The sequence below is a fragment of the Ovis canadensis genome, chromosome 1, assembly GCF_042477335.2.
Source record: "Ovis canadensis isolate MfBH-ARS-UI-01 breed Bighorn chromosome 1, ARS-UI_OviCan_v2, whole genome shotgun sequence".
Taxonomy (NCBI): domain Eukaryota; kingdom Metazoa; phylum Chordata; class Mammalia; order Artiodactyla; family Bovidae; genus Ovis; species Ovis canadensis.
Genome location: NC_091245.1, coordinates 243,662,474 through 243,734,562, shown reverse-complemented (window position 1 = coordinate 243,734,562; position 72,089 = coordinate 243,662,474).

Below are 72,089 nucleotides of genomic sequence, written 5' to 3'. Positions count from 1 at the left end.
TATGTGTGTGTTTCTGCGGGGGTGGGGGAGGTTAAAGAAATACTGAATAAGTGAATAAATTATTGTATAAATGAAAGATTCAATGTGAAGAGTTTTTTCCTTGAAAAATATTTATTGTATTTGTGATATAAGAACAAAAAAGCACAAAAACTTATCCATGGCATGTTCCCAGTCTCTAAAAATGTGGTTTTAACAGACCCCATAAGTTTCATCATCTAGTCCTGCTTAATAAGTATATCTTATCTGCCCTGTGCCTCTCCACCTCTGCAAAGTCCAAGTTATTCTCTTGGTCCAAAATTTCAGTTAGGAGCCTGCTGCACATATCAGCTCATGAGCATGTGGTACGTGTTACCTATCTTGTTTATGTTAATGTATTCCACATGCCCCTGGCCCATTTTATGAAGTAGTTTCCTTTATTCTATTTGTCTCTATTTCCTACTGTCCCGAATACAGTGATTCTCTTTCATGTTATTTGCCACTGAGAATACTTAATATAAATGTTTTCCATTCATAACTTTACTTTACATATAAATAATGATGCTTTCAATATAGTTCAGGACCATAGAGGGCTAATCCTCCCTAAACCATGTTGTATGAATATTTGAACTTAAAATATAGGCTTTAAAGACAAGCATTCAATCGGCAGGGACATCAAGGAGCATCATGCAGTGTCATTTGCTATTAACTGTTTGTGATTATGAAAACCTTTTACATGGATAATCAACCATGTGAGAATTACAAAGCACTTTACAAAGCCATTTATAAAGCAGATCTGCCTAGAGTGACTCTGGACAGAAGGAAAATAGAGGATGGATGTATTTGCTCGTGGAGACACCAGCTCTCGACTGTCACACTGACTGGAGCACACCTTCATCTTGTAAATGAATGACATACTAATCCAAATGAGCTCTTGATTCAAATCTGGCCTGGAACATAGCACACTTTCTTTGAGGAGGGGAGAAGGAAAGGACTAAATCCTCTCCCTCTGCATCCTTCTTAAATTCAGAAGTTTATATCTAAATTAGGGCCAAGAATCACTCAGCCAGAGCTCTCAGCCTCCATGGTCAATGGCCAAGCAGCTTTCAGTACTGCTGAGAAGTCTGTCATTCAAGATGCTGCTGGAGAGCATCCATACACAGGCTGGGTTGGCCTTGTCTGGCTCAACCTTTAGGACCTATCTCCTAAATGTGTTTGCATTTCTGTGTTTGTCTCCAGTTCCTGGGAAATACCTGCTCCCTTTCAGCTCCGTGTGGCCCAAGGTATAGCACAGAATTAGGAATTAGGAATTAGACAGAACCGGGGCTTCCCAGGTGGTGCTAGTGGTAAAAAACCCTCTTGCCAGTGAAGGAGATGTAAGAGACCCAGCTTCAGACTCTGAGTGGGAAAGATCCCCTGGAGAAGGGCAAGGCAACCCACTCCAGTATTCTTGCCTGGAGAATCCCATGGACAGAGGATCCTGGTGGATTCCAATGCATATTGTTGCACAAAGTCAGACCCAACTGAAGCAACTTAGCACAAAAGGGATAGCCTGGGATTTGACAAGAACTGAAGGCAACTTAATACACTGTTTCATTTTCTATGACAACTAAGTACACAATGATTCATATTTTGCCTTTATTCATAAGGATAATGTAGGGATAAAATTAGAATGGGCATAAAGATATTTTAGAAGTTTACACATTCTTCAACTTTGTGCTTTTCTCTATGTTCATTTTTCTGCACTAAATATACATTTACTTTTACTCTAAAAGAACCAATACATTATTTTTTCTAACTTTCTACTTACATATGGCATGAGCATGTTCTAGAGAATGTATTAATATACTGGAAAATTAAAATTGCAGTACTTAATGGTGGCAAGTGCAACTTGGTTGCAAATATACATGGAGTAGAATCAAGACGAGTCATTTTTAAAGATTTGTGAAATTCTTCAGGGCAAACATAGACTTTCTAAATCTTTACTACACACTGAAAACAATTCAATATAATAAATAGTGTTAGCCCATAATACAGATACCTGCCTATTTCCTCACCCCTGTGTTACTGATGAATCATTGTAGCAAAAGACAATTAGGAATTTGGGAGACCAGGGAAGAGCTTCAGCAGGCTGCTTCTTTGTGATGATGAAAACTTTATGAAACTAAATAACCAGGTCCTGGCACCTCTGTAATTTAAGAAACTGCTCCTGTAGTTCCTTCTCAGGCCTATAAAAAAATAAGAAAAGAAAGTAGGAGCTGTCTCTCTCTCTGAGAACTTGCTCTCCAGCCGTATGAATAGTTAATCCTCTTCATTAGGTGATCTCCAGCTCCATCCTGGCCATCATAGCACCAATCCTTGCCTGAAATAATCCACCAGATGATTGTATTTGCATATCTTGCCTTCATTGCACTCAACATATACAAAATCATATAGCTGTCACATCTGGAAAGGATATCCTTATATTTAGTAGAAATGTAGACACTTGTAAAGAATTATTGACATCATAAGAGAACAGGAAACTAGGCACTGTTGGAAAGCATACATCACAGAAGAAAGAACCTGTTATCCTCTGGCCAAACATGATCTTATTTAAGTGACATGTTAGTTACATTTCTAATGATATGTTCAATTGGCCTTAAGAAACCAGGTCAGAAGATTAGTAGAGGCCAGCTTTAGTTTGCAAAGAGTTTTGAATCTCTTGAAATGATTCTTGATACGATACAATCAACAAAGGTGCATATGTTTATCATGTAATTTTTTTTAACTGTAGAATTTTTAAAATGATTTAACTTCATTTCTGGGCCTACAGTCTCTTCTCATTTTTACTTAAAGACTTACCTCAAATTCTGTTCATTTCCGGGGTTAAAAGTACCTTAGGTCTTAAGGGCATTGGACTCAACAAAGGATGTTTCATTTCATCAAACCCCTAAATTTTTCACTTCTACAAAGTAAATGGAGAGCTGGATATGACTTTCTCTTGAGATGCCTGGAAGAGATTAGTTTGGGAGTAAAGCAAAATAATAAGTGTAACCCCACCTTGAATTTTACTTAGTGACAAAAATATGTTCATCTCTCAGTCTTCAAATCAGGACTCCAGCACCTAACCCTAAATTTGCTGGGAAACTTGAAACAAAATATTTAATACCTGTTTCCTTTTCCTGTAGCACTTCTATCCACCACAGTCAAAACATCAGCAAAAAATTTTATTTACATGTATTTCTTCTCCATAGCCAATTAGTCATCAAAGTAGCTTTGATTTTTCCTCTAGAATGACTTGCTATCTATTCTTCATCTTTCATTGACATTGATAAATCATTTCAGACTAAACCCCTCTCACTTCAAATATCAATTACTGAAACATTGTATTTCATTAAATAGCCATGTGATGGTATAATATGTTGATAGACTATTGTTCTACCATGGAGTAGAAATTCCAAAAATAATTACAGACAATTAGAGTTATAATAATAATGTAATATGACAGAGAAGCTGAAGCAAAGGTAGAAAAGGAAATATTTCAGAATAAACTACTGATTTGTTTTTCACTATATGAATGGTCCATCATACAAAACTGAGACTGATGTTTTCAGAATAGTCCAGAAGGTGGTACATGTAGGCATTTTTTAAGGTCAATTATGATAAATGTTTTGTAATCAATTAGGGTCAGTTTGGATAGCACCTTATAGTCTTGGTTATTCAAGACACTTCATTTGTTATAAACATTGATCTCAGTTGGCCTTGGTCTGCAGCATCTTGAAGCAGGGTTTCAGTTCCCAGCCAGAGACTGAGGTTGGGTTGCAACAGTGAGAACCGAATCCTAGCCACTAGACCAGTGGTCAGTGACAAGGCCCTGGCCCTTTGGCTTTGCAGAAGAGAATTCCCATGAAGACAGAAAGCAGTGAAACAAGTAAAAGTGTTTAGTAGCAGGAAAAAGAGTGCAATACATGCGGATAGACACATGGGCAGACTCAGAGAGAGAGTTGTGCCCTTGTGGCAGTTTAAATTACTTATATGGACATTCTTCTGGGTTTTCCTTTGGCTTATCATTTTGACTTGCCTGGTTCAGATTAACTATTTGGCACATTTCAAGATCCTCCAATGTGTGCACATGCATCTTTTAGCCAAGGTAGATCCCACCAAAGAGGCCTGTGGGTAGAGTATCAGTTAGCACCACTCCCCTTTGACTTCCAAGGAGCCTTTCTGCACATGTGTAGTTGGAGATCTCCTGGCTTTGAATATGAGAAATATGTGGGCAGGGCCCAGCTTCCTCCTTCTGTTGTTCCACTATTTTTGTCTTGGAGTATCAGTCTACAGATAACAACCTCCAACTGTTAGCCCCTGAGGTCCCTCTATCTCCTGCCTCAACATCAGTACTGTTATAGATAATTGTTGTTGTTCAGTCACTCAGTCATGTTTGACTCTATGTGACCCAATGCACTGCAGCGCACCAGACCTCCCTGTCCTCCACTATCTCCCGGAGTTTGCTCAAATTCATGTCCATTGAGTCAGTGATGCCATCCAACCATCTCATCCTCTGTTGCCCCCTTCTTCTGCCCTCAGTCTTTCCTTGCATTAAGGTCTTTTTCAATGAGTTGGCTCTTCACATCATGTGGCCAAAGTATTGGAGCTTCAGCTTCAGCAACAGTCCTTCCAATGAATATTCAGAGTTGATTTCCTTTAGGATTGACTAGTTTTTTGATCTCCTTGCAGTCCAAGGGACTCTCAAGAGTCTTCTTCAGCATTAGAGTCCAAAAGCATCAGTTCTTCAGTGTTCACTGTATTAATGAAATGCAGTTTATTTTTGGAAAACCTGTAGTTCAATTTGAGCTATTTTATTATCTCTTTTCACACTGCCTTAGTACTGCCATTTTTTTTATCACCAGAAGGGAAGTATCAAATGTGTGCGTGATTTTGAAGAAAGTAGAGAATTTAGTTCTGTTCTTTTGTTGGTAGTCTTAGCAAAAGATATAGCTCGAAAAGATGAAGAAATAAACAACAAAAATAAATTGAGGAGATGTTAGGTGTATTCTTATGAAATTGGGTATTAACTATACCGTCAAAAGAAGGGAGAGTGTTTGATAATTATAAACTATCATTTTTTGTCTGCTTTTTCTAAAAATAAAACCGCTCTAGTCAGTTATTCATCCATCTGCCTGGGAACACATTTGTGTAGAGATGAGATGTGTTAGAAGTCACTGAGGAAACAAATGCACAATAGGATTATGCATCAAGGCAGTAGCTTCATAAACCAGGCTATTGCCTTGAAAGAGGATTTTCCAAATGCCTTCTTCTCCATTTAGCATATCAAAAGTTGAGTACTGAGCTCTTGGAAATTTTTTGTACAGAAAAGGTTCTCTTTAGGCTCCAGACAGCAAACCAGGAGGCTTACTGTTGCTGGGCAGAGGTCTACGGCTTAGGATAACTTGAAGAACTTGTGTATCTTGGAGGAAATGGGAAGCAGAGGGAGAAGGAAAAGAGAGTCAGATGGTCATGAATTTAGGGCTTTTTCACAGAGGAGAAAGACTATGTAAGGCAGGATCAACTCAATGGCAAGACATGTACCAAGAAGGCAATCTTGAAGAAATCCCAGCTTATTCAGTCTTATGGAAAGAAGATATTGCTGCCATTATTTTATGTCAATAGTATTGTACCATAGATTGTATAGGGATATGTTCATGGATTTTAGTACCTAATATAATACCAAGTATATGGTAGATACTAAAAAAGAAATGTTTGATGAATTAAGGGATAAATAGGGCTTCCCTGGTGACTCAGTGGTAAAGAATCTGCCTGCCAGTTCAGGAGACACAGGTTTGATCCCTGATCTGGGAAGATCCCACAAGCCTCAGATCAACTAAGCCTGTATACCACAACTATTGAGCCTGTGCTCTAGAACCTAGGAAGCACAACTATTGAGACCATATGCTGCAGATACTGAAGCCCTCATGCCCTAGAGCCGGTGCTCCGCAACAAGGGAGCTGCAGCAATGAGAAGCCTGTGGACTGCAATAGAGTAACCCCACTCGCTGCATTCCCCGCTCGCCTCAACTAGAGAAGAGTCCACACAGCAACAACGACCTAGCACAACCAATAAATAAATTAATAAAATTGTACATATAAAAAAGGAATGATTAGATAGTCTCACATCGGGACATGACTTTCCTTATATATTACCTTTCCTAAGTTACCTAAGAGAAAAAATTAATATATCCTTCCATTATGTTGACCTGGTAGTATTCTTGGAACAAAAAAGTGTATAGTATAAACAGTATTCACAGATCAGTTCTGAAAAATAAATGTGTTGAAAATACAAGTTTTAAAAATAAATATTCTGAAGGGAATTTTGAAAATTATTTTTTGGGGAGAGGAAGAATTCTTTTCAAAGACAGAAAGTATCTAAAGAGAAAGTCAATGTCAAACATTTTGTTGCTGTTCTCAAGTGATGCCAGTTTCCAAGCTCAGGCATTCATATCATTGCCCAAGGTTGTGAGCATGGAGAATTCTGTGACCACAGTGAGCCATGGTACAGCTGTCTCATGAGCCTTAATGACAACCAGCTTCCCAAAGTGCAGGAAGAGAACAGACTGGAGCAGAATTATAATGCAATTTAGGGGTGCCATGTACTATAATAATTTTTAAAAATCAAAGCAAAAATACCATCACAGAGGTTTCCAGGGGATTCACTTAACTATAATCTACGAGACAGTACTGACAGCAAGAGTACCTTTTGCCTACAAGTTTACTTTCTTTTCTTTCTTCTGTCCCCTCCCTCCTTTCATTCTTGTTCTGATGCAACAGGACACAGGCAGCAAGTGACACAGGGGACTGCACCGCAAAGTGAAGTCAGGCTAGAATGGAATGAAGTGTTAAAGGTTTCTCTTTAAAATTCATCAGACATTCACACCCAACTTTAGAAATCAATGATCAGTGCATGTAGTACTTCAATCATGGAAGCGAGGAAATGCATTAATGGGTGTCAGAAAACAGATTAAGAGGGCATCACCCCGGGGCCAGCGGTCCTGGGAAATGGAAGAATTCAACTGTGAAAGAGTGCTTGGAGAGTCAGAATGTCTGCTTCTAAACATTTTTCACCGCAAACTACCATATAAAATATTTGGCCTTTATTACTGATCCCTTGATGCCTGATATGTTATTATTATTGTTATTATTTTATCATTCCTTGTGACAGATCTAGATATTGGTTATTGAGATAAAGGAAAATTTGGAGTTTGATTGTTTTGAAGTTCAAGGCTTCATTAGTAATTGAAAGGAATAAATCATGTTGGAATAAATAGAATAGATTTAAGACAAGGTGTGTTAAATTTAAATCTGGTATAGGTTTTCATACAGAAGAAAGAGGAGTTGGGGGTGGGGAGAGCTATGGGAAAAAGAAGGCACCAGGTAAAATCCAGAGGCCATACGTGAATTACATGGTTTGATCCCGATCCACTTCTCAGTCTTTATCTCCTCCTCACAGGCCAGCTTCATGGGCTTATGACACACAGGAACTTATGCTTGATTTAATGCTTTGTTGTTGCCATTCTGAAATTCTTATTTATTTACTTATTTTGGCCTTGTGGAACCTTAGTTCCCTGACCAGGGACCAAACCTGAGCCCCCTGCAATGGAAGCATGGAGTCTTAACCACTGGACCAACAGGGAAGCCCACCATTCTGAAATTCTTCATTTTGAATTTGTGTTTTTTAAGTGAAATCTGATGAGATAACGGAGCATGCCCACAAACAGAAGGAATGAGTGTCATGTGTGGGCCCACTCTTCCTTGATGCCCAATTTTGTTATGCTCCATCAGCACTAAATTCCACTGGACTCACGAACATGTCAAAGCAAATATAAGGTAAGTGTGCTGTGTCTACAACTGAGCAAAGGCTTGTGCTGACAGACCCTAGAGGCTATCTCTTCCTTGTAAACCAGATCTTCAGTCCAGTCTAGAAAGAAGGCAATAGCATCATAAGAAACACAAAGGATCAAGGAATCCTGTTTTGTCCTTTCTTAATTTTCAAATTTTATTTATTTATGTGTTTTCATAGGCTAAGGAAATTCTAAAAAGATTTGAGTCTTTAAATCAAGTGTGTGTATGATAATGGCATAGTGTTGTAGTGTGTTTATTTGTTGTAGTCTATTTCAGTTATGAACCCAGTTAGGGATCTGATAAAAGCTGTAAGTTATTTCCTCCAGAAAAATGCATATGGTTATATGGATGTATATATATATATATATATGCATGTGGTTATATATATAGATACATATATATGTACGTATATATATGCGTATCCAGTACTCTTGCCTGGAAAATCCCATGGATGGAGGAGCCTGGTAGGCTGCAGTCCATGGGGTCGCTAAGAGTCGGACACGACTGAGCAACTTCACTTTGACTTTTCACTTTCATGCATTGGAGAAGGAAATGGCAACCCACTCGAGTATTCTTGCCTAGAGAATCCCAGGGACGTGGGAGCTTGGTGGGCTGCCATCTATGAGGTTGCACAGAGTCGGACACGACTGAAGCGACTTAGCAGCAGCAGCATATATATAAATACATATATATGTACATATATATACACATATACATATATGTTTATATAAACACACATATATAAAAATGCATATAATTATAGACTTTCATGGGAGAAGGTTTATAAACTCTCTGAAGCCCATCCTTCCTGCTCTCACAGTTCCACATCTAACTGATCTTCAAATCTCCTAAATATACTCAGGTCTATGCCCCTGTTGCTGTTTCCATGGCCCCTTAGTTCAAGCCATCATTTGTCATTAGGATTATATGGTTGCTTCTTAACTTTAGTCTTCCTTCCTTTAGTCTTTATCCCCTTTAATTCATCTTCAGATAGCCTCTAAACTAGAGCATTCTCCCTAAAATATGTTTCATTATGCCTCTCCCCTATTTAATATCATTGCATTACCTATGAAAAATTCTTTATAATGGTATAGTAAATTTTGCCTACTTTGGTGATGTTAAAAATGGACTAAAGAAGAGAGTTGAGGTGATACAAACAAAATTTATTTAACTTCTTTTGGAAAACTGCAAAATGAGGTGAAAGGCAAAGAATAAAGGTCAAGGAAGAGGCAAATAGAAAAATACCTGATTGTCTGGGGGTACCTTGTCTACCTTATTTGGAAATAAGGTATAGACCCCAGAGTTGGCTTGACATTTGGGGATTGGCTGATTGGATATCCTGTGTTTCTAGTCAACTGAAATTTATAAGGTTCTGAAAGTTATCTAAGTTTTGATTTACTGGCCTGTACCTAGGACAAGAACAACTCCATCTTGGTCCTAGTAAGCGCTTCCTCTTCCATGTTGTTAGTTCTGAATTGTTTGCAGTTTCTCAGTTCTACTCAGTTGTTTATAACTCTAAATGGTATACTTACCATTCCCTAGGCCTAGAATGTACTCTCACCCTATCATCTGTGTAGAGAAGAAAAAGTTTCACTTGGCGTTCATAGGGTCTAGTCATGTCTGACTCTTTGCAACACTATGAACTATAGCCCACCAGACTCCTCTGTCCATGGGATTCTCCAGGCAAGAGCAGATAGCCACTGCCATCTCCAGGGTACCCTCCTGACCCAGGGGTTCAACTTGCATCTCTGATATCTCCTGCATTGGTAGGTGGGTTCTTTACCACTAGCGCCACATGGGAAGCCCTCATGGAATCCATGGCTGGGTCTGAAAATCAGACTGATAAAGACATATTCACAGGAGAAAGGCAAAAATTTTACATTTTTGTTTGTTGTTTTAGTCACTAAGTCATTTCCGACTGTGACCCCATGGACCATAGCCCTCTAGGCTCCTCTGTTCATGGGATTTCCCAGGCAAGAATACTGGAGTGGCTAGCCATTTTCTTCTCCAGGGGATCTTCCTGACCCTGGGATCAAACTGATGTCTCCTGCATTGGCGGGTGGTTCTTTATTGCTGAACCACCTTTGTGACATGGAAGATTTCATAAGGAACTAAAGACCTGAATAGTTAACACAGAGTTTTGTCATGCTAGGTTTGATGATGAATGAGCAATCTTGTAGAAATTTTATAGGTTAAAGAGTATGAAGTGAAGGTGGTAAATTCAATTCAGTCACTCAGTCGTGTCTGACTCTTTGTGACTCCATGGATTGCAGCAAGCCAGACTTCCCTGTTCATCACCAACTCCCAGAGCTTGTTCAAACTCATGTCCATCAGGTCAGTGATGCCATCCAACTATCTCATCCTCTGTTGTCCCCTTCTCCTCCTGTCTTTAATCTTTCCAAGCATCAGGTTCTTTTCCAATGAGTCAGGTATATTCAACCTCTCTCCTGATGCCTTTTAAGGTAAAAATGGTTGGCAGTGGTGACATCCCATCAAAACTTTATTATTCAGCTTGAGATGGGTTTAATGAGTCATGTATTTTGACCAGTATTAAACAGCAAGTTGACTATTATTAGATAAATATTTCCCATAGAAATTATATTTGATTTATTGCAAACTTATGAATTGATTTTTCTTTGACAAATATATCTATAGATCTTACAGTGACTTTCTTGAGAGTTCCATTTTCTCCTCATCTTTTAATTAAGAAAAAAAACCATTATTAATAAATGGAAGGGATAAAGGAAACTTTGGGTCTATAAAGAATATGACCAAGTATTTCTCAGAAAAGATAAAAAAAAAAGCCAGTTTCTTCCACGAGACCTACCAGAAGGAATTCTCTTTCCATCGGAAATGAGCAAGAAGAGGGAGGATGTAGTCACTCTTGAGAAATCCCACCCCATCACCCACCTGTCTTTAAACTCTTTTTTTATTTAAGCAATTTAAAATGAGTTTTTATCAATGGAAGCTGAGTCCTGACTAATAGAGAGTCTGTGATATAAAGATAAGCTGTGATTTGTTGTCCTCAAGGAGTTTATAGTATAATAATGGAGAAAGATACTGGAATAGAGGACTTTTCTTTTTCACCATTACACAGCCAAATCTGTAGTCTAATGAATAGAGGTAACATTTGAGCCATACCTGCAATAAATGAGAAATAATGAGAGTTTATGGGTAAAAAGCATCCTTGATGTGGAAATAGCATGAGCAAAGGACCTGAAGTAGATCATGCCTGGCATGTTCCAGTTACAGCAAGAAGACCAGTGTGAATGGAGTAAGCAAAAAGTAGAATGTTAGTTGCTTGAAGTGAAGATAATTACCGGGGACCAAGAGAGAGAAGGCAATGGCACCCCACTCCAGTACTCTTGCCTGGAGAATCCCATGGATGGAGGAGCCTGGAAGGCTGCAGTCCATGGGGTCGCTGAGGGTCGGACACGACTGAGCGACTTCACTTTGACTTTTCACTTTCATGCATTGGAGAAGGAAATGGCAACCCACTCCAGTGTTCTTGCCTGGAGAATCCCAGGGACGGGGGAGCCTGGTGGGCTGCCGTCTATGGGGTCGCACAGAGTTGGACACGACTGAAGCGACTTAGCAGCAAATGATCTCCTCACTTGTAATCCATTGTTAGTATTCCAGATTTTACTCTGAGGGACACCAAAAGGCACCGGAGGCTTTTGAGCAATGAGTAACATGATCTAACTTGTGTTTTGCAAAGTTATTCTGGAAGTAACTTGGAAAATGTTTGTAGAAGCAAGAATGGAAATAGTGAGACCAGTTCAGAAGCTAGGAGGTAAGAAAAACAGAGTTTTCCTTGAGTTGTAGAAAAATGGAGGTGCCATTTATGGAGATGGAAAGTCAGTAAACAGGTACTTTGGGGAGCCTGGAAATGAAGAGCTTGAATTTGGAGGTATTGCATTTGAGATGCCTATTACAAAACCCAGCAGAGATGAAAGTAGGCAGTTGGGGAAAAGTCTGGAGTTGAAGAAAAGTCTGGGCTGCCAAAATACGTTTGGGATATGTTAGCTTATAGATGAGATTAAAAGACCTGAGGCATACGAGGTCACCAAGAGACAGACTGTAGACAGAGAAGAAAAGAGTTCTGAGGATAGAGCACCCATGACATTCAGGGCTGGAAAGATGAGTGGGAATCAGAAAATGAAGCAGAAGGAGCAGCCAGATAGGGAGGAGAGTTAGGAAAGAGTGGTATTCAGCTAGCCAAGGACAGGAAGGGTTTCAAAAAGTTACCTTAGCATTTGTGCCAAATACTGTCAAATAAGTTGAGGACTGAACATTGGCTGTTGGTTTTAGCATGTGGGGTCCTTGCAGTTGAGTGCAGGAGGGAACAAAAACTTAAAGTGGGTTCATGCCCCAATGGGCAAGCTGGAGGGGGATGTGAGTTTTGCAGCCTTTCTAAATTTTGATCATCATTGTTTGGAATTATTTTTGATGACAACTAATAAGAAATTGTTACAATTATTAAACTTTTATTTTGCTAATAAAAAACAATATGCTTGGGAAAAATAAGAGACAACTAGAGAATGAGATCCTTCATTGGGGGAAGGGGTTGGTATTTAGTATAGATGAGGTAGAGTTAGCCTTAACCATGGGGAAAAAAAAGTGAAAGTGTTAGTCACTCAGTCATGACTGACTCTTTGGTACTCCATGGACTGTAGCCCACCAGGCTCCTCTGTCCATGGAATTCTCCAGGCAGGAGTACTAAAGTGGGTTGCCATTCCCTTCTCCAAGGAATATTCCCAATCCAGGGATCCAACCTATGTCTCCTGCATTGTGTGTGGATTCTTTACCATTTGCGTCACCAGGGAAGCCCCTTAGACCATAACAATTTTATTTATTATGTCATATTTAGAATAGGAGAACATACAGAATATATGGGCGTAGCTATAGGTAGGTCTGTTAATTTGGTAATGGGAGTAGAATTTCCTGTGCAGTCAGAAAAGAAGCAAATCAAATAGGTGGTGGTGGTTTAGTCACTAAGTCAACACAGGATATGGTGTTAAAATGCAATAGAACTGAGGATTTGGTGAAAACAGCAACTTAGAACAAAGAGAGAACATGAATTCCCCCAAGGATTCCATAGAAATCTTGAGGAAGCCTTTGGATTTCCTAAGCTGAAATCTGGGTTGTCTTAAACACATGGACACATGAATTCATACACACACACACACACCCTACTTGTTATGTACAAATAAACATTTGATCTAAAGTCAGATGATTGGATACCAGTGTTGGTTGGTGGAAATTTGTGGAAAATTGAATCTTCTTTCTGAGTCTCCATTTCATCTGCAAACTAGAAGTAGTATTTCATTTATATATCACTTGTGAATACAGATCTACCTATCCAAATCCATTGTAGATATCACCATGTGATTTTTCATAGATATTTCAGATATCCAAAACCAAAATCATTCCTTCTCTAATATATTTCTCATATCACCTCTTTTTAATGAATGGACACTATCATGGACCAAGTTACCCAATTCTCCTACCTCCAGTATTTAACCTAGACCTCTATTCTACTTTCCCACCATCTCAAGTTTAATTGATAAACAAGTCCTAAAAATTTTACACCCTAAATATGTCACCTTAATTTATGTTTCTAATAGCTAAATATATTAAAAATAGATCTATGTATGCTAAGTCACTTCAATCATGTCCGACTCTGTGTGACCCCACAAACAGCAGCCCACCAGGCTCCACCATCCCTGGGATTCTCCAGGCAAGAACACTGGAGTGGGTTGCCATTTCCTTCTCCAATGCATGAAAGTGAAAAGTCAAAGTGAAGTTGCTCAGTCATGTCCGACTCTTAGCGACCTCAAGGACTGCAGCCTACCAGGCTATTCCATCCATGGGATTCTCCAGGCAAGAGTACTGGAGTGGGGTGCCATTGCCTTCTCCGAGATCTATGTATAGATATTTGTAAATAACATAGCATGAGTCTTCACACTTTTCTTTGGATTTCATTTAACTTAATTCTTATTGTTTCCTAAATTGTATTTGTGTTGTCATTGTTATGTTCTAATTTTTTTTCCTTCCACGAGGTTTTGGTCTTATTTCCTTAGAGTTAAAAAATGAATTCCTTAACCACTTGAGCATTTTGGTTCATTTTTTTTGTCTAGAGTTGCGAACATTTTTCATGTAATATTTATCTACTGAATATTTGCTAATATATACTAAATGTATATTAAATAGCTGACATCTGAGATTTTATCTGAGTTGTCAAGTATTGACCTTCAACTTTAAAGCATTTCTACATCTGGATTTCCTGCTTGCTCCTGCATTTGAATAATGAGTCAAATAGCCTTATGAGTAATTGGATCTTTTGTGCAATTAGAACTTTCCCCTGCATTATAATTTATAGTATGGTTGAATTGAGCAACATGTAATGAGTCATTTTACTGAGGCTTTTAAGGAAGTTATTTCTGAAGGTCTGCCTAAGAGGCTAAAATATGTCTGAATTAAAAAGAATGGCAGGCTGCAATCAAGACTATAAAATAAAGGTGCTCAGTAAGCAGCCCTATTACAATCAGAAAGTGAAGGAAACGGATCTCTGTCTTGTGTGCAGAGACAGAGGAAATGATGAATACCTTAGGTAACTCATTCTGTGCAAAATCAATCTTTCACTGTCAATTTTAAATGAACTAATTTGTTCACAAATCTGCTCAGTCAGTTTGGAAGCATACTCTGTTCCTTCATATTAGCAAATCCTTTAATCTTGACTAGTCCACTGAGTAAGAAATCTAGAAATGTGTTAATATGATTGGACATATGTAGTAGGATAAGAATTGATTCTTTTAATTAGTGTCTGCTCAAGTTAGAGTCCCTTTCTTGGCTGAACTATTGACCTACTAATATATCAAGAGATTATGTTATGACTAACATATATCTAAAGTTCAGTTTAACTCTTTCATTGTCAATTAATATTGCAGTAAACTTTTTAGTGACTAGATCCTTTTTATCTTTTTAAAGGAAAATTTAGGTGTTATAATATGGAAAATATAAATACATGAATATCTGAACAATAATTCCTTGCACTGTAGCCTATATACAAATTGTACATTGTAACAGCCCTCCCTATTTATGGAGTACAAATTCTTCATAAATTTAATTGTCACCTATTAAAATGAAAAGATGCCTAATATCATTTCCTGCATAAGCTTCACTTTTAAATCAGTGGAATTACATGAAAATTTCCTCCATGGCATTGTAGAATAATGTGAGAAAGAAATCTAAGTACTTTGTGCGTATAAGATTTTGTTAAGAGGTATGAAAATAAGATATTGTAAGTATGTGATTCTCTGTTATTTTATATATATCAGTAGTTATTGAATAGGCACGTAAAATTTGACTTAGAAAGGAAACAATATGGAAATTTTGTGTAAGATAGATGCTATAAAACCTAAAGATACATTTCAAAACAATTTAGATCTTTGCTTAAATTCATTTAAAAATGTATTGTTAAATGAATTCCATCTGGCTTTGTTAAAAGAAAATCTATTGATAGAAATGTTTAAAACCACTGTATGCATTTATATACACATCCTATTTTTGCTTCCCTCATAGCTCAGTTGGTAAAGAACCCGCATGAAATGCAGGAAGCTCAGGTTTGATTCCTCGGTCTGGAAAATCCCTGGAGAAGAAAATGAAAACCTACTCCAGTGTTCCTGCCTGGAAAATCCCATGGACAGAAGCCTGGCAGGCTACAATCCATGGGGTCACAAGAGTCAGACACGACTTAGCAACTAAACCACCATAGTTCATTTCAGTTCAGTCGCTCAGTCGTGTCCGACTCTTTGTGACCCCATGAATCGCAGAACGCCAGGCCTCCCTATCCATCACCATCTCCTGGAGTTCACTCAAACTCATGTCCATCGATTCAGTGATGCCATCCAGCCATTTCATCCTCTGTCATCCCCTTCTCCTCCTGCCCCCAATCCCTGCCAGCATCAGAGTCTTTTCCAATGAGTCAACTCTTCGCATGAGGTGCCCAAAGTACTGGAGTTTCAGCTTTAGCATCATTCCTTCCAAAGAACACCCGGGACTGATCTCCTTTAGAATGGACTGGTTGGATCTCCTTGCAGTCTAAGGGACCCTCAAGAGTCTTCTCCAATACCACAGTTCAAAAGCATCAATTCATCAGTGCTCAGCTTTCTTCACAGTCCAACTCTCGCATCCATATGTGACCACTGGAAAAAGCATAGCCTTGACTAGACGGACCTTTGTTAACAAAGTAATGTCTCTGCTTTCCAATATGCTATCTAGGTTGGGCATAAATTTCCTTCCAAGGAGTAAGCGTCTTTTACTTTCATGGCTGCAATCGCCATCTGCAGTGATTTTGGAGCCCCCCAAAATAAGGTCTGACACTGTTTCCACTGTTTCCCCATCTATTTCCCATGAAGTGATGGGACCAGATGCCATGATCTTCATTTTCTGAATGTTGAGCTTTACGCCAACTTTTTCACTCTCCTCTTTCACTTTCATCAAGAGGCTTTTTAGCTCCTCTTCACTTTGTGTCATAAGGGTGGTGTCATCTGCATATCTGAGGTTATTGATATTTCTCCTGGCAATCTTGATTCCAGCTTGTGTTTCTTCCAGCCCAGCGTTTCTCATGATGTACTCTGCATAGAAGTTAAATAAGCAGGGTGACAATATATAGCCTTGACGTACTCCCTTTCCTATTTGGAACCAGTGTGTTGTTCCATGTCCAGTTCTAACTGTTGCTTCCTGACCTGCATATAGGTTTCTCAAGAGGTAGGTCAGGTGATCTGGTATTCCCATCTCTTGCAGAATTTTCCACAGTTTATTGTGATCCACACAGTCAAAGGCTTTGGCATAGTCAATAAAGCAGAAATAGATGTTTTTCTGGAACTCTCTTGCTTTTTCAATGATGCAGCAGATGTTGGCAATTTGATCTCTGGTTCCTCTGCCTTTTCTAAAACCAGCTTGAACATCTGGAAGTTCATGGTTCACATATTGCTGAAGCCTGGCTTGGAGAATTTTGAGCATTACTTTACTAGTGTGAGATGAGTGCAATTGTGCGGAATTTGGAGCATTCTTTGGCATTGCCTTTCTTTGGGTCAAAGAGTTCAAAATGCAGTATTTAGATGCAATCTAAAAAATGACAGAATGATCTCTGTTCGTTTCCAAGGCAAACCATTCAATATCACCGTAATCCAAGTCTATGCCCCAACCAGTAACACTGAAGAAGCTAAAGTTGAATGGTTCTATAAAGGCCTAAAGGCCTAGTTAGTTAGAACTAACACCCAAAAAAGATGTTTATTTCTTTATAGGGGACTGGAATGCAGAAGTAGGAAGTCAAGAAACACCTGGAGTAACAGGCAAATTTGGCCTTGGAATATGGAATGAAGCAGGGCAAAGGCTAATAGAATTTTGCCAAGGGAACACACTGGTCATAGCAGACACTCTCTTTGAATAACACAAGAGAAGACTCTATACATGGACATCACCAGATGGTCAACACTGAAATCAGATTGATTATGTTCTTTGCAGCCAAAGATGGAGAAGCTCTATACAGTCAGCAAAAACAAGACTGGGAGCTGACTGTGGCTCAGATCATGAGCTCCTTATTGCCAGATTCAGACCCAAATTGAAGAAAATAGAGAAAACCACTAAACCATTCAGGTATGACCTAAACCACCATAGTATTTTTAAAAGTCCAATGTAAAGAGATTATAAGTATTATCAATTTGCCTATTTTGTTATTGTTGTGTAGTCACTATGTTGTATCTGACTCTTTTGCAACCCCATGGACTATAAGCCCTCTGCTTCTGTCTATGGGATTTCCCAGGCAAGAATTGCCATTTCCTTCTCCAGGGGATCTTCCCAACACAGGGATCGACCCCACATCTCCTGCTTTGCAGGCAGATTCTTCTACCACTAAGCCACCAGGGAAGCTATTTTACTAGTTTCTAAAAAGATTTCTATCACTTAAAGTAGAGCATAAACACAGTACTTAACAATGAATTTGAGAGTGACTATGTTCATACATTTCACACACCATGGTGAGAAATTTGGTAATACTGAGTTCATTTAGTTCATTCAACAAATATTCATTTTACATCTTCTGTGTATAATGTCCTATACTAGGAATTTTGTAGGATTCCAAAAGCTTCATAGTCCTTGATTTAAAGGAAACTTTAACATGAACTTTAATCTCAAAGGCTATTCATTATTTCAACATGAAAGTCAGTTTTGCACTTTGCCCAAAACTGATATCCTTGGCCCTCAAAACTGTTCTACCAGTGGGTAGCCTTTCCTATCTCATTTGTGGCAATTCCATTCTTCTAGTTGAACAAACAAAAACCTTTGGGATCATATTTAATTCTTCTCACTCTTTCTTGTTCCACACCTATATATGTGTGTGTTATTCACTCAGTCATGTTTGATTCTTTGCGACTCATGGACTGTAGCCCGCCAGGCCCCAGACTCCTTTGTCCATGGATTTCTCCATGCAAGAATACTGGAGTGAGTTGCCATTTCCTTCACGTTCCACACCAACTTGGGTAGAAAATATTGTTGCCTGTGTTTTAAACTATCCAAAATCAAAGTGTTTCACCTCCTCCATAGCTTCCTCCTTGGTACCAGCTACCACTGTCTCTCTCTTGGATATAATACAGCCTTTTCATAGTTCTCCTTGCTTCCATCTTTGCCCCTCTCCTTCCCTCCATTCTGTTAACACATTTCAGAGTGAGTTTTTAAACTTAACTCAGATGTTACTATCCTTCTATTCAAAACCTTTTAGTATCTCTCTTTTGTACTCACCACTGATGGTTAAGTAGTTACAGTGGTTTACAAAGTCCTTAAATAACCTGCCTTCTCTTAGGTCTATAACCTCTTCTTCTCCTCCTTTCCTTAATCTGTAATAGTCACATTGGCTTTGTAGCTATTACTTAAGCTTACCAATCACATTGCACAGCAATGCACTCCCTCTGCCTGCAAGCTTCCTCACCCAGGCAACCACGTGGATAATTTCCTTCAAGTCTGCTTAGATGTCTTACTCTCAATGAGGCCTACCATGACAACCATTTTTAAAATCTCAAACTTCAATTCGGCAATGCAAACACCCCTTGCCTTACTCTGTCTTGTTCTTAGCACTTATCAATATCTAGCATGCTACACAGTTGACTCCTTATGAAAATGAAATCAAAAAGTCGCTCAGTCGTGTCTGACTCTTTGCGACCCCATGGACTTAGTCCACGCAACTCTCCAGGCCAGAATACTGGAGTGGGTAGCCTTTCCCTTCTCCAGGGGAATCTTTCCAGCCTAAGGATTGAACCCAGGTCTCCCACCTTGCAGGCGAATTCTTTACCAGCTGAGCCACAAGGGAAGCCCAAGAATACTGGGGTGGGTAGCCTATCCCTTCTCCAGGGGATCTTCCCAACCAAGGAATCGAACTGGGGTCTCCTGCATCGCAGGCCAAGTCTTTACCAACTGAGCTATGAGGAAACTTGACTCCTTATGACCAGGTTTATTGCCTGTCTCTCCAGTTGTAGCTGCAGGCCATAAGAAGCAAAGACTCACAGATGCTGAGGCAAAGTGCACAGAAATAGAAAGAAGAGAAACAGTGAAGGATCACAGGTTGTGTCTGCTGTGTTCAGCAGTCCCACGTTTAACGGTATGTTCCAAAGATATTCTGGCAAAAATGCAAAGTGATAATTGCACAAGGCTATTCATAATGGTAGTATTTTTAATAGCCAAGAATGGAATTAACCCAGATATCAATTAATAGGAGGCTATTGGTACATCCACACACTGGAGAAACTTACAGAATGAAGGAAAATATAGAATTTAGATATTGAATGATATAAATTTTTATCCAAATGCTATTGTTAAATGAAAAAAGCAAGTATGGTAACTTTTATCTAAGACGGTTGTGGGAACATGAATATTTATGTGTATTACCTGCTTATATTTTCAAAAATATATGATAGAAAAAACTCCAAAATTAATAATAATGGTTTCTCTTAAGGGGCGCAAAGAAACAGAATGAATGGCATAGGTATAGAAGCAAGATTTCTGTGGTGTACCTTGTTATGGAGCTCTGCAACTGTTTACCACAGTTGAAACACCAATAAAATGTGAAAACTTCCCCTAAATTGAAAAACAGTTGAAACAAATGAACATTCTTTTTATCAATTTAGAGGAATGACCACTTAGAGAAGAGAATTATTTCAGGTGACTTTGAAATACAATACTTTAAGTGGATATCCTTGGTGTATCATATTCAAAGAATTTAAAAAAAAATCTTAAACTTTATTCAATATTCTTAATTTTAATAGTAATATTCATCTTTAAATTTGAAATTATTACAAGTATGTGCTCAGTTGCTTCAGTTGTATCTGATTCTTTGTGACCCTATGGAGTGTCCTCCATGGAATTCTTCAGGCAAAAAGATTGGAGTAGGTTGTCATGCCCTCCTCCAGAGGATCTTCTTGACCCAGGGATCTAACCCGTATCTCCTTCGACTCTTGCATTGCAAGCAGATTCTTTATCACTGAACCACCAGGGAAACCCAGCAAAGCACGAAAACATGGTAATACTGTATAGTTATATTTAAGAATAAAAAAATATATTGGAATCATTCATTTCTGAGGTAAAGAACAAAGATAAAATTGTAATATCCTAGAAGTTAAGTAAATGTACGTAATCTTAAATTTAAAATATCAGTATTAATCAAATTCATATATATTATTTATTTATTTCCTGACTTGGTCCACTAAAGAACAAACCATGAAAGCTATGTGGCAATGCACACCCCTAGCACACAGGTTTTGGTCTCTAAATATCATTATCCACTGAAAGAAACCAGAGTTCAGTGTTCCCTGGAGAATGACTTTTTTTAACGTAAATATAAGAACTAAAACTATAAAACCTTTAGAATAAAATGCAGGAGTAATTATGCATGATCTCAGATTAGGTAATAATATCTGAGATTTAATACCAAAACAAGCAAACAAACAAACATAAGTAATAAAAGAAAAATTAATAAACTGGACTTCATCAAAATAAAAATTTTTGTGCTTCAAGTGATATCATTAAGTGAAAAGACAACCCACAGAGGAGAAAACACAGGACAATCATACATCTGATAAAGGACTTGTAACCAGAATATATGGGTTTCCCAGGTGGCTCAGTGGTAAAGAATCCACCTCCCAATGCAGGAGACTTGGGTTCAATCTTTGAGTCAGGAAGATCCCTTGGAGAAGGAAATGACAACTTACTCCAGTATTCTTGCCTGGGGAATCCCATGCACAGAGTCTGATAGACTACAGTCCATTGGGTCGTAAAACAGCTGGACATGACTTAGCAAGTAAACAACCACCAGAATATATAAAGAACTCTTACAACTCAATAAAAAATTATAACAGTGAGCCAAAGATTTTAATAGATGTTTCTGTAAAGAAGATATATGAATAATTAATAACCACAAAAAGTCCCTCAACATCATTAATCATTTGGGAAAGGCAAAACATAATCACAGAGATATCACTCACAAAGAAAATGACTTTAATAATAATGGCAGACAATAGCCACTACAATCATCCCTTAGTATTTGTGGGAAATTGGTTCCGGAACTTTCCATGGAAGCAAAATCCATGAATGCTCAAGTCTCATAATTAGCCCTCTATATTCTTGGGTTCTGCATCTGCAGATTCAACCAACCATGAACTGCAAACGTTAACACATGATCTGCAGTTGATTGAGTCCCTGAATCCAGAATCTATGGATACAGAGGGACAACTGTAGATTTATTGAAAAAACTCCACTTACAAGTAGACCTGAGCAGTTCAAACCCATGTTGTTCAAGTTTCAACTGTATTGGCAAGGATGTGAAGAAACTGGAAAATTGGAGCCTAATTAATTGGTGTTGGAGAAGACTCTTGAGAGTCCCTTGGACTGCAAGGAGATCCTACCAGTCCATTCTGAAGGAGATCAACCCTGGGATTTCTTTGGAAGGAATGATGCTAAAGCTGAAGCTCCAGTACTTTGGGCACCTCATGCGAAGAGTTGACTCATTGGAAAAGACTCTGATGCTAGGAGGGATTGGGGGCAGGAGGAGAAGGGGGCAACAGAGGATGAGATGGCTGGATGGCATCACCGACTCGATGGACACGAGTCTGAGTGAACTCCGGGAGTTGGTGATGGACAGGGAGGCCTGGTGTGCTCCGATTCATGGGGTCGCAAAGAGTCGGACACGACTGAGGGACTGAACTAAACTGAATTGTTAACTGGGGATGAAAAATGGGAAGCCACTTTAGCAAACAGTTTGGCATTTCCTCAAAATGTTGAACATAGAGTTATCATATGACTCAGGAATTTCACAACTAGTTATGCAATCAAGATAAATGAAATTATAAATCAACACAATAACTTATACATGGATTTCATAGCATCATTAGTCATAAGAGCTGAAAAGCAGAAATAACTCAAGCAACTATCAATACATAAATGAATAAACAAAATGTGGTATATCCATAAAATGGAACATTATTCAGAATAAAAAAGAATGAAACATACTTTGAAAATAAATCTGTGAGCTCATAATGACACCTAAAATACGTACACAAACATGGGTAACTAATTACCATTGGTGGTTGGTTAGGAATCATCTATGCTCAGTCACTAAGTTGTGTCTAGCTCTTTGCCACCCCTTGACTGTAGCCCGCCAGGCTCTTCTGTCCATGGGATTCTCCAGGCAAGAATTTTGGAGTGAGTTGCCATCCCCTTCTTCAGGGGATCTTCCCGACCCAGGGATCAAACCCAGGTCTCCTGCTTTGCAGGTAGATTCTCTAATGACTGAGCCACCAGGGTAGCCCAAGCTATCATCATACTATTTTGAAAATTAATACAATAAAATGATAAAAATTTACCTTTTGCAAATTTTCAAAAATTTAGCCTAAGTAATATTTCTTATAATGCTGTTTCAATGAGATACAACTTCAAGATATTTTGTACCAAACCTAATATATTAAAAAGTTGTAGGTTGTATATTTAAGTGTTCCTCAGTGCATTCAACTAAAGATCAAGTCAACAAAGTTTGCTTTATACATGGTACAGATTCTAATATGGTAAATGATATTTACTTTTTTCCTTCATAAGTTTATTTTTTTCCTTCTCTGAACTTCTGCTTTGGTTTTATTGTTTTGTTCTCTGTGGATTTAACCACTTTTAGGGAATACTAGTCACACTGAAAAAAATTGAATGCTACCTAAAAACAAATTAATTCACACATGCATGAGTATCAACACTTGTGGGAGAAGGGACTTCTGTGTTCGTGCTCAGTCACTTCAGTTGTGTCCCACTCTTTGTGACCCTATGGACTGTAGCCCACCAGGCTCCTCTGTCCATGGGATTTTCCAGGCAAGAATACTGTAGTGGGTTGTCATGCCCTTCTCCAGGGGATCTTCCTGACCCAGGGGTTGAACTTGCGTCTTGTGCATTGCAGGCAGACTCTATAGCTGAGCAGGGTAGCCCCCCTTTTCCTTATAAATAGCATTAATTTGAAACTTGAAATTTTCAGCAAGATACTTTCTAAAGGCCTTGAAATTCAATCAGCATCAGAAAAATATTATTATGTCATTAGCAATGACATACATTAGATGAAAGCAAAAATAATTTGAATTTCTATTAAAAGTAGAAAAAACTGATAAACCATTGATCTTAATGATTGCTTGATGTTGAATAAAAATGAACAGGAATTAGAACACTATGGACCCTCTCACCCTGAAATTTTGCTAACAGTTACAATAGCTTTAACAATGTAATAATCTTTCACAGAAAGTATCTGTTAAGGGACTTCCCTGATGATAGCCAGTAAAGAATCTACCCGCAGTGAAGGAGACGCAAGAGATGCGGGAGATGTGGGGTCTATCCCTGAGTCAGGAAGATTCCCTGGAGGAGGAAATGGTGACCCACTCCTGTATTCTTGCCTGCAGAATTCCATGGATAGAGGAACTTTGCAGGCTACAGTCCAAAGGATCACAAAGAACATGCACAACTGAACATACACTGGACTGGATATGTAAACATAAATTTTGACAATGAGAGGCTGTATTTAAGGCCCTTGTTTGACTTCCAGGCCAGTCCTAAAATCTACAGCTCGAGGCAGCAGGAACTTGACTTCCATTTTATTGTTATGTGGAAATGGCACCAGGGAAAGGCTAGCCAGCAGTGGGGCTGGTCAGTGCATCTGCCATCTCCAGGTGCTGTCTTGGTGAGGCTTGTCAGTCCTCTCTGCCTTGTGCACTGATGCTGAAGACTCCCTCCTGACCAGACCCTCGTCACTTGCCAGGCTTGCCCCGTCATGGGGAGTTCCACGGCAACTGATCCTCATGCTCACCCTGCTGTCAAAGCATTCCAATTTTTAATCGCTACATGACTTGTCAAATTCAATAGGAACCACATGGCCACAATTAAAACCTTTCTAATAATGAGAGGGCCAAACAAGGGAAAAAAAAAATACTCTGGGCATGTTTCCTGTCACTGGTTCACGTTCTGAAGGTAAGTTTGAGAAAATCCTTCAACTGAAATTTGTGTTTACACGGTGAGCAACTAAATGGTTATTCCCTTCATCCTGACAACAAAACAAAGTGCTTGTGTCTGTACTTAGGGAATATTTCTGAGATTCTGGCTGGCTCACCTAAAGTATATTTCCACTCTGAAAAGAATCTCTTACCATCAGGGAAGAAAGCAGCCAAACTCCAGTTCCAGATCTGTGCACCACACCTGTCACTTCCTTACCTACTGGGAGACATTCCCTTCCTGGCTATATTTAGCTGGAAATGCTAAAGCATATTATAAAAACTCTTTATAAACTCAACAGAATGAACTTAATTTTCTTGACAATGTTACCTGTATCACAGTTTTAGTTATTTCTCCCCTAGATTTTGAATTTCGACAGGAGTGAGAATTATGAAAATGGAAGTGAAAACTTTTACTAACTAACAATTGAAATTAATTTAACTCTCTGCTGTATACAGATATTGATCCTATGATTTGGAACATATTTAGAAGAGGAAGAGATGCACCAAGTACTGTTCTTTACTGGATTCTGAAAAGGCTTTTATATGCAGACAAAAGTCGCATTAGCTAAGAGACACATCAGGCTATTTGTGGAAAAGATCTAATGGCATGGGTGATAATTGCAGACAACCTGTTTTTACTCTACAGCATCTTCTCCTAGTGTTTACTAAGAGGGAATATTACCAAGAGGTAAACACTATGTGGAGTGAATACCTTTGCAACTTGTATTCTGGTGTTTCAGGATTTTTTTTTCCAGAATATTCATTTGGGTGTCCTTTTAGGTCCTTATGTTTTGAACACCATCAAGCAGCAAAAAATTTGATGAGTTCATCTATTGTTCTTTTTATTTTCTTTCAGTTTTATTTTGGTAAGCACACAGTATGAGATCTCCCCTCTTAATAAATGTTTAAGTGCACAATACATGACTGTTGACTACAGGTACCATGCCAAACAGCAGATCTCTAGAGTTTATTCATTTTACTTAACTGAAACTTTATGCAACTGGTAAGTAATTACTCTTTAAGAACTTTATTATGGAAAGTATGAGCTAAATAGTCAAATCCTAGAGAAAGCACCAAATGTATAAGACTCTTCATTACCAGATCTTCTACACTGTTGCCATATGTTACCATCCCTCAAGTTGGAAAACATTTGAATGATTTACAGTATCCAGATTTCCATGAATCTCTTTTGTAATTGTCAAACATGTCTTATCTACATATGAAAACTCAACTGTTTATCGTTTAATAAACTAAGTAGTAAATTCTATCTACTACTTTTCTTTCTACTTGCTGGATAGCTAGTCCTGGACCAGGGAATGTCTTGAAAGAGGAAATCTAAGCACATCTTTTTAAATACTCAAATTCACATGCAGCTTCAGATTTTATTGAGTAGAAGTATTTACAAAGGTTCTACCTCATTTACCAACAGAGGACTGTGGCTTCCCTACAATAGTCAGTGGGCTTCTGAAGGGCATCACCATGTCTTACTAGTCTCTGTGCCCCCAGTAGGAAAACAGCACTTCCTCAGGCACACAGTAATGTTAAATAAGAGATTAGTTAAGTTAAACTTACAAGGATATTAAATGAATTTTTCTTAAGTCAATGGAGAACCCCTGTCCCAACAAATTATTTGTTACAACTTTCAAGTGACATATATGTTGAGAGAATCATATTCTTAGAATTTTTCTTTATTCTTTATCTTTATTTTTCTTTATTTTTTGTTTTTCTCTTCTTTGTCTTTGTTATAGGCTGAAATTAAATATCATGTAACATTATGACCCTTAAATTTTTCTACCCATTCACAACAATTCCTATAAGTTGTACAAAGTTTCAGGGTCTGGTCAGCTTATCAAGAGAGAATGGAAATATCCCATGCCCAGCAAACTGAAAGCTTTAGAATATTCATCATTCTGGATACTGAAATCAGTTCTTTTAAATTCAACTCAAGCACATTCCTGTAAAAAATAGAGCCTGATGAGACTGTACTGGAATTCTCAATTCTAGTATGACCACTAAAATCTTAGTCACATTTGAATTAATTGGCTATTTTTCTCCCCTTTGATAGTAAAACAAATGAACTGATATGGTGTCACCCTTTAATCCATGTCAATGATTATACTTCTACCTCAACCATTTTTTACTGCAAAAACTAAAATACTAAAGTTTGGACTGATATATGGAAGGAGTTAAATTACACTTGTTTGTGTTTCCTCCTGTTCTGTCTCTTTGTGTGGTTTTGCCATTTACCTAGAAGAGCTTTTTGCTCTCTCCAGACCTTTTTATATGCTTGGCAAACAGGGCTCTCCCCTGTGAGAGTGCTGACTTGGGCCATTGGTGCTAATTTGAGGTGTGCTGTGTGCTCAGCCGCTGAGTTGTGTCTGACTCTTTGTAACCCCCTGGACTGTAGCTCGCCAGGCTTCTCTGAGATCCTGTGCCTATTACCGCATGTCCTCCACAAACCTTAGTCTGCTTTACATCATGTCACGCAACCCACTCAACTCATTGTTGAGCATGAGAAAGATTATTACAATAGTGTTTATACTTATTTGTATGTATTTTTGGAAAAAAACTTAAAAATTTAAATTATAATTCAGAGGCATACCCATGAAATATCCAAAGTACACTAATCAGGAAAATAGAATCTTTATTTTCTTGTTCTTTTCTATTAAAGCACTTGAAAAGTTTTCAACACAATTTTGTCTTTATTTCCAGAAAATAATAGAGGTCCTTACTTCACTTGGCAGGATATTTTCTATTAAACATTTATAATCTATTGGTAGGGCCATCAGATTTAGTATTTAAAAAATATAGAACACCCAGGTACATTTGAGTTTCAGGTAAACAATGGAATTTTAAATCTTACTTGGGACATAGTTCCATGAAAATTTTTTCATTGGTTACCTGAAATCTGAATTTAACTTGGTGTTCTGTATCTTATCTTACAATCCTATTTGTTGATCTTGATGAAAAACCCATGTTAAAAATTTCTAGTGAAAATAATTCTAGATAGAAGAAAGAGATCACAATAGGAACCCACTCTGACATGATGCCTGTTTACATAAAGTCAGATATACTGAAGTTTAGAGAATATCTGCCAAAATTAGATGCACAGAGTAAAATACAATTTGGGATTACTTAATCCCTACCCCATTTTCATAAAAATATTCATTAATTGAGGATCTATGGTATTTCAGGAACTAACTTTGTTAACTTCAAATGTAACCAGGGCAGCAAAAAGTCCCTTCCCTTCCTAGAGGAAGAGCACTAAAAGAGACTGAGAGAAGGCATTAAAGGGAGGAGGTGGGGAAGAAGCATTCCCCACTGAAATAGACCAGAGTCCCTTGGAAAGATGGCTGATTCCAAGACAGGGGAGGTAAGGGAAGGTTCAAGATGAGCTTAAAATATCTGTGGTACCAGAAATAGGTACTGAAATGTCACAAGGACCCAGGAGCCAACACAAAAGGACTCTCATAGGCTCAAATGATATATTAGAACATTGTATTAGAACTCATTAAATAAAATTTGATTCCATGAGTCTTTGCTGATAATAATTGATAGAGAGATGATGATGATGATAGATGACAGATGGATAAAGAAGGGAAACTTGTTCTTCATATAAGGTGCTGACTAATAAAAATAGAAAGAATGAGAGAATCGCCATTTTCCAACCATTATTGTAAATATTAAGGAAAGAATAAGTGGATGATAAATCTGGGGTGGAGAGGTTAAATGAGGTTCAGAATAGTTACATAATATTAAATACCTTTCCAGAAATTACTTATTACATTGATCCTCACGAATACACAAATTTTGTATTTGAGAATTCACCTGTTTGCTAAAATTCATTTGTACCTTAAATGCTCAGTCATTTGTAAATACGAACAGAGGGATGAAAAACCTGAGGCACTTGATATGCATTCTCATTTCAGTTCATTCATGCTATCCGCAAGCATCTTTTACTTTAAGTAAAATATACCTTTTACTTAAAGGTGTATTTAGTGTCAGGTTTTGCATTTTTGTGCTTTTTGTTGGTTAATTGGACAGTTTGTTGGATTTTTGCTGTTTCAGATAGTTTCAAAACACAGCAATGATGTCCTTTCTGGTGTTTCAAAGCATGAAAACTGTGATGTGCTTTATGGAAAAAAAAATCTGTGTTAGATGAGCATGAATTACAGTAATGTTGGCTGTAAGTTTAATTCAGTGAATTGACAATTTAAAATTAGCTGTCTTTAAACAAACAAACAAAAAACACATAGAAGAAGATTAGGTATTGATTGATACACATGTTGTAACTAGAGGCACAAAGGAATTTAATCCAGGATTTCCTCTGGAAGCAATGATCAGAATTTCATAATTCAGTGTTTGCAGCAACTCAGTAGAACATAACTACTGTGAATATAACAGTTGACTATAGTTATTGTTGACCTGAAGCAGATAAACTGCTAAATATTTCTCTGGCAAAGATGGGTTTATTTGGGATCAGCAGGGAATGGCAATTCAGTATCTGCAAATACAGGAGACCATGTGCAAGTCTCTTCAGGGCAAGGGAAGGAAAACACTTTTATAGGGGGGAAAAGAAGGTCAGGAGGGCTCATGTAATGAAAGAGTCATGGTTGTTCATGACTTGAGTCCTTGCCAGGAAAGCAGGAGTCTTTCTTCTTCCCTTGGAGATACAGTTGTCACAGCGTGTAAGAGCTCCCCCTTCTGGGAGCCCAACTTGCATTGAGGTTTCTGTTTATTTTCCGTGCTTAGTCGCTCAGTTGTGTCAGACTCTTTGCTACCTTGTGGACTGTAGGCGGCCAAGCTTCTCTGTCCATGTTCTGTTTATTAATTTTTTGCATATCCCCATTTTGATCAAGATCTTTCTCTGAAAGCATCACTAATCAAGAGTCAGCTTTTCTAGTTTTAGCAGTATTTTTGTCTCTCAGTGCCAAGAAGAACCTGAGTGTATGTAGTGCCACATATTGAAGGAAAAGAGTACAGATTGTAAACTCATTTGACATTCAGGTCAGTTCAGTTCAGTTCAGTCGCTCAGTCATGTCCGACTCTTTGTGACCCCATGAATTGCTGCATGCCAGGCCTCCCTGTCCATTACCAACTCCCGGAGTTCACTCAGACTCATGTCCATTGAGTCAGTGATGCCATCCAGCCATCTCATCCTCGGTCGTCCCCTTCTCCTCCTGCCGCCAATCCCTCCCAGCATCAGAGTCTTTTCCAATAAGTCAACTCTTTGCATGAGGTGGCCAAAGTACTGGAGTTTCAGCTTTAGCATCATTCCTTCCAAAGAAATAACAAGTAGAAGTATGAGGGAGAACTGTCAGCAACTTTTGGCTCAAACTGCATGTGTTATCAAGATCATAGTCATGGGAGATCATGAAGCCCTATGTCATCATCGAAGGTTGGACAAGAAGTTCCAACAGACTAGCTCCAGTATCTTAAGAAAGCTGTGCCGTCAGATGTCATCCACCTCCATTCTGGGAAATCTTTCCTTTCAGGCCACTGGATGATGTGCAGGTTTGACGTTTTGCACTTTCTTTAGGTGTGTCATGTGAATTCAAGACGCTATTCCTTATAGTTTGGTGGCACAGGGTTGGTTAGCAGTACCTGAAAGGCATCTATTCAGTGAATTTGGAAAGAGTCCTTCTGGAGGTGACTTCTCCCAGGACAAAATCTCCAGATGGCAAGGTGGGAGGCTTAAGGTCTTCATCTCCTGAGAGCACATTGTGGAAAAATTGCTCTACCAACACATGTTTATTTTTAATAGAAGCAATTAGATTTTTGCTGCATTGGAGTATCCTTTTATCAGTTGTGGGTCAAAAGAAGCAGGAGACAAGTGCTTTGGTAACATTGTCAATAATATCTCAAAAGGTGATGGATTTTGAGTTTCATAAGAGGTACATTTAGAAGGACCAACAGCAATGCTTTGGGCCAAGATACTTGGATATCCTCTACAAATTTTTTCCAAATAAGTCTTATTAATGCTACTGATGCCTTCAACTAAGTCAGAGGATTGAGGGTGGTAAGTGCAGTGACAGTGTTGTATAACTGGCCAATCAGCACAGACTTATGAGGGTACTTGGCCAGTAAAATGGGTCCCTTGATCACTATGAAGTTTTGTAGGAGTTCCCTAGGTAGGATCGGCTTTTCCAAAAGGACTTGGGCCACAGGAGAGGCAGTAGCCTATCTGCAAGGGAGGTCTTCAGTTCAGTGTTAAAACACACAGATCATGACTAGGAAGTATTTACACTCGTGAGATGGAGGAAATTGTATGAAGTCTATTTGCCTGATCTCAAATAGTCTGCTAAAGAGTTTGAAATGTCTGAAAGTAACATGAATAGGCTCCTCCAGATTGTACTTCAGATAAGTGGGACTATGAAGTAGACACTTTTTCCAGTCTTTACCATGCTTCCCCACCAATTCTGATTCATGAAGAGTAGCATTCTGTCAGTAGGCCAATGGTTTAATGCATGTACAATAGTGAGGAGTGGCAACTTTATTTATTTTAATTTGTGACAAATTTTATTAAGTAAATTTTTTAAAATTAATTTTTATTGAAGTATGGTTGCTTTACAGGCTGGTGATTTTGGAGTCTCTGGTAGGACTGCATTATTATTAAGTCCAAGCCAGAGCTTTCTCTTTTTATCAAACCAACAGCTGTTGAATTTCCAATCTTGCCTTTTCTAAGGCCAACTGTTGGGCTTCTCTAGCCAGTTTTTCTAAGATATTTATGGAAATATCCTTTTGGAGCATGACAGAATTTTGGCTGCTATTGGTCCCTTTAAAGGAAGTATTACTTGTGGAAATGGCAGCAAGGTGATTTTAGCTTCCAAAGAATCAAGTTTAGAATGTCCTGGAATCTTAATCAGAGCTAAAATGGGCAGGTAAAAATATTGAATCCAATAATTCCTGGCCTAGGGGCCATTGAGGGGGGCTTAAATTTTATTTCCACTGGAAGTAAGGAAGCCATGCGGCTTCTACAACATTCCAAAATCAAGAGCTACTCAGTAGACATATTTACTATCAGAATAATTATTGGCAGTTTTGTCCTTGACTAAAGTCCAAGCCTGTGTAACAGCATAAAATTCAGCCTGTTGGGCTGCAGTAGGCATAGATAAAGATGCTGCCTCAACATCAAAAAGATTAACAAAGCATATCCAGCACAATATTTGCAATTGTTACCTTTTAAATAAGAACCATCACTGAAACATGAGAAGTCAGCATTATTCAAAGGAGCTTCCTGTAGATCATTGTGAGGAGTCAGGAGGTGGTCCTTCTGCTTTCAGCAGATGTGAGGGACTTTATCAGTGACAGAGGGGAGAAGAGTAACTAGATTATTATTATTACAATGTAGAAGGGTTATGTGAGGAGCAGTTAACAAAAGAACTTACTAAGAGGTGAGACAGCTGAATGAGGTGTGAAAATAGTTAGAGGTCCTCAACAATTTTCTCAGTGGTCTTAACCAAAAAAGCAGTGGTTATAATGGCTGTAAGGCAAAGCAGGTATTCCTGTGCCACAGGACCAAGTTGCTGGCTATAATAGCCTATGGGTTAATTTTGATCCCTGTGATTTGGGGTGCGTATCTCAAGGGCATTCCCTTCCTCTTCATATTCAACAAGGAAAAAGGGAATATGATTATTGGAATGCCCAGTGGCAGGTGGGTTCTTCAAACTCTCCTTTAAGGCCTTGAAGATTATGTCATCTGATTCTTCCCATAAAACTGGGTCTGGTTTGTAGAACATAGAGGGCTTCCCTGGTGGCACTAGTGGTAAAGAATCTACCTGCCAATTCAGGAGAGATAAGAGATGTGGGTTTGATCACTGGGTGAGAAAGATCTCCCGGAGAAGGGCATAGCAACCCACTCCAGTATTCTTGCCTGGATAATTCCATGGACAGAGGAGCCTGGTGGGGTGCAGTTCATAGTGTCACAAAGAGTTGGTCATGACTGAGCACCTGAACACAACAATAAAACATAAAGGTTTGAACATAGAGAAATTTGGAATTATATTTCAGTAATACCTGTGAATACCAACTAGCCTGTGAAAGCCTTTTAGTTGGCACTTAGTTTTGGACTTGGGGGAATTTAGGATCCCATGATGGAGAAGGCAATAGCACCCCACTCCAGTACTCTTGCCTGGAAAATCCCATGGACGGAGGAGCCTGGAAAGCTGCAATCCATGGGGTTGCTGAGGGTCAGACACAACTGAGTGGCTTCACTTTGACTTTTCACTATCATGCATTGGAGAAGGAAATGGCAACCCACTCCAGTGTTCTTGCCTGGAGAATCCCAGGGACAGGGGAGCCTGGTGGGTTGCCGTCTATGGGGTCAGTCGGACACGACTTAAGTGACTTAGCAGCAGCAGGACCCCATGAAGTCTTTCTGGATTTCAGTGTAACCCTCATTTTGACATTTGATGCCCTAAGTATCAAACCTGGGCTTGGGCAAACTAAAAGTATTTTTGGCAACCTTATATCCCTTTAAGACTAAAAGCTTTAGCAAGTGGATGCTGTTTGTCTGTAAAGAAGCTTGAAAAGGAGAGCAAGGAAGCAAACCACCCACATATTACAACATAGTAGAACCTCTAAGGTGGAGAAGGCAATGGCACTCCACTCCAGTACTCTTGCCTGGAAAATCCCATGGATGGAGGAGCCTGGTGGGCTATAGTCCATGGGGTCACTGGGAGTTGGACACAACTGAGTGACTTCACTTTCACTTTTCAGTTTCATGCATTGGAGAAGGAAATGGCAACCTGCTCCAGTGTTCTTGCCGAGAGAATCCCAGGGATGGGGAAGCCTGGTGGGCTGCCATCTGTGGGATCACACAGAGTCAGACATGACTGAAGCAACTTAGCAGTAGCAGCAGCAGCAGAACCTCTAAGGAACTTTGTACCATCCTGATCAGCCTTCAGGATCTGATAGAAATAGGAAGGTCTCTCAGTAAAACCCTGAGACATTACAGTGCAGAGGAATCACTTTTCCTTTCCAAGAGGAGACAAAAAGGGATTGGCTAGTTTCACCAACAAATATACTAAAAATGTGCTGCATAAATCAATTTCAGTAAAGAATTTACATCCAGTGGGAATGGATATTAGTAACATATGTATGAAGGTTAGGAACAAGGGAGTGTCAAGTTATAACAATGTTGTTTATTGTTTGGAAGTCCTGGACCCCAAAGGCTCCCTTCTGGGCCCTCAGGTTTTCCCACTGGTAAAATTGAAGTATTACAAGGGCTGATGTAATGAATAAAGAAATTGGAGCCTTATTATCTTTTATTATGGGCTTGATGCCTTGAAGGAGTTCTTTACTTATATGGCATTGATCAATTCTGGGAAGAGGCATTGAGGAATCTATCAGAATCTTGATGGGAGGTATGCTGTAAATTTTGTAAACACCAGTTGGAGATTTTGTCCATCAGGAGGATGGTAGTTGGTTCAATGGCAATAAACCACAGTGTTTCCAGAATTAGCTCTAGTTCCATCAGAGATATAACAAATAAAACATGTCAAAGGATCATTTAATTTCCCTGACTTGTGTTTCTTTTACTACTGTCAAAATTCTAGAATTATTTCCCTCTTTTGGGAGAAAGAAATTCTGGCATAGTAGTCCTCTAAGATGTCTCAACCTAACAAATGGGTAGGGGCAGAGGAACTACAGAGAGAATGGTGTATATCTCCCAAAGGGTTTCAACACATGGGAATAGGCTCTGAGACAGGAGCTCTTCAGATTTATTACAGGACTCTCTATTTCAAGGGCTTTAGTACTCAGAGGCAAGTGCTGCTGTTTAGTAGTGGAATTGAGCACCAGATTGTAGCTCAAGTGTCAGTTAGAACTGGAAGATATTAGTCTGGAAAAATATTTCTCCAAGTCAATTAAAAAAAATTTTTTTTAATGTATTTGGTTGCACTGGGTTTTAGCTGAGGTATACGGAATTTTTAGTTTTGGAATGTGAACTGTTAGTTGCAGCATATGGGATCTAGTTACCTGACCAGGGATTGAACCCGGGTCCCTGGCATTGGGAACGTGGAGTCTTAGCCACTGGATCACCAGGGAAATCCCTCTCCAAGCCAATTAAGAGGAAAGATTGGGAAGAGCATCTGTAGTTCCTTAGAGCCCTGCCATTGAGAACTGGGAGAACTTTGGAAAGAATGGTTAGAGGGCTGAAAATACCTAAAGCCCTCACATTTGTAACAATCTCTTTTCTAAGAACCCAGCTTTTTGCAATAATAGCAGAAATTAGGGGAGTTTTGATTTTGTTTAGGAGCCTTTATTTTGGAGTTGAAGATTAAAAATTTTGGTTATCTTCCTTTGAGGTGATTTGTCTGGAGTGTGAGAGAGTTGGTTAATAAGACTAATTAAATCTGAAGTGGACATAGTTTCCCATTCCATATTCATCCTTTTTACTAGAAGGCAAAGATCCTAGTTTAGTTCATTAATAAACACAGAGTCAAAAGCTACCTGAGTGGAATCAACATATGAAGGAAAGCCAGAGTTTTGGTTTGAAGTGATCTGAAGTCAGTTGTAATGTTCATGAATAGATTCTCAGATTTTTGTGTGCAAGCCTAAATTTTGTTTCAATCAACAGGCTTTGGAATGGCTCTAGGAATTGCTCAATCAAATCTCTTAGCAATTATTTCGGCCAGATCACATAATAAATTAGCAGGCTGGTATCACACATGTAATTCTAGAAAGTCTTCGTAATTTTACCATTTAGTAATCTTCATTACTTTGCCAACTAAGGCCCGTCTAGTCAAGGCTATGGTTTTTCCTGTGGTCATGTATGGATGTGAGAGTTGGACTGTGAAGAAGGCTGAGTGCCGAAGAATTGATGCTTTTGAACTGCGGTGTTGGAGAAGACTCTTGAGGGTCCTTTGGGCTGCAAGGAGATCCAACCAGTCCATTCTGAAGGAGATCAACCCTGGGATTTCTTTGGAAGGAATGATGCTAAAGCTGAAGCTCCAGTACTTTGGACACCTCATGCGAAGAGTTGAGTCTTTGGAAAAGACTCTGATGCTGGGACAGATTGGGGGCAGGAGGAGAAGGGGATGACCGAGGATGAGATGGCTGGATGGCATCACGGACTTGATGGACGTGAGTCTGAGTGAACTCCGGGAGATGGTGATGGACAGGGAGGCCTGGCATGCTGCGATTCATGGGGTCGCAAAGAGTTGGACACGACTGAGCGACTGAACTAAACTGAACTGAATCTTCATTCCAATGTTGGGCCTGACCTTCACTGACAAACACATGAAGTCAGAGAAACTAGGTTGATAAGTTTGAAAGACTATGTTAAAGTCTTTAACAAATCTGTGAGTATCGTTAGTTACTTTGAGAAAATCTTTGTGGCTTATAGTTTCAGTTTTAGTCCAGGAAACTTAAGAAATTAAGGTTTTTAGCCTTGGATCTTCAGAAGGCTGAATTTTAAAGGGACAGGTTCTAGCAAGTTCGGAGGAAAAGGAAGTGGAGAGTTTCAGACAGAGGGGGACATTTGGCAAGAGAATTAGTATGGTGGAGTTGAGAGTATAGAGGATGTTGTTGTTTAGCTGCTAAGTCATGTCTGACTCTTACAACCCCATGGGCTGTAGCCTGCTAGGTGTCTCTGGCTGTAATATTTCCCAGGCAAGAACACTGGAGTGGGTTGCCATTTCCTTCTCCAGGAAATCTTCCTGAACCATGGATCAAACCTGAGTCTCCTGCATTGGAAGGTGGATTCTTTACCTCTGAGCCTCGAGAGAAGCCCATGGAGGATGCTAGGTGGTATCGAAGGGAAGGAGAGAGATGGTACTGGAGATGGAGCCTGAGACTTTGGGAGTCATTTTCTCTTTCTTTAATCACTTAATCTTAAAATCTTATTTAACAAAGAGGTAATTTTAGACTCTTGATAACCTTGGAAAGTCTCAAAATAACAATCAAAATAAATGTTTCATTCAGTTCTGAAAGTTTTCAAGAAACTGTAGTCCAATTCAGTTTTAAGGAAAATAAATTCATGGGTTTCACAAGTTTCCCTTTGGTCAGGTAAGTCTATTTAGTTGGAAATAAACATGAGGAATGAGTAAGGTTTTTAAAAGTAAATTCAGTTGGAGTCCTTATTGGGGAACACCCTCAAAATATTTATATAACTGAGATCTCATTTGTCATAAGTTTTTCTTTAGAGTGAAAGAACAATTTTCGAAAGAACAATTTTTGAACAGCTCTGGCAGCTTATAGTTTCACACAGCTTAATTCAGTCAGCTTCCAAGCTTAAACACTAGCTAATTCTAAGGAAACAACTTGGTGCTGGAGAAGCCATGTCAAGGCTTTTTCAGCCAATTTCTAGAGACTAGTTCCTTCCAAAGGAATAGGTTGAAGGCTAATGATATGGCACAGTTTCAGTGAAGCAGCCCCTGTTCCTGAAGGAATGGGGTGAAGGAGTCTTATCTATATTAAAGTCTTTAGCAAATCTGTGAGGATCTTAGTTACTTTGGGAAAAACCTTTGCAAGATTTTGATCTTTGAAAGAGTCTGATCTCAAAATCAGACCAAAATGCCAAATGTCTTAAGTAGACATTGAATACAGAATACAGAACAATGGCTTCAGCAGGAAGACAAATCCTTAAAATGAATTTCAAATAAAATGAGAAGAGCTTTAAATACAAATGTGTGTGATCTTGGATCAAGGAGAGATGTGCCTTCAAACTCCAGGGTCAGTGAGAAAACAGTGAGTAAAAATGAACTCAATAGTGGATACCACACATTTGCTCATCAGTCCTAGAACCTTTGGCAGGGGAAGGGGGTGTAAGGGCCCCTTTCTGATCCAGTAAAGGCCATCAAAATGTTGAACTTGAATAGGTCAACAAATAAACTGCTATATCTTTTTTTTAAGCATAAATTAGTTTATTTGGTATCAGTAGAAAATTGCAATTCAGGGTCTGCAATCATGGTGAGCCATATACATGCTACCACAGGGCAAGGGAAGGAAAACTCTTTTATTTTTATTAAAAAAAATTTTTTTGGGGGGGGGTTTAAAATAACATTTATTTCTTAAAAGTTAACATATACATAATAGGAAACCGAAAAGCACAAGAAGCAAAAAACGAAGAGGAAAACTCTTTTATAGAGGGGAAAAGGAACTTGGATGAGCTTTCATAAATAAAGAGTCCATGGCTCTTCATTGGCTGAGTCTTTGCCAGGAAGAAAAAGGAGTCTTTTTTCTTCCTGTTGGGTCAGTGACCATTTCAGGGCATGAGGGATCCCCCTTCTGAGCTTCCAACTCTTTTAATTGAAGTTCTGTTTATTTATTTTTTATATTACCAAGGGAGAAATAATAAACATATGGTGGAGATATTGGACAAAGTTTTAACCAAATAATCCATATTAATATCACTAATAAAGAGCAAATGAACATCATGATCCACCAGATTTGATACTCTGAAAGGCATAGAACATTCCTTATACAGTATTCCAGCCCAAAATATTTAAAAATTGAATTTAATATTGAAGGAAAAACACCAGAGAAGTATATAAATGCATTGTGCAGTTCTTAATTGTGCTATAAAAGTTGTAAAAAAATTAGACAAATGAAATGTATTAGATAACATTTTTATAATCAATATTAAATTTCCTAAATTTGATGACTGTACCATAGCTATGTAAGAGAATATTCTTGTTTTTAGGAAATATTTATAAAAGTGACGTGAGGTAAAGAGAAGTAACATATGTAATTTATGCTGAAAAGACTCAGGAAAATACTTAGCATATGTCCTTACCTATTTATCTATCTATAATCTACAGGGGAGGAGATACCCCGCGACCGAGGCCAGGGGCGGTGCCCAAGAGGAGCAACCCCACGCCTGAGGCCAGGGCAGCGACCGGGAGGAGCAACCCCACGCCCAAGGCTAGGGGCGGCGGCCTGGAGGAGCAACCCCATGTCCAAGGAGTGGTGGCTGTGCGGGCGCAGGAGGGCCTAGAGGAGCCATCCCACGTTGAAAGTCAGGAAGGGCGGTGGGAGGAGATACCCCTCATCCAAGGTAAGGAGCAGCAGCTGTGCCTTGCTGGAGCAGCAGTGAAGAGATACCCCACACCCAAGGTAAGAGAAACCCAAGTAAGATGGTAGGTGTTGCAAGAGGGCATCAGAGGGCAGACACACTGAAACCATACTCACTGAAAACTAGTCAATCTAATCACACTAGGACCACAGCCTTGTCTAACTCAATGAAACTAAGCCATGCCTGTGGCGCAACCCAAGACGGGCTGGTCCTAGTGGAGAGGTCTGACAGAATGTGGTCCACTGGAGAAGGGAATGGCAAACCACTTCAGTATTCTTGCCTTGAGAAACCCATGAACAGTAGGAAAAGGCAAAATGATAGGATATTGAAAGAGGAACTCTGCAGGTCAGTAGGTGCCTTTGATGCTGGGAGGGATTGGGGGCAGGAGGAGAAGGGGACGACAGAGGATGAGATGGCTGGATGGCATCACTGACTCGATGGACGTGAGTCTGAGTGAACTGCAGGAGTTGGTGATGGACAGGGAGGCCTGGCGTGCTGCGATTCATGGGGTCGCAAAGAGTCAGACACGACTGAGCGACTGAACTGAACTGCAACTTTGGAGTGAGTTTAAAATATGAAATTTGAAAGAGGGGAGAGGAAAGAGCTGAGGAGTGTATTATCAGAGGAGTCCAGAGAAGAGGAAATGTTTGGCAGTGTTAAATGCTGCAGAGGTAAGATTTGGGATTTAGGTTAGATTTAGCAGCAGCAGTTCATGGTGATTCGTTTCTATGGCTTAGTAGAGACAGAAGCCTACTTGTTATGGGTGCAAATAAAGTGGTATATGGAAATATAGACACCAATTCTAGCATCTGAGCTCTAAAGGAAGGAAGAGAAATACAGTAGAAGCTGGAGGGAAAAAAAAATTGTGTAATACTTTTGTCATTGTTCAATATTTTTAAAATTATTTTTTTTAGTGCTTCACATTTTTATTGGAATATAATTGCTTTACAATGTTGTGTTAGTTTATACTGTACAACAGTGTGAATCAATATGTATACATATATCCCCTCCCACTTCAGCCTCCCTCCACCCCCAATCTCCCAGCCATCACACCCCTCTAGTTCATCACAGAGCACTGAGGGGAGCTCCCTGCACTATACAGCAGCTTTCCACTAGCTATATAGTTGACACATGGATAAGGCGATGGCACCCCACTCCAGTACTCTTGCCTAGAAAATCCCATGGGTGGAGGAGCCTGGTAGGTACAGTCCATGGGGTCGCTAAGAGTCGGACATGACTGAGCGACTTCCCTTTCACTTTTCACTTTCATACATTGGAGAAGGAAATGGCAACCCACTCCAGTGTTCTTGCCTGGAGAATCCCAGGGACAGGGGAGCCTGGTGGGTTGCCGTCTATGAGGTCGCACAGAGTCGGACATGACTGAAGTTACTTAGCAGCAGCAGCAGCAATGTATATATGTCAGAGGTGCAAGCATTTTTAAATGGTTGTGTGGACCCATCTTTGGCCAGTGAGAGGAAGGAGACTTGAAAATAAGTGGAAAAGAAGTAATATTTGAGAGGAGGGCTCTAATGAACTGTAGGAAATTGGATAAAAAAACAAAGATAAGATAGAAAGCAATTTTTAATTCAACTTATTTAACTGGATAATGGGTGTGTTTAAAAAACTGAAGTGATATTGTTGACATCTTTTAGGTTTTCTTAAGAAAAGTCTTTGAATTTATGAATGTTTTTAGATTATAATAGGGGAAGTAGCATATTAATTTAGAGAATATGTTTTAAAGGTAAAGGTACTATACAATCTGGAAAGAAAGATTTATTTTTAACATTATGGTATCTTAAAAAATAAAGGGATATTAGTTATAATCATATGTCTTAGCATCTTTTTTTTTCCTCTATAAAATCTCCATGTCTGTTCTAATTTGTCTCTAGTACTGAGTTCATGTTTTTTGTTGCCTTCAGGAGTGATAATTTTCTTCTCCAAACTAAATTCTTTTCATCTCTTTTTTTCCTTTTAAGTATCTAATTGAGTTGAAAAATAGCATAGTACATTTGATAGAGAAGGTTTGTTTTCCATTACTAAGTAATTGCACAAAGCATTCTTTCATTCTTCCAGGAGGCTGGGGCAAGGAGTCCTGCATCCTAAAGAGAAGAATAGTATCACATTTAAATAACTCTTTAGCTGTAAACCTAATTGAGGAAGCAGTGATTCTTCATTTTTGGAGTAGCCAAAACAACAACAACAACAACACACTATTAGAAAGTCTTTCTCAGAGTCTCATTAAATGCTAAAGTAAGAATTAAAATTTCAACCATATAATTAAAATATCCAACTTACATTCTTGTGTTTGATTAAAATTGAACAAATGCACCGATTTTAACTAGTTTTGACACTAGATTTCCTCACACCAGCTCCATAATACAGCTCCATAATAGCCCCAATGAACTTTTTTTTTTTAAGTTTAGGCAAATTACATGCTGCAAATACTAACCAGTAAATAGCTCTAACTGAAAATGAGAAAATTGAGTTCAATATTTTTGTTTGTGTGGGAAAGGGAGGAAGAGGTAAAGGAAGATAAAAAAGAGAGAGGAGTATGGGAATAAGTATTTCTGTATGAAAAAAATAGAAAATTTGGATTTTTTCTTCCTGTTATGACATACCAAAATGTTAGTTGACTATTAACTCTCTGCTTATTCTTCTGTGAATTGTTGGAACCAAAACCTTGTGACGTTTACTCCACAGCTTCTTTGTATGCTACATTTTTTATTTTCTTTGGACAAAAGCCCGTGGCAGCTTACTTGATTGGGGCATAAATATACAAGCTTTTAAGAATCTTGAAATCTATCAAATGCAAAGAGACCAGGTTATTTTAGCATTAAATTAGAATAAGCTGCTGTGTTTTCAGAAAAAAAAGTCTATTTAATTTTTTTGACTAGAGAATCATAATTGAATAGGCAGTTCTATGAGAAATTCTTATAATTATTTTTTGTTATTTCTCCAAGGTTGTAAAAACATATATGGATAATATTAGTCTTGCTCCTAAAGAGCTATCATAATTCTTTCTATCTTTTCATGATCTAGGATTACTAACATTTGTGAAATCACTTCACAGAGTGATTAGGACATTAATATAGGAGCAAAACCAGCTTAAGTTTTAGATATCTGAGTAGATCCATCCAAAAAATCCTATTCATAAAATAATGGTGCTTTGTAATAAGTTCATTTGACTGTGGAAATTTGAAAAATGTGTTACTGTGTGGGTCATTTTAAAAACCATGATTTGAAAAAATATGGTGTGAGTTGTAATTCTAATTAAAAACCAGGCAAGCCCTTAGGTGGGAGTCACAGTGAGCTGCCCTGAATTTTTCCCAAGCCTAACAAAAGAGAGAAGAACTGGCCACTGCTTGTGCCTGCCAAGGGTGCATTGTTCCAGGAATCAAAATAAAGAGGCAGTGGGGTCAAGGGTTAGGAGCTCATATTTCCACTCTACATGACCCCGTCTCGGGCTGGGGGTGTTCTTGTCATCTGTTTCTGAAGGTCTCTCAACACAAGACTCTCCTCCACCCCTTTTGGGAAACTCCCATGTAGATGATGCTGGTGTTTAATGCAAAGGGCTCACAGGAGACCTTAAAATTCTTTGGACAAAAGAGTCCTCAGCACGAAGGCTTCAGAAGAATACCTGCAGACATTACTGTCTTGAGAATATAGTGGAAATATCTGTGTTTTCCACCATTTCTACCTTTTTAGAACATATCAAATAACTTGATGAATGGTATGCCACTTTCTATTCTTGTTACAGGCTGTCACCAGAATACTTAAACCTTCACACTTCATGTAGCTGCCAAATATGAGGTTGATTTTTATTTTTATGTTATTATCATCATTTAAGTGACTGTTGTGTTGAATCCTGAAATTCTACTTAGTCCACAAATAGTGGGAAAACTGATAATTGTGTTTGAGCAGATAAAATTGAGATGTATGGGACAATCTGAATCAAAATCTGACAAAGTAGAACATAAATTATGAATGGTTTCCTTGTGACATTATAGATAACTGAATTTTTAAAAAAAACACAAAAACATACTTCATTCAAATCCAAACTGTGTAATTATCACATTCTCATTGGCTGCTTTGTTAGAAATTTCCCAAAGGATGATAAAACATACTAATGAAAATCCAACAGTGGTTTTAAGATGTTTTTTTTCTTCAGATACTTTTATGACAGTGCAATTAAACATGCTGTGGCTATTATTTCTTCTAGTGGTTTAGGACAGTGAAATAAGACATAGGCTCCCAGTTCTAAGAGCTATCTGGGGTCCAATTTCTGGAAACCCTAATGTCTAATGCCTAACCTACAGCTGTACTGATTAGGACAGTGTTTCACCAGTTCCACACTGTTTGTGCTAATGAGCCTACAGAAAACTAGGAATTACCAGTTAAAGTTGCCATTAAGCTGCTCCCCTCACAGTATATCAGTTGCACGACATTTCTTACTATCCTACAATTCGATACAGCATTTCTTGAAATGGCCGCCTTCTAGTTAACATAGAAATGTGTTGTGGAGGGAGGAAGGGAAAGAGGAGAGGCCACTTTGCCTATAACGATGGGTATAACATGCTTCTAACCCAAAGCTGTACTTTTATAGATTGATTTCTATCAAATGCCATCCCTTCAGTCTGTTTACATGGGATTTTGTGAAATGGTCTTTGCCAAATGCCTCTCCCCACCCCTCAACCCCCACATTTTCTGTGCTCACTAGCTTTCCAAAGCAAAGGGATTTCAAACTGCCTAACCTGTGCAAATCACAGCTATTAAGACTGGGATGCAATTTTGACCAAACTGAAGAAAAGCAAGAAAAAAAGAGGAAAATATTTCTTCATTCATTAAAGAGGAAATTTCATTAAATTTAAATTTAGAAAAATAAGAGCAAGACAGGTCCCCTTTTTATGAAAGTGTCTACCCTCCAAAATAACCATTGTGATGGAGAAGTAATAGCTATATTTGGGAAGCATAGTAATATCTTCTGGATAAATTGAATTATAATTCAGCCTGTGTTTCCGATAAATATACTGCAAATTTTCAAGCTGCTGAAAAAGCAAAGGGTTAACAAAACATATTCAAGAAGAGAAAAATAAGTGAAAACAAAGTTCTTTTCCAAATTATTTGGAAGTTTTCTTCTAATTTCCAGGGCCTGTGAGTCAAATTTGAAAATTTAACTCATGTCCCCCTTTTCCTCTTAAAGGTGATTTGACCACATTCAGTCAAATGCCTTTTCTGCCTTCTCTGCCACCACCTTCCCAACATTCTTCCAGCTTCTCTCACCAGCCCCTGCAATTCTTTCTCTCCTATTTTTCTGTTATAGGTTAAGTAAGTGGCAGTGGGATACAAGGTGTTAGAACCTGAATGCAGGAGCCAGACTTCCTGCCTCTTTCATTTACTAGCTGTATAAATGCAGACAAATCACTTAACCTCTATGTACTTCATTTTTTCCTATATAAAATGGAGTCCATAATAATACCTACACATTATGTTTGATAAGTAGGTTAAATATAATTTATGTGAAGTATGAACTGTAGTAAGCACTATATTTGGAAAAGGCAATGGCACCCCACTTCAGTACTCTTGCCTGGAAAATCCCATGGATGGAGGAGCCTGGTGGGCTGCAGTCCATGGGGTTGCGAAGAGTCGGACACAACTGAGCTACTTCACTTTCACTTTTGACTTGCATGCATTGGAGAAGGAAATGGCAACCCACTCCAGTGTTCTTGCCTGGAGAATCCCAGGGACAGCAGAGCCTAGTGGGCTGCCATCTATGGGGTTGCACAGAGTCGGACACCACTGAAGCGACTTAGCAGCAGCAGCAAGCACTATATTATGATTAGAGCCATTTGCATGCAGGTGTTTCCACAGAAACTCCTTGAAGGCAGGGGCGGGTTTTCTTTTCCTGTTTAAAAACAAAATTCCCTGAATTACTTTGTTCAGAGTCCAGCAGTCATAACTCTTAAATGAATACAGAATCAAGGGGGGGGGGAGTACATAATCATTACTATGGTTAGACAACATTTTTGTTTTTGTTTTGTTAGACATCTTTTTGTCTAACAATGTTTTGTAAGACAACATTTTGTTCTGTTGCTAGACAGTGTTCAATTCTGTCTGATTGATTGCTCTGCTCTCTCTTTTTTGCTTCTGTTTCTGTGTGACTTCTGCTTGGGACACATAAGCAACCTGTATGTAGCCTGAACTCTAAGCCAGAGCACAACTCCTGAAGGTGATAGAAGCTTTTGCAACAAGGAAAGAGACAAAGGATGCCAAGTGGGAATTTATACCAGCAATATATGCGCCCTAGTACTTTTCTATATAAACTTCAATATGAAAACCTAAAATATATTCAAGGTCTTGGAACTGATTCTCTGTAAAGTTTATACAAGTAAAAAGACATTTCCTTTAAATAAAAACTTTAAATTTGGAAACCAAATCTGTTTCTTACAGAGAAGGAGCTCAAGTTTTGGAAAGAGAGAGGGCCAACCACTTTACACATTTTGAAACGATCTCTAATTCTGCCAGGGAAGTAATTAAATGAATATGTTTAAATTTGAATACAGACATAATATCAGTCCCTGATATTCTTTATGTCGGGTGCCTTTGTTGGCAGTCATTCACGTCACCTTTATCAGTGAACCTTGTCATTTTTATGTGTTATGATCACTTCCTTGACAAATTTAGACCAGCACCTGTAGAGATTTTAAAAAGACATTTGCTCTCTTTATCTGCAAACTGCCAGCACCTTTACTTGTAAGCTCTCTTGCTTTGCACAAGATAGGTTATTAGTTTAAAGATTTGAATTATGGAGAAGGCAATGGCCAGCCACTCCAGTATTCTTGCCTGGAGTGTTCCATGGACACAGGAGCCTGGTGGGTTACAGTCCGTGGCGTTGCAAAGAGTGCACACAACTGAGTGTACTCACGTCACTTCACTTCACTTCATGGAATCTAGAAAAAAATGGTATTAATAAACCCATTTGCAGGGCAAGAATAGAGACACAGATATAGAGAACAGACTGGGCACAGTGAGAGAAGGAGAGGATGGAACAAACTGAGAGCATAGCATTGACATGTATACACTGCCACATGTGAGAGAGAGAGCTAATGGGAAGCTGCTGAATAACACAGCTCAACTCAGTGCTCTGTGACAACCGAGAGGGGTGGGACGGGGTGGGGGAGGGGGTTCAGGAGGGAGGGGGTCATATGTGCTTGTGGCTGGTTGCAGTTGTATGGCCGAAGCCAATGCAATATTATGAAGCAATTATCCTCCAATTAAAAAGAAAATTTAAAAAATAAAAATAAAAAGATTTGAATTAACAGGATGTTAAAAATGTGGAGATGGATAGCTATATGTGTGCATGTGTCCTTATTCACTGAGTCTATCTGACTCTTTGCAACCCCCTGGGCTGTAGCCCACCAGGCTCCTCTGTCCATGGGATTTCCCAGACAAGAATACTGGAATGGGGTGCAATTTCTTTCTCTAGGGAATCTTACTAACCCAAGGATCAAACCCACGTCTTCTGTGTCTCCTGCATTGGCAGGTGGATTCTTTACCGGTGAGCCTTCCAGGAAGCCCCTAGCTAAATGCCGGTAACTAAATTGAAGAAATGCACCATTTTCAATGCACACAAGCTGGACTGGCAGCTACTGGCCACAGCAGTTCACAAATAAACGCGTTAGTAAACATTGGCTTCCATTTTAAAATGCAGTTCTCAGCCAAGTGTCTAATTTCATGTATTAATGGCAATTGATTCTACAACTAAGGAAGACAGTGATAATTATTTGACCAGCTACCCGGCTTATTTGAGATGTCAACAAAATATCTTTTATAAACTCCAAATTGACTTTCTGCTTTGCAAACATTAGCCCCAGTTTACTTGTTAGTGGTGATGACACAAACATTGCTGTCTCAAACTGTAAAAAGCAACTCCTTGCTCAAGAAACCCAAGGTAATATCATCTAGCATCTTGGCATTCTCCCGAAGAATTAGTGCCTAGGGGAGGCAAAACAGGACATTAGTGAGGATTAATAGAATCTTTGAGTAAGCCTTCTTTTTCCCTCCCTTCTTTTCCCCAGCTTTTATGTGTTAACCTCCACATTATTTTAGTGTGCTTTTTTGGTGTGTGCTGAATTATTAAAAGTGGTACATTTTTCTGTATCTAGCTAGCATATTGTTTATGTGATGTCATGTTTTTTCCAACAGCCACACCATATTTAAATTTCTCTACTTTAATATTGCTATGGTTTAAATTCCAAGCAGATAAGAGATGATATATCTTCTTAAAAAATGTATGTTTTCCAAGTACATTGATTTAGTAGTTTTGTTGTCTGTGTCAGAGGGCTCTTAAACCATTGTCAAATATTTCTGGGAGTTGATAGGAGATAGAGGAAGAAACTCTAATGAAGAAGTTTTCTGTCACCTCACAAATTGTGGGATGTTTTGCAAGTAGCTTGTCTGAGTCTGACTCTAATAAAATAATGGACTTGAACCTGATGATTTTGTGAGCTGCTTCCGCATTGGAGTCATATCAGACGATTTAGCCAACAGGAAACTGAGGCCGTGCATCTTGCGGTTTGACTGGAGCTGAGCAACAGAAATTAGAAGGAAGGATGGGCATTTTAAGTGACATAAAGTGCACAAGATATAAAATAAAACCTATAAAACACACAGTTCCAGTGAGGCTACCATCCCCAACAATGTATTTTTAAAACCGCAATCTGTAGACTCCAGCACTTCAAGACCTCATGCAAAGTGGCCATAAAATCAATTGAATAGACACACTTCTGGAATCATTTTTAAGAATTAAGTGAGGTGAAATCATTGTCATGTCCTGTGCTTTTATTAAAATTATCATTATGTCTTATTTGTTAATATGGTCATATCCTGAAGGTATTTTTTTGTTTGCAAATTGCTTAGAAAATCAGTGATGTTCCAAAATATTTAAAATTTTCTCTCTGAATATATCAACTACTGCCTTTAGTTAACAGTTCTGTCAGCTACCTTGTTATTCTTTCTTACACTAATGAGACTGGTGGAATCTTTTCCCTAATTTAATTCAACCAAGTCACACCAATGCAATTGTCTGATTCCCAAGCCTTTCAGTTAGCCATGGAACTGAGTTCTTGGTTAAGTTAGAACTATTATACACATAAATTTCCACAAATAGCAATTCATTGAAAAGAATGTGGGTCATAAACATAAAGAATATAATATAAAAGACAGTTTCAAACATATGTTGCTTCATTTCTGTTCAAATAGTCTGGATAGCCTGTTAAGATGCTCCAACTTCCTGTAATAGAGAGTGAAATGAACATTTTTCTACAAAATGTGTCCCTCTTGGTTATTTAATGTAGCAGAACAATAGCAAAATAAAATACCAGCAGAATATCTGATAATTTTTTATTGCAGAAACAGGGAAGTTAGGATGAAATGTAGGACTCTTCAAGTTAACAGGAAAATACACTTATAGCTTTCAGGCCCACCTCAAGATACTCAACCATTTATCAAAAAATCTCTTCAATTTTCAAAAGCCCTCTTTGGACCTCCTGGGACTATAAACAAAGCCCATATTGTATCCTTGGCTGAAGCTTGTTAAGTGGTTCATGAATAATACTAAATGCATCCTCCCCATAAATCTCCTCAATGTAGGACTACTGTTATCCAGCCACAAACTTCACTGACATCCATCATAAACTCAGAGATGGGAGATTTGCAACTTGCTCCAAATAACTGCTTCCAACATCCCATCAATGGGATCCTCTTGAACACTTAAAGTCAGAGAACAGAGAAATATTGGCACTTTTTTCTTTGTCTTTAGTTCAATGAATTGAAAACACTTCTAATATTCTTTGGCCTGTCTTTCAGAACAATAATTTAAGGTGATGAATTGTTGGTACTCATATTTATAATAGCATTTCGTTCAGAGTAACTGGAAAGAATAGAGTGTTGTGAAGACTGTTTCAGAGATCCTTCGCTTTTTATTCTTTAAGTTTAAAAATGAGAAAACCACATGTTGTCTTTAGATGTTTATATAGTTTGGTAAGAACTTGGAGATGATCCTTCTAATGAACAACTTATTTTGGCAATCTATTTGTGGCAACAAAGAAAAGAAAAGGCAAGTAGGACCTACATTCTTTTTTCATTCAAGTGTATTTATCATGTAAAACTGTATCATTTCAGCAGGGAAAGGATTTATTTAATACCTCACAGTGGACATTTGATTTTTCAGGGTAAGCATAAGCTACATCAGACACTTTCAATAGGTCCAAGAAGTGAAAGACCATGTAAAATATGTTTCATTTACTGTCCTGTGAATTAGATCTACAAAGGAAATATTTTAATATTTACAGTAATGATTCTGTTATGTCATTCTTTCCAGGAATGATGGGTAAAGTCAAAACTGTCCTTGAGTTTGTTAATGCTTGCATAGAGAATGTGACTTTCTGAATACATCAGTCTTAGTATCTCTTCACAGCAAATGTATTGATATATCAAGCCTTGGCTATTTATTTAGACAGGTACATATCAGCTTCCCCTTGTAGATGCATATGAACTTTGTTTAATTCTTCTAGAAGTCAAACACTGTAACTTGCTGCTTATTGATGTACTATAGGCTAACTATAATATTTTAGAGTAAAACAAAGAAGCCTTCAAAATTTAGCATGTTCTTTTCATAACAACATAAAATGACAAGGTATTTGTTAATATAAACCAAGATCATTAGGTTAACCAACTGAAAGGAATTTTATTGGTGGCAAGTATTTCCTAACCTGTGGTTTGGGAGGCTTAGGTGGAATAATTTAAGAGCATATTTGAAACATGGAAACATTATTTTTATTATTACTATTCTTATTTATTGCTCACTAAAAGAATTTATGAATGCTAAAAACTAATACAATGCTCATTTGGATAAGTGGCTGCATAGAGGAAAATTGTTAGTTTAATAGATAATAATTCTCAAGCATTTTCCTTACATTAAGCATGAATACTGGTTAGTATTTAATTTAAACCTATAGCATTTACATAATTCTATATAAGAAAAATATGTTTTAGAAGATTGAATATTGTTGCTTAATAAAATCCTTTATAGAATCATAAATTAGCTAAACTAAATACATTATAGAGCCTAGGTTAAAGAATTATAATTATACCCTCCAGTCCCCTTTCTCCCAAAGAAAAACTTGTTCAGGAGAAGTCTTCCAAATTTATGCTCATGGGTAATGGAGGTCATATTTTGCATCGTTGGCCAAGTATGTCATAGTTGACATGCAATGTCAGCTGCATTCCAAAAGAAAAGAATATTCTGTTGATACAGCTGTAGAAGAGTATGCTTTTCTTCCTATATATGCAATTGTTTCTTTATTGAAAATCCTAATAACAAAACAGTGGGAGATGATGTCCTCAACCCAATAACCTTGAAGCATATCTAGTACATATTAGAAAAACAGAAATGAATTGTTTGCTTGGGGCACTTGTCTTAATATTTTGTGTGTCAGAATGTACGTGCATAAGTATCTGTGTGTCTATTTGCATTGTAACCTTTGGTCAGTTTTTTGCCTGGAAATCATGATGACATCAGTAACAGGTCTATAACTGAACAGTGTTTAAAACCCTATTTTTCATTCAGTTCAGTTCAGTTCAGTCTCTCAATCGTGTCCGACTCTTTGCGACCCCATGAATCACAGCACGTCAGGCCTCCCTGTCCATCACCAGCTCCTGGAGTTCACTTAAACTCATGTCCATCGAGTCGGTGATGCCATCCAGCCATCTCATCCTCTGTTGTCCCCTTCTCCTCCTGCCCCCAATCCCTCCCAGAATCAGTCTTTTCCAGTGAGTCAGCTCTTCACATGAGGTAGCCAAAGTACTGGAGTTTCAGCTTTAGCATCAGTCCTTCCAATGAACACCCAGGACTGATCCAATGGACTGGTTGGATCTCCTCACAGTCCAAGGGACTCTCAAGAGTCTTCTCCAACACCACAGTTCAAAAGCATCAATTCTTCAGTTCTCAGCTTTCTTCACAGTCCAACTCTCACTTCCATATGTGACCTCTGTAAAAACCATAGCCTTGATTAGACGGACCTTTGTTGACAATGTCCCTGCTTTTTAATATGCTGTCTAGGTTGGTCATAACTTTCCTTCCAAGGAGCAAGCGTCTTTTAATTTCATGGCTGCAATCACCATGTGCAGTGATTTTAGAGCCCCCAAAAATAAAGTTTGACACAGTTTCCACTGTTTCCCCATCTATTTCCCATGAAGTGATGGGACCATATGCCAGGATCTTCGTTTTCTGAATGTTGAGAACTTTTTCACTCTCCTCTTTCACTTTCATCAAGAGGCTTTTTAGTTCCTCTTCACTTTCTGCCAGAAGGGTGGTGTCATCTGCATATCTGAGGTTATTGATATTTCTCCCGGCAATCTTGATTCCAGCTTGTGCTTCTTCCAACCCAGCGTTTCTCATGATGTACTCTGCATAGAAGTTAAATAAGCAGGGTGACAGTATACAGCCTTGATGTACTCCTTTTCCTATTTGGAACCAGTCTATTGTTCCATGTCCAGTTCTAACTGTTGCTTCCTGACCTGCATATAGGTTTCTCAAGAGGCAGGTCAGGTGGTCTGGTATTCCCATCTCTTTCAGAATTCTCCACAATTTATTGTGATCCATACAGTCATAGGCTTTGGCATAATCAATAAAGCAGAAATAGGTGTTTTTTTGGAACTCTCACATTTTTTATGATCCAGCGGATGTTGGCAATTTGATTTCTGGTTCCTCTGCCTTTCCTAAAACCAGCTTGAACATCAGGCAGTTCACACTTCACGTATTGCTGAAGCCTGGCTTGAAGAATTTTGAGCATTACTTTGCTAGCTTGTGAGATGAGTGCAATTGTGCGGTAGTTCGAGCATTCTTTGGCATTTCCTCTCTTTGGGATTGGAATGAAAACTGACCTTTTCCAGTCCTGTGGCCACTGCTGAGTTTTCCAAATGTGCTGCCATATTGAGTGCAGCACTTTCACAGCATCATCTTTTAGGATTTGAAATAGCTCAACTGGAATTCCATCACCTCCACTAGCTTTGTTCATAGTGATGCTTTCTAAGGCCCACTTGACTTCACATTCCAGGATGTCTGGCTCTAGGTGTGTGATCACACCATTGTTATTATCTTGGTCTTGAAGATCTTTTTTGTTCAGTTCTTCTGTGTATTCTTGCCACCTCTTCTTAATATCTTCTGCTTCTGTTAGGTCCATACCATTTCTGTCCTGTATTTATTTTCCATTAATAATTGCTAAAAATTGACACTTAGAAAATTTTCACTGTTTTGAAGCAGAGGATGGCAATGTTTCTTACAAGAGTCCAGATGGTATATAATGTAGATTCTAAGGGCCATTGCAACTATGACTGTATTGTTATAGTACAAATGTTCTCCAAGACCATATATACGTGAAGCTGTAAGGCTCTGCTCCAGTGAAACACACTGATGGGCAAATTTAAATTTCATACAATTTCTTATGTCACAGAATCTTATTCTTTCAATTTTGTTTCAACCATTTGAAAATGTAAAAACCATTTATAGCCGGTGAGATATACAAAAAAAACAGACACTGGGTTGCATTTGACCAGAGGGTTGAAGTTTGCCAAACCCTCTGCCCTAGGGGAATATTTGAACAGATATTTACTCCATAATTCAGTTCACTATATGTTAATTTTGGTGTAATATTTGTTTCCTCTTGAAGAATGAAGTTTGTACATTTCTTCATACTTAATGTCAGAGATTAATAATTGGGATTTGTGAGAGATGGGGGAACAGAAGAGGCAAGCAAAGAAGAGACGATTTGACCTTTAACGTGATTGGTGCAATTATAGAAAGTCCCTCGCACCTCCCCCCGCCCCCCACCTCCTCCCCGCTTGCCTTTATAAGCCGGGAGCTTGCGGCAATAAAGAGGAATTGCTCAGATGGGGAAAAAAAAAAAAAAGAAGAAGAAGAAGAAGAGATGGGGCAGTAACCTCTTTGTACTGAAAATTAAGAAGGTAAAAATAGCCTAAATTTTTGTTTTTCAAAAGAAGAGCTGATGTTTGGCAGTCTTTTAATAATGTTGCAACTTTCAGACTCTCTAGAGAAACGCAAAAGTTACGCCTTCCCTAAGGTGTTCATTACCGTGTTACTTTGGTTAAGAAAGTTAACATAACACGAACAAAGTGAAGGCTAGTAGTCAGCATATTAGCTCTAAATGTGTAAAATTGAAGTAAAAGCTTATTTTCTTAAAATACTCTTAAAATATGATGAATATGTTGACGAGAAACAAGTGTTTAATAATTACAGAAAATCGTCATGAGCATTAATACATTAACTGTGGAAGGAAATCTTGATAACTTATTGTTTTAGCTAACTGTTCTTAGAGATTCACATTCATTGACTGAATATTTCACCATATTAAGAAAATCATTATATTTTAAAGGTATGGTAGTATTTTGTGGTAAAGTTAATGGAAAATAGATTATGTTTTAGAGATGCATAATAAAACAGATGGAGTAATAGGATTTCTGGGTGCTTTTCAGTAATTCCAGATGGGGAGATGAGTTGATTGAAACCATAAGTTGATACTTGTTGAAGCTGAGTGTTGGGCCCCTAGGGTTTCATTCCTTTTATTTTGATCTAAGTTTCGTTTTTGGTATTTATTAATTTGACTGGGTTGGATCTTAGTTGCAGCATGCAAGATCTAATTTCCAGGAATCAAACCTGGCTCCCCTGCATTGGGAATGCAGAATCTTAGCCTCTGGACCACCAGGGAAATTCCTATTTTGGCCTAAATTTGAAATGTGTGTGTGTGTATATACAGGGATTCCCAAGTAACTCAGTAGTAAAGAATCTGCCTGCCAAATCAGGAGACACGGGAGACATGAGTTCAATCCCTGGGTTGGGAAGATTGCCTGGAGAAAGGAATGGCAACCGACTCCAGTATTCTTGCCTGGAAAATTCCATGGACAGAGAACCTGGTGGGCTACAGTCCATGAGGTCAAAAAGAGTTGGACACAACTTAGCGACTGAGCACGTGTGCATGTATATATATGTGTGTCAGTCGCTCAGTCGTGCCTGACTCTTTGCGACCCTTTGGACTGTAGCCCACCAGACTACTCTATCCATAGAATTCTACAGGCAAGAATACTGGAGTGGGTTGCCATTTCCTTCTCCAAGGGATCTTCCCAATCCAGAGATTGAACCAGTGCCTCCTGCATTGCAGGCGGGTTCTTTACCATCTGAGTCACCAGGGAAGCCTATATAGAAAAAAAATTTCCCTATGAAACATGGATTCTACAAAATCTATTATTTTTCTTTCCTAGCCCAGTTAAATCTTTCCAAGACCCCAAATGCATGGATGGATCCTTCAATGCATTCTATTTTTCAATAACTGTATATTAATATATATAAATTGAATATATATTAATAGCTACAGGAATGATGCTGAAGCTGAAACTCCAGTACTTTGGCCAACTTATGCGAAGAGTTGACTCATTGGAAAAGATTCTGATGCTGGGAGGGATTGGGGGCAGGAGGAGAGGGGATGACCGAGGATGAGATGGCTGGATGGCATCACTGACTCGATGGACATGAGTTTGAGCAAACTCTGGGACTTGGTGATGGACAGGGAGGCCTGGCATGCTGCAGTTCATGGGGTCGCAAAGAGTTGGACACAACTGAGCGACTGAACTGAACTGAATAGGGGATATAAATGTTAAAAAATAAGGCATTACATACATGGAGCCAATTAGTAAATGTGTACTTTTATGATTATTGTATTTATTGTCTTCAGTGGAGTTTGTCAAAGCAATTAAGAGTATAGACTTGGAAGTTAGACATATGTATCTGCTGTCAGGTCTGTGACCTCAGGTAAGTTACTCAACTTTGTTAGGCCTCATTTTTTTGAAATGGAAAATAGGTATAATTTTATCTATGTCATAAGGTTTTTAAATTACATAAAAGTCATCAGGGACGGGAGCCTCATGGGCTGCTATCTATGGGGTTGCACAGAGTCAGACACGACTGAAGCGACTTAGCAGCAGCAGCAGCAGCAACAATGCAGTTAAAATGTTTAGTAATAACATGAAAATAATAAACAATAAATGTTAATAATTACTATAAATATAACTTTTTATTTTTAGCATTATATTTGAAAATAATTCATGGGATAAAAAGTACTGTGTACAGTGTTATAAAATTTACTTACCCTTCTTCACATCAGAAGTCTTAGTCTCCAGAGGAACTGACTTATAACAATGTAACTGTTTTAAAGTGATTAGTGTTATTCTGTAATTAATATGATATTCAGTTCAGTTCAGTTGAGTCACTCAGTCATGTCAGACTCTTTGCGACCCCATGAATCACAGCACGGCAGGCCTCCCTGTCCATCACCAAGTCCCAGAGTTCACTCAGAGTCATGTCCATTGAGTTGGTGATGCCATCCAGCCATCTCATCCTCTGTCATCCCCTTCACCTCCTACCCCCAATCCCTCCCAGCATCAGTCTTTTCCAATGAGTCAACTCTTCGCATGAGGTGGCCAAAGTATTGGAGTTTCAGCTTTAGCATCAGTCCTTCCAATGAACACCCAGGACTGATCTTCTTTAGGATGGACTGGTTGGACCTCCTTGCAATCCAAGGGACTCTCAAGAGTCTTCTCCAACACCACAGTTCAAAAGCATCAATTCTTTGGCGCTCAGCTTTCCTCACAGTCCAACTCTCATATCCATACATGACCACTGGAAAAACCATAGCCTTGGCTAGATGGACCTTTGTTGGCAAAGTAATGTCTCTGCTTTTCAATATACTGTCTAGGTTGGTCATAACTTTCCTTCCAAGGAGTAAGCGTCTTTTAATTTCATGGCTGCAATTGCCATCTACAGTAATTTTGGAGCCCCCCAAAATAAAGTCTGACACTGTTTCCACTTTTTCCCCATCTATTTCCCATGAAGTGATGGGACCAGATGCCATGATCTTCATTTTCTGAATGTTGAGCTTTAAGCCAACTTTTTCACTCTCCTCTTTCACTTTCATCAAGAGGCTTTTTAGTTCCTCTTCACTTTCTGCCAGAAGGGTGGTGTCATCTGCATATCTGAGGTTATTGACATTTCTTCCAGCAATCTTGATTCCAGCTTGTGCTTCTTCCAGCCCAGTGTTTCTCATGATGTACTCTGCATATAAGTTAAATAAGCAGGGTGACAATATACAGCCTTGATGTATTCCTTTTCCTATTTGAAACCAGTGTGTTGTTCCATGTCCAGTTCTAACTGTTGCTTCCTGACCTGCATATAGGTTTCTCAAGAGGCAGGTCAGGTGGTCTGGTATTCCCATCTCTCTCAGAATTTTCCACAGTTTATTGTGCTCCACACAGTCAAAGCCTTTGGCATAGTCGATAAAGCAGAAATAGATGTTTTTTTCTGGAACTCTCTTGCTTATTCAATAATCCTGCAGATGTTGGCAATTTGATTTCTGGTTCCTCTGCCTTTTGTAAAACCAGCTTGAACTTGAATAATATGATATTACTATTTATTAATTTTATGCAGTGTCTCTCAGTCTCATATTAAAATAGATAATTTAAAACAACACTTATCTATTCTCTTCCTGATTTTTAAACATCAGCTTCTTTCTCTCTCTCTCTTCTTCCTCCCCTCCATCTACCTTCCTTCCACCTTCCCTCTGTCCCTCCCTTCCTCTCTTTTTTCCTTCTTTTCTGTCTTTCCTCCCCCTCCTCTCCTCCCTCTGCTGCTTTTATTTTTTTAAGAAACTATCTAGATATGTATTCTTATCTATAAAAGCTTTACATTGAAGAATTTTTAACCTAGGGATGTTTATCAGAATTATATCTGAGGAATTTTTAAAATACAGTTATGAAGGTACCATCTCAGTCCCAACTGATCAGAATCTTCAGAGACTGAACTCAGGCATATGTACTTTTATAAAACCACATTTGATCATAAATCATTCATTTAAAACTTACTGATAGCTTTTAATCCATAGGATAAAGTATTTCTTTCGCTTGGGAATGTTTTCTTTTATAATATCATGAATTATTTTGTCTGTGTCCATTCTTTTTTTCACTCTGGAATATGTGTAATTTTCAGCTTGATCTCCCATTCTCTCTTCTCCAAATCCATGATTCTTTTTTCTGATTTCTGTACTTTTCCTTCATTTTGCCAGTAAGAATGCACTAAACTCTATTTATTCTTTTTAACTTAAGATGATGACACCAATAGAATTGTTCTCTTTTTGTGAAGGACAAATCCTCTCTTTTGTAATTCCCGATGTATAACCAATATTAAATTATACATGAGAATATCTTTGGCATTGTAGTTGCCATATAATAATCCCATATTTGATTGAAACTCTTTAAGTGAAATCTGTAGAATGTAAAACCTTTTTATATATTGTGGGTGGGGAGGTGGTGTGAATTAATGGGTACAGAAATAACTTATAATGATTAATGAGACTTGAAGGCAGAACTGTTAGGGAGTTAAATTTTTCAGGGATTTGTGAAGTCCCTTTAGAAGGAACTCATCTTGTGGAAAAATAGTGACTACGCATACAATGGATTTGTCATGGAAGGCAGTGAAAAATTAAGGTATTTAGTTTATACTGTATTCCTTTACTGACTACCCCAATTAGTTCCCTTATTTATTTCTTTTGTCCCCAATACCTTTGACCCCTAAAGCATGTTAGCCAGGGCTGTAGTGAATAGAGGCTGTAACAATAAACTTCTTTTAATTTTTAATTTTGAAAGCACAAAACTCAAAGCATTTAATGCACTGAAATGCAAAAGGAAGGGGAACCGTACTTGATGTTACTTTGGCATGAAACCTGTCATTGTTTCAGAACAAGAAAAGTTGTAGATTACATAATGTGGCCTTGGTGTAAGATTGACTTGTTAGTAGTTTCTGTGGCCTTGAGCTTCCCAGGTGGCACTAGTGGTAAAGAACCTGCTTGCCATTGCAGGAGGACATGAGACATGGGTTCGATCCCTGGCTTGGAAGATCCCCTGGAGGAGGGCATGGCAACCCACTCCAGTATTCTTGCCTGGAGAATCCCATGGACAGAGGAGCCTGGCGGGCTACAGTCCATAGTGTCCCACAGAGTTGGACACAACTGAAGTGACTTACCGCACATGCACATATGGCCTTGAGACTTAGTGTCCAAGGCTTTTTTAGTGATGTGACTCTTTGTCCAAACCATAGTTATTTTAGCTTTGTAGAAGCAGTACTCTCTGCAATAGATATTGGCAGCTTCAGTGTATACCTTGGCGTACACCACCAACTCCTGAAGCAGCGTTGTCACATTCAGCATCCTTGGCAACAGATCATGACTAAGTGTTTGAATTTAAGCAAGAACAGATCATAATGCCAGCTGAGACACAGGAGACAGCCCTTGGGGGAACTCCATGAATAAATGAATGGGGATTTTGAAGAGTGATACTTTCTTTAAAAATAGGTAGGATGCATAGTTGGATAAATGTAGTTTTTCATTAATATGCCCTACCTATCTCTGTATGCCTGGCATGCTGCATGCGGTCCATGGGGTCTCAAAGAACCGGACATGACTGGGTGGCTGAACAACAGTCACTGCAACCCCTAACTAGTGGAGCCTCAAGAAGCACAACAACACTTTGAAAAGATTCTATTTCTTTGTATTTAAAATTGGGTCTCACTGGCATGCCTGGAAGATGTCCATTTGGAACAAGGACGTTAAAAAGGGCACAAGCATGTGAAATTCATGAGGCTCTCTGTTTAGGAGAATAATAATCAAGAAGTCAATTTTCCAGATATAAACACAGTGTTTACCATAGCTTACAGAAACAACTGAGATTTTCCACAGTTCAGACTTCAGAGCCTAACTTTGCTGATACCAGAGGCAGACAGGGGAGTCTTCCAGGAAACCTGGGGACTGGTAGCTCATAAAGGTTTGGCTGGTTTTGATGAAAATTAGTGTGATACGATGCACAGATGAAAGAGCAAATGGGTTTTCTTTACTTGATGAAAGCAGTGGATTCTGAAATTATGCACAGCAGGTACAGATGGAAGATACTGCACAGATTTCAAAAGATATCTCATATAGTTTTTATGCTGAAACACTCGTTTTATCCTTTTACCTCACAGCCGTTTTGTGGGGAGAGAAGAGGAAAAATTGAGCATATTAATCTTAAAAAGAAGACCTTGTTTTATAGGGAAAAGTAATGATGAAAAGACAATCATAAATCACGCTGCTTACTCTTCATTCATGTGTTTATTAAGCAAATATTCATTGAGTCCCCACTCTGTGCTGGGCACTTTGCTATAACAGATTTCTAACCTTCTTCAGTTGGCTAAAATAGTGTCATTTCTAGACAATTTTATGAAGCAAACAATAGGACAATAAAGTCATCTATAAGCAATAGAATCGTTTCCAAGAAATTTTGTAAAGCAAACTAATTTTCTTGAGACCTTGCTCTTCCCTTTCCTGAGACTGTGCTTCTTTCATTCCCAGAGTTATTCATTGATTCCACGTTTACTAGCACTTTACTCTCTTCCATCAATTATAATTTCTTCTAAGCATCAGCTTATAAAGTCCTACATCTTGAAATCCAGTGAAAACATAAAGCATTAATACAATGTGTATGTTTGTGTCAGTCCACAGAGGTGTGTGTGAAAAAAGTATTTTGTAGTGAGAGTTCTTGCTTGGAGGTCTGCCTATCACGCAGTGTTACCACCACAGTCCTTATGTTCAAAATCAAACTCATGTACCCGTCTTTGAAATGCTTGGAGTCAGAAACCATTTATATTTGTTTGGTCTCTCCATAGAATATATTCAATAAATCTCTTCTAGATAAATTTATTCATTCAACATTTGAGTACTTACTCTGTGTTGTTTTAGGGGTTTGAGATAGAGGACTAAACAAATGAGACAATAGAAAAATCATTATCCCCATCTCAATTAAAGGGCACAGGCAGAAAATCATTACTACTTTGTAGGCAATTTAATGCATCCTGTGTTTGAGGGCAGTGGAGTCCCCATCTTAAGGAAAGGCGTGAGCAGGGAAGAGTAAATCAGATAGTAACCAATTATTATACTTTACTCCCTCAGTGTCGTCACCTTAGAAACACCAGTGGATCCATAACAGTAACAATAATAATAACATACTAATAGTTCAGTTCAGTTCAGTTGCTCAGTTGTGTCCGACCCATTGCGACCCCATGAATTGCAGCACACCAGGCCTCCCTGTCCATCACCAACTCCCAGAGTTCACCCAGACTCAACATCCATCAAGTCAGTGATGCCATCCAGCTATCTCATCCTCTGTCGTCCCCTTCTCCTCCTGCCCCCAATCCATCCCAGCATCAGAATCTTTTCCAATGAGTCAACTCTTCACATGAGGTGGCCAAAGTACTGGAGTTTCAGCTTCAGCATCATTCTCTCCAAAGAAATCCCAGGGCTGATCTCCTTCAGAATGGACTGGTTGGATCTCCTTGCAGTCCAAGGGACTATCAAGAGTCTTCTCCCATACCACAGTTCAAAAGCATCAATTCTTTGGCACTCAGCTTTCTTCACAGTCCAACTCTCACATCCATACATGACCACAGGAAAAACCATAGCCTTGACTAGACGGACCTTTGTTGGCAAAGTAATGTCTCTGCTTTTGAATATGCTATCTAGGTTGGTCATAACTTTCCTTCCAAGGAGTAAGCGTCTTTCAATTTCATGGCTGCAATCACCATCTGCAGTGATTCTGGGCCCGAAACCAAAAAATTAAATTAGAGTCTCAGCTATTGAGGCTTAACCACTAGTTTATTGTAGAACTCTTCCACTAAGACTTTCCTGGTTATTCAGTTGTTAAGAATCCACCTTGCAATGCAGGGCACATAGGTTCAATCTCTGGTCAGGGAACTAGATCCCACACGCTACAACTAAGAGTTCTCATGCTACAACTAAAGATCCCACATACTGCGGAGCAACTAAGCCTGCACACTGCAACTAAGACCCTGATGAAACCAAACAAATAAACTAATTTTTTTTAAAGACCCCCCCGCCTTAAGTAATTCTCGTGCACCGTCAAATATATTAGTCACTGGGCTACATTTGAAACTCTAGAAAACCATCTTTCACATATGACTTTGAAGATTACTCCAGCCATCTCCATTTCTTTTCAACCAAATGTAAAGAAAAAGGAATGTGTATCCTTTTAATCAGAAGTTTCACCTCACATTTCACTGGTGAACAGTGAATCTTTTGTCCACACCTGGTTACAGATCAATCAGCTTAGTTGCTCCATCGTGTCTAACTCTTTGTTACCCTATGGACTGGAGCATGCCAGGCTTCCTTGTCCATAACCAACTCCTGGAGCTTGCTCAAACTCATGTCCATTGAGTCAGTGATGCCATCCAACCATCTAATCCTCTGTTGTTCCCTTCTCCTCCTGCCTTCAGTCTTTCTGAGTATCAGGGTCTTTTTAAAAGAGTCAATTCTTCATATCAGGTGGCCAAACTATTGGAGCTTCAGTATCAGTCCTTCCAGTGATTATTCAGGACTGATTTCCTTTAGGATTGACTGGTTTGATCTCCTTGCAGTCTAAGATAATCTAAATAGTCTTCTCCAACGCCACAGATCAAAAGCATCAGTTCTTTGGTGCTCAGCTTTCTTTATGGTCCAACACTCACATCCATACATGACTATTGGAAAAACCATAGCTTTGACTAGACAGACCTTTGTCAGCAAAGTAATGTCTCTCTGCTTTTTAATATGCTGTCTAAGTTGGTCATAGCTTTTATTCCAAGGAGTAAGCGTCTTCTAATTTAATGGCTACAGTCACCATCTGCAGTGATTTTGGAACCCAAGAAAATAAAGTCTGTCATTGTTTCCATTGTTTCCCCATCTATTTGCCATGGACTGATGGGACCAGATGCCATGATCTTAGTTTTCTGAATCTGAGCTTTAAGTCAACTTTTTCACTCTCCTCTTTCACTTTCATCAAAAGGCCCTATAGTTACTCTTCTGTTTTCTGCCATAAGGGTGGTGTCATCTGCATATCTGAGGTTATTGATATTTCTCTTAGCAATCTTGATTCCAGCTTGTGCTTCATTGAGCCTGGTATTTCACATGATGTACTCTGCATATAAGTTAAGTAATCAGGGTGACAATATACAGCCTTCACATACTCCTTTCCAATTTGGAACCAGTCTGTTTTTCCGTATCTCGTTGTAACTCTTGCTTCTTGACCTGCATACAGATTTCTTAGAAGGCAGGTAAGGTGGTCTGGTACAGTCACAAGGGAGGCTGAGAAATACCGTTGAGTTGGGCATCCATATGGAAACAATGTGTGTTGCAAGGAGGGGCCAGGGACAAATGAAAGGGTTTGTCCTATTATTGCCATAGCCCATGGGGGGACGATAAGTTTGAGAATGACTTGATATGGGTCATTTCTGTTTTTGACAGCTATAATTAAGGCAGTTTCAGATAGAAATGGTCTGAAAAAGCTGAGAAGCAGAAATACTTGAATTATGAAAGGTTTTCCTTTTTCATCCATTCTGTGTCCAAACAACATTTGAAAGAAATTGAGGTGACTATGAACAAAAGAATAACAGCACAAGAATTTCTCCCATTGATTGTTTCCATAGTTTCTATATTGTCACTGATAATGAGAAATTTGGAGTATGGGAAGGAATCTATTGTTTCAATTGTCTATTACAAACAATGGTTGTTGAGCAAAAAGGCTAGAGATTTCATGCACAATCAGTGGGTGCCCTGACAGTCAGGGGTAGTAAGAGAATTGGACGCTAGCAGAGCAAATGCCACATGGGACTTTTGACACATAATGACACTCCCTGCATTTGCCCCACTCAAAGCAAGTAAAGGAAGCGAAGAAAGAGAAAAATGAATTTTCATTTCAAAATGATTATTCTGATAAAAGCCAGACCATATCAGCTCAGCGTGATTAAATAATTAAGAACAAACATGTCTCATAATCCACTACAGCAGCTGCTTCTTTCAAACCTATGATTGTAACAATTGTTCTCTTAATCAGAGAGATCAGTTAACTTTCCCAAGGTCACACAGATTCATATCCAAGGCTGGCAGCTTCATCATACTTTGTCTTTTAATCTGGCTTGATGGATTTTATTTTATTATCTAACTTTCCCTGGGTCTGTAAGGTCTCTTTCCAAGTAAACATTAAGTTCTGTGAACCTCAAGGACCCTATTACCTTTCACAATTCTTTTCCTATAATTTTCTCAAAGAATGGTTATTAAATAAAAGCATGAAAATGAAATAATATATAAAATAGTTCCACTCATCTTCATACCAACCAGACTGTATCCTTTTATAATTCACCCTGTTCTTCCAGAATAGCATATCAAATGGTGGGAACTTTTAGAAAATATTTCCCCCAGGAGTAGTCAGGTTATCTCTGATGGGTTCATTGCTTCAGCAAATATTTTCCCATTGATTCAGAACCCTTTAAAAGTAAATTCTCTTATCTTCAGCTGGGTGAAAAATGGCTTGATTAGAAGTAAATGTGTGCAATTCTAGTATAACTGTGTATAACATCTGCTGTCATTTATTTTTCTTATTAAATTGTAACCTGTGAGACAGGCTGGAAGCTTAGTGGTAGTATTACTGCAAAGACTCGAGCCAATTCCCAGTCTAAATGCCAAACTACATAGGGTGTAGAAAAGCTAAGTTAAGCTTTAGGATCTCAAATGGATTTTATGGTAGTCTCTGACACCAGTCATCTTAAGTAATAGTGAAACATAGCTGTGGTGTTTGAATATTTTCTGGCATTTAAGTATAGATTTTTATGGGGAGATGTTCTCATCTCAAATGGATTGAACTAGGGGTGGGGGAGAGGGTCTTTGTCTTTTTTTTTTTCCCTCACTGATATACCCCTAGTACACGGAATAGTGCCAGAAACACAGTAGGTTCTTGATAAATATCTGTTGACTCAACACTCAATCACATGAGGGTCGTTTCTGTCTCCAAAGAAGGGTCTTGGAAGGTGGGGGTGGGTAGGGGCAGCAAGGTTATTAGCTTCACACCTAAAATTTAAACATGTTGAGGGCATACCATCTATTAGAAATCAATAGCTGTCTTTTGACACCCACCCTCTGCTAACCCCATGGGCACCATCCTTCTTGGTTCAGTTGAAATTCCACCTTTCAACTGACACCATTCCAACTTCTTCACTGGAATGTAATTTTGTGTCTTTTTTTTTTTTTTAGTTTCACTTAATAACTTTTATCTTGGATTCATTTTTAAAAATCTTTTAGCATCATCTTCCTGGTTAGACACAATATCTATACTCACTCACTTATCTACCACCACATTAAGCAGGAGATTTTTAGGTTTATAAGCTCTAATTTTGATTATTGCTCATTGTAATAGTAATTTGCTACTCACTTTATTACTCACTGTAATAGCATTTTTTTTTTTTGGAGTGGGGGCACACAGAAGTGAAAACACAGAATCCTAACCACTGGACCATTAAGAAATTCCCCAAAAATATATTTTAAAAATTTATTTCTTCATTTGGGGGCAGGATAATATGTTTAATATAATGATGGAAATGTCAGGGCTTTTAACAATTTAAGACTGTTTCTCTAAACAAAACACATCAGCATATCTATCATTTAAAAGAAATTTCTCAGAGAAAAGAGACTATAACTTAAAGAAGAAACAGTTGGAAGATAAAAGGTTATCTTGTATCCTGTATCCTATGTTCTGAATGGGAAAGCTAGTAAATGAAGGAGAAAGTGAAAGAGGGATAGAGGCAGGAAAGAGGAGCAGGAAGAAGAAAGAGAAAGAAGGAACGGGAGGAAGAGCACTGGATAAAGCTATTGTGGTATTCTGGGAATACGGAGGTTTCTTTGATAATATAAGAATTCTTACAATTTTATCACTGGAAGTGTTAGAATAAAGAGGCTTGTGAATTTCATTTAAGGTAGTTGATTTTTTTTTTAAAGAGAAACAAACAGTGCCATTCCTACAACAGCAAAGCATTTCAGTAATTGCTTCTAGTCTCTTAGAAGGTGCAAAAGAACTCACCTTTTACTCACAAACCTGGCTGGATAGCATGTTAATTTAAAAATATTTCTTAGCATTCTATCACTGTCAAGCTGGAGTAACACTATATGAAATCCTGCAGGTACAAAGATAAAATATTAAGTAGTATTTACCAAATCCCATGTTTCTGAATTAACAAAACTCTTTTTCATTGACACAATTGCTCTACACTCACCATCTTATGTAGATACATACTGGAGGGGCAGAAGGTAGTCAATCAGAAATTTAGTAGTCATATTTAGAAGCATTTGACTTTTAAATTATTAATTAGCAACTTTATATGTAAAACCAACTTCCCACATCAAAATGTTATTCTAATTTCATCAACCAAGCACTTTAGGAAATGAAATATTATATCAGACAAAAGCAAGTATATCTGAAAAGTGTGGGTCTTGTCCATTAGAATAGTTTCTAGGTGATGCCATATTGAATTTCTGGCAAAAATATTAATATTTGATGCCAATAATTTTTCCATTGTACAATGCATATTAATATGAAAATTATCTTGTATTTGGTCATTAAAGTATAAAATATGTCATTAAGCTTGTATGGACTGCTGATCTAAATGTTTTCATTTGTACATCCTTTTCATTACAGGTATTTAAGTGCATACTCTTAACATAGCTATTTTAAAAAGACTAAAATACATGTATTTTTATATGTACTGTACTTTATAAAGTATAAACAAAACAAAAATGGTGAAGTATAATAGAACTTCTATTTATGTATATTTTTAGCCTGAAAGAGTTAACTTGTCTGTACATGTACACTTTTGGAAACCACTGATCTAAAGACTGTCATATTCATAACAGTAAAAGTACATAAGGAACAAAAGATACAGATCAATAACTGTGGTGAAAAGGGAACTTTTAGTAATATCAATGAAGAAAACACTAAATAACTTCAGTGGAATGGTGGCAGGAGTTGCTCTGGAATAATGGATACTAACAGTGGTGTAATAATTACTGAAATACGAGCCTAAGAAATACTATGAATATTGGTAATCCTGCCTCATCAAAATGATCACCTTATTCTATGTATGTGTGTTTGCATACCTGTAGAATGTACAAAGGCTATTATGTAATGAATTTTTTAAAGTCTCCTAATGTAAAAGTTTGGTTCAAAAAGAGTGGCCAACTTCTTACCATAAAGACTGTTTCTCCTCTAACGACACCATGAGAAACACAATGAATTCCAGGTTCATTTTGTCTTTTGTGCCTTTCAAGTGCTTCATGCTATATCATAAAAACCATAATTTAAGTACAGCCTTAGCTGAGAATTTCCTCATTTATTTTTCAAAAGTAATGCTGTAAAGAACACTTCCAGGAACATTATAAATCACATCTTACTATATACTGAGATACTTAACTAAATCAAGAGGCATTTTTGCTTTTCAAGTAAATGTGAATTCTGTCTTGTTTAAATGTTTACCCAGAATTAGTCCTATAAATTATTTTGCCTTTTGTCACTAAATACACATGCATTTCAACATGAATATTATTTTAGAAATCGACTGTAACTAAATACTTAGGCACTTTCAAAAGTTTTTTTTAAATGAATGGATCATCTGAATTTCTTTCAAGCCATTAAGTCCACACCATGAATATAGCACTAAGTGAAAAGCCATATTCTCTACACACATTGGAAAGATGAAATAAATGTTTTTTAAATAAAATTGCATACTTTTAGTTCTCTAATGTTAATAACGAGTGAGTTCTCCATTACTGACAAATAGCCATCCAAATCTCTGTTTAGAAATGGAGCCCCAATGGCAGATGTAAGTGACTATTTGGTCACCTCACATTTAATTATCTTCAGGGGTAGCACATTATCTCTCCCGAGAAGAGAGTTCTGAAACAGGTCAATCCCCAGCAGGCACCTGGGCATGATGGGGGTACCGGACTGTCACTCCATCACTGAAAAATGTCCTACGAATATCTGAACACGAGCAGAGAGAGATTTATTTTTTTAATGTGACTTTAAAAAAAATTCCTCTTCTTAAGCTTCCCGATCCTCCTATATCATCATCCCAGTGACATGACCAATTGTCATTTTACTTTCTGTCTACGTAACCTCGTGCACAGCTAGGAAATAATGATTTAGGACTTGAAATTCAAAACATAATGGTGTTTCTGTTTTTTTCATTCCTCATTTTACTCGACACCCCTGCAGAGTTGATGCAAGTACTGAGCTCCCTTTGAAGTCAGCTTGCATCATCTTTGATGAAGTATAAAGCAATAGGAGATACTGACTGCAGTTTTGAGCATCTCAGTTCCCATCTCAGATGATGCCCATACATTTGTCATTAAATGCATGGCCAGAGTAAATCCTTGGAAGAATTGCCAAGCAGTTAAAATTGGCAGGTGTAGGCCAATTTTACACATTTCTACAATAAAAGAATAGAAAAGAAGGATGTTAAACTGTTTTTAAAGCATTTTATCTCATATTCCACTTATTCTTACAGTGAGTGATTGTTGTAATGTATTCTTTTTACTTGGTTCACTTTTTCTAATACTTTTCTTGCTTTGTGAAGTTATGTTAAGCAGATATATATGTATAGAGATGCCCGAAATATTTTAGACCTTGAAGGATGATGTTCTTCTTTGTTTTGTTATTTTTTAGCTGCTAAGTCATGTCCAAGTCATTTTGCTACCCATTCGACTGTAGCCCATCCAGCTCCTCTGTCCATGGGATTCTCCAGGCAAGAATATTGAAGTGGGTTGCCATTTCCTCCTCCAGAGGATCTTCCTGACTCAAGAATTTAACTCATATCTCCTGCATTGGCAGGTGGATTCTTTACCACTGAGCCAGCAGGGAAGCCCCTTCTTTGTTTACATAATGGTAAAATAAAATGGTATCTATGGACAAACACTAGGAGAGTTGACTTTTTAATACACTTTGCTCTCAGCTATAATTATATACCATAGAGTGAAGAGGAGAGTAATTTGGAGAGAAAAGAAGAAAAGCATTTGATTGTGAGCTTTTCTGTGTTTGTGGTAGACACTAGTACTGATCACTAATCTCTGGTTTTCATTTTTTATGGGGCACAGAGGAGAATTGTACTTCTCTTCTCCCTTGATGGTGGGTTTTAGTCATGTGACATGATTTGGCCAATAAAATATGATCGGGGGCTAGGTGAAAGCTTTGATTACTTGTACTCTCTTCTTGCTCTTCTGCAGAGATGATCATGGAAATTACATTTGCCATGAGATCAAAGTATACATTATAACTCCAAGTAAACCTGTGGAATACAGGTGTTATAGAAAGTGACCCAGGAGGCTGCAGTGGGCTGCCTGATTAAAAATTTAATTTGTGTTTTGTTAAACCATTGCACTTTTAGTGTTGCTTTTTACCACAGTACAGTCTAGCTTATCCTAGCTGAGATACCTATCTATTTACTTTTTATATACAGGTGACCCTTGAATAACATGGGACACTTAAACTGCATGGGTCCATTTATACTTGATTTTTTTTTTCATTATATATACTACGAGTGTGCATGCATGCATGCTGTGTCGTGTCCAACTCTTTGTGACCCAATGGACTATAGCCCACCAGGCTCTTCTGTCCATAGAATTCTCCAGGCAAGAATACTGTGGTGGGTTGCCATGCCCTCCTCCAGGGGATCTTTCTGACCCAGGGATGGAACCTGAGTCTCCTATGTTTCCTTCATTGCAGATGAATTCTTTACCAGTGAGCCACCGGGCAAGCCCCATGTACTACAGTACTGCACAATTCATGGTTGACTGAATCCTTAGATGAGGAACCATGGATATGGAGGTCCCACAGTAGAACTTTATGGGGATTTTTGACTGCGTGGAGGGTCTACATCCCTAACCTCCATATTGTTCAAGGTTTCAACTGTATATATAAATATTTTTGTGCATACATACACACACGCATGCACATGATTTTACACAAAATAAATTTAGTAATTATAACAACTCAAAAGATACCAAACATCTGTTTGTGAAATCACACAATACTTTGTGATTCTCATTGGCCTCTGTATAATATATTATTTATAGCTCTACAGTACATGTCACCATGCCTTCTTTCTCTAAGCACTTAATATTCTACTCTTCTTCAGATAATCACACTTATTTCTCTTACCTTATACCTTTCTGAAATTTCAGTTGTCAAAATCATTTTACTTTTAATAATAATTTGGAGTACACTTTGATTGTTGGGAAAAAAATGAATTTCAAAGGAGTTTAGCAGATAACAACTTTATAGGAGTTAAAAGAGCAGAGTATATTGTGGGGAATGCCTAGTTGGTCTGGGTGGTTGGATCATAAGTTAGAAGGCAGCCAGGAGTGGAGATGAGGGTCATGGCAGAAAATATGTGTGGATAATTCTTTCCTGTGCTGCCTTACATCTATATATCACAACAAGATATTACATTCCATTAAGTTCTACAACATTTCCATTATAAACACAATCTGAATCCTAAGAGGAAAATACTGACTACCAGAAACATAAGATTCTCAGAGGGCTTTAGCACACTGTATGCTAAATTGCAGACAGACATGTTAGTTCCCTTTGAATCAGTAATTTAACTCTTTTCCCTTATTTTTCCATCGAATTTTCAGTAGGTCACTCTCAAGTCAAAATTTAATCTTATGTGGTTGAAGTGGTAGAGCCAAAATGAAATTGCATGCTGTAGGGGGAAAAAATTTAACCTACTTTTAATAGCCCCTTTGAAAGATACTTTGAAGACATGACTTACTCTCATAGTATGTTGACTATTTGAAGAATGAATTATTATATCCTTGTCAAATTTTAAATAGCATGCTGTTAAAAATATTAGTCACACAGGGGCCTGTTTGACAGTAATGTCACAGAAAAACTCTGGTCTGTATGCACAGGCAGGGTCTGCAACTTAATATTATAGTTGCATGGAGCTCTGCCTTTCACGGGCATCCACAAAGAAGTGGGGGTGGGAAACCACTTCAGCTTGCCTTGGAACATTGGTGGGTCTCTGCCAACCAATGCTGAGTGGGTTTGTGTTTCCTCTCTGCCTGTCCTTTCTCAGCAGAGCTTAGCGGAGAGCCTAAAAGAAATGAAAAAGCTATCATTGCAACTGGGAAGAGTTTCTTTCTTTAAAAAAAAAATACATCCAAGAAATATGAGTTGAGATCTAGACTAGAGGTTGTGAAGAAAATGATCCAAGAATTTCTTTTAAAAGGCAAGTTTTTTTTTTTTTTTCCTTAAGCCTAAAAAATAAGATTAGAAACTGTCTTGGATGAGTCCAACTGTGATTAAAAAAATAAACCTTTTATAGTTGAGTCAAGAATTGTTCCCCTTTTTGTTCTTTGACTTTTCCTTGCAGGGAAAGGGGCAATCTTTACCTAATCAGAGCAAAGCCAGAAGAATCACTGAGGCAGCGGAAGCGTCACACAGGTGAAGGTCAGGCCAATTTTCCCCCAGTAATGCTGTTTTATCACTCATCCAACAAAGATTGGGGCCTTTCTTTCCTTGATCCTTTTGTGCTTTCCCCTATTACTTTAACAGATCTGAACAAGCCAGAGAATTCTTCATCCAAAAGTTCCATTTAGCTCCATTTATTTCAAATCCTCCAAATTTCACATCTCGATGTTATAGCAACTTGCGGGTAATATAAAATCCATGTATCAGGCAGGAAGGCAAAGGTATCTAAAAACAGAATTGACACAGGACACTGATTGTTTTCACTGGTCCTTTGCCCCTCGGCGCTGGCCTTCACGTCAGCCCCGTGCATCCGGCCGCCTTCTAGTTTCAACGGGTTCTGTCTTCTGTGTGTCTACTACACATGAGTGCTGTTGATGAAACATTAAGTTACAGACTGAATGATGTGCTTGGACAAGGGTCGTGTTGAGAAGCCAAGACTGTCAAAGACTTACCCTAGGGATCTGTGGGGTCATAAACAAATGTATTCTGCAGTGGCCTCTGAGTAACTGTGACAACTATAATACTTCAGGTCACAATGGTACTCTAGTAACCCATTTACTCTTAGGAGTAGGTTTGGTATTGTTGCAATAGGATATCAACAGGAAGAAATGGGGAAAGTTACGTTTTGCAAAGATAAAGTTAAAAATTCATTTAATAATTTAAAAATAAACACTATTTTTAAAGTATAGCAGTAATCTTTTTGTAATTTATTTTTTAATTGGAGGATAATTCCTTTACAATGCTGTGTTGGTTTCTGCTGTACAATGCAACTCAGTCGTATCTATATATATATATATATCCCCTGCCTCTTGAGCCTCCCTCCCCCAACCCATCCCACCCCTCTAGGTTGTCACAGGGAAAAGTATAACATTTTGATATATAACTAAGGCACTGCTGCCAAGTCCTGGCAGCTTTGACTCAGTCTTCCTGTATCTGAGGAACTCTAAATTATCCTGGCTTGCTTACCCTGCCCTCTCTCCACCTTTCTCCTTTCACTGATCTTTTTTTCTCACATCTTACTTGCCAATTATTTCTCTCTCCTTTTTCCCTTTCTTCCTTCCCCAGAGCCCAGGTGAGGGGATGGCTGCTTTCAGATGGAGGGATCCCTTCTCAAAGTGGTTTAAAGTAGATTTTTAAAGCTAAAAAAATTTTATAGTTTCATGGACATACTGAAAATGTTATTTCAAGAAGACTGTAATGAATGTCTAAATGCTAGCCATTTGAGTGCTTTAGAGATGAGTAGATAAGGGTCTCCAAGAGGATCAATATTCGTATTTAATCATAAATACTTTGCATTTATTATAAAAGATCCAGAATTATTTGCAGGCTCTTTATCAGTTCATAGTAATCTCTATTTTGAAAGAGAAAGAATTTAAAATATCACTAGTCCTTCCTTTATTTTGGAATATACTTTCTACCACCCATTTTGTATCTGCAAATTTCAATAATACCTATATTTGCTTCCCATTGTCCAGAGTTCTGTTTATCTTTAAATGGAACAATTTTTCAAGCCACAATTTTTAAATTAAGAATTCAGTGACTTTCAGTTCTATTACAAATATGGATAAAATCAAAACGCTTACTTGGTAGCTTTTTATTTGGTTCACAAAGCAGTTTTCAGAAAACAGTAATGTACAATTCCCTGTCTGGCACAATAAACAACAGAACATCTTTTATCTCTCAGTTGATGTTAGTATGCTCACTTAACCAGCCATTGTATCTTGTTTCTTCTAAGAGTTGTAGATATTTAAATACAGTGAATGCTCTATGACATTGCTTCTGTTGTGAAGTTAATTCTTTTCCTGGAGGAGAAGATCAATTCACAATTACTTCAGGGCAGTCAATATAGGCCATCTTAGTTGGCCACTAATTAAGCAATAAGATATGATAAGCAATGTATTTCTGGGCAATTTAACGTATCTATGGAGAGATTTTTTTTTTTAAAGCAAGAGGCTAAAGGTCAAGTGACTTTAACCACTTAAGAAGTTCACTGCCAGAAATTTTCTATTACTACAAGGATACTTAAATGTAAATTATTGAAACTAATACAAACACAGAATGTTTTTAGTGGATACTTAGGAAATCAAGCCAAAACATTTTTTTTTAAGTTAACTAATGGAAGTGATATACATTGTACTACAGTTTACTATACAGCATCTCATT